General features: G+C 42.0%; 5 protein-coding genes and 1 long non-coding RNA gene across 10 annotated transcripts in view; 3 read left to right on the plus strand and 3 right to left on the minus strand.

Annotated features, from left to right (window-relative positions):
- The first annotated feature begins 3,382 nt into the window (after positions 1-3,382).
- On the plus strand, positions 3,383-19,096 carry LOC115777438 (uncharacterized). Of its 5 annotated transcripts, XM_030725347.1 has the most exons (7): positions 3,383-3,944; positions 7,587-7,955; positions 9,642-9,971; positions 10,209-10,276; positions 10,479-10,703; positions 18,450-18,626; positions 18,924-19,096. In XM_030725347.1, exons 1-6 carry the CDS (start codon positions 3,875-3,877, stop codon positions 18,456-18,458), a joined length of 1,071 nt encoding a protein of 356 aa, XP_030581207.1. In that variant the 5' UTR covers positions 3,383-3,874; the 3' UTR covers positions 18,459-18,626; positions 18,924-19,096. The 5 variants fall into 5 exon arrangements, 4 of the variants coding, with proteins under 4 accessions (XP_030581207.1, XP_030581208.1, XP_030581210.1 ...); XM_030725348.1 differs by lacking the exon at positions 10,479-10,703 and having other exon boundaries at positions 10,209-10,287; XM_030725350.1 differs by lacking the exon at positions 10,479-10,703.
- Positions 19,097-22,358: 3,262 nt separating this feature from the next.
- On the minus strand, positions 22,359-23,711 carry LOC115777418 (uncharacterized). Its single transcript, XM_030725327.1, has 3 exons — positions 23,606-23,711; positions 22,973-23,332; positions 22,359-22,760 (listed from the first exon to the last, which is right to left on the minus strand). The coding sequence occupies exons 1-3, from the start codon at positions 23,667-23,669 to the stop codon at positions 22,558-22,560; spliced, it is 627 nt and encodes a 208-aa protein (XP_030581187.1). The 5' UTR covers positions 23,670-23,711; the 3' UTR covers positions 22,359-22,557.
- Positions 23,712-25,418: 1,707 nt separating this feature from the next.
- Positions 25,419-57,956, minus strand: LOC115777430 (low affinity immunoglobulin gamma Fc region receptor III-like). The gene is made up of 5 exons (XM_030725339.1): positions 57,878-57,956; positions 56,557-56,592; positions 55,570-55,833; positions 25,770-26,015; positions 25,419-25,696 (listed from the first exon to the last, which is right to left on the minus strand). Exons 1-5 carry the CDS (start codon positions 57,954-57,956, stop codon positions 25,419-25,421), a joined length of 903 nt encoding a protein of 300 aa, XP_030581199.1.
- On the minus strand, positions 49,287-55,302 carry LOC115777447 (uncharacterized). Its single transcript, XR_004019625.1, has 4 exons — positions 55,245-55,302; positions 50,506-50,622; positions 50,018-50,101; positions 49,287-49,409 (listed from the first exon to the last, which is right to left on the minus strand). It is a non-coding gene; the product is annotated as an uncharacterized LOC115777447 (long non-coding RNA).
- A 4,384-nt stretch (positions 57,957-62,340) lies between the features above and the next one.
- On the plus strand, positions 62,341-66,525 carry LOC115777431 (Fc receptor-like protein 5). The gene is made up of 6 exons (XM_030725340.1): positions 62,341-62,347; positions 63,889-63,924; positions 64,845-65,111; positions 65,191-65,436; positions 65,512-65,673; positions 65,792-66,525. The coding sequence occupies exons 1-6, from the start codon at positions 62,341-62,343 to the stop codon at positions 65,887-65,889; spliced, it is 816 nt and encodes a 271-aa protein (XP_030581200.1). The 3' UTR covers positions 65,890-66,525.
- Positions 66,526-68,243: 1,718 nt separating this feature from the next.
- Positions 68,244-70,486, plus strand: part of LOC115777432 (uncharacterized) — a 9,310-nt gene continuing 7,067 nt past the window's right edge. Inside the window, exons 1-3 of the mRNA XM_030725341.1 lie at positions 68,244-68,411; positions 69,517-69,594; positions 70,164-70,366. Of these exons, the coding sequence (XP_030581201.1) occupies positions 68,315-68,411; positions 69,517-69,594; positions 70,164-70,366 (378 nt within the window). The 5' untranslated portion in view covers positions 68,244-68,314. The remainder of the gene's footprint in view (positions 68,412-69,516; positions 69,595-70,163; positions 70,367-70,486) is intronic.

Below are 70,486 nucleotides of genomic sequence, written 5' to 3' on the forward strand. Positions count from 1 at the left end.
AGCATTATTGTCTAAAGACTTGACATTAATAAGTTAATATCAATGAGTGTGCAGCATCACTCAGTTTCTCGCTCAGATCTGCTCCTCAGTTTCCAAACATGACGGTTCTGTGATGGTGACAATGCTCAGCTTTAAGCTTCAAAAAATGGACTTTACCAACCCTTGAGTGATGTCAGAGGTCACGAACATCTATCATCTTTTTATCTATACACACTCAGTTTTTACCTGACAGGAACTCTTTTACACACATAAAATGAAGAAGTTCATAAAGAGAAATGAGAGACAGCAGCAGCTGCACTCAGTCAGTTTTTTCAGTCTAGCAGACTCCATGTTAGCAACAGCAGTGAGCTAGCACTGTAATATCACTGTGTTGATGCAGCGTTTAGTGACTGAATGGCTCATATACTGATATTATATGTGTGATATGACATTTCCTTAATAACATGAATAAAAAATGAATAAAAATTGAGCTCAGCCTTTGGACCTTATGATATCACCATGGTTACAGTGTGGTGACAGAGGAGGTCTTACAGTGGAGACAAATATGAGTCCACACTTTTTTCCCTCATTGTTCACAGATGGTGTCCTTTTATAGCTGGACATGTTAATCACAGGCAGCATCTTCTCCAGCTTCAGGTTAATGTCCTCGTTTAAAGGACAGGCAGGACACTGGACTATTACACCAGTTCAGCTCCATTCATAAAACACATCATCACTGACTACAAACAAAGGAAAACTCGAGGCTCCAGATCTTTAAATTAAGCTGAAGGTTGAAACTGAAGGATGTGTAAGAACGTTTTCTCTCAGCTTCAGCTCATCATCTGTTTATAGTGAACATGCTGTTTGAATTATTTAGTTTAAATAAATTATTCATAAAACTGTATTATTGATAGTTTTTTTGAGGCTGATTATATGATATTGAGAGTTTACTGTATTATTGATATATTGATTATTGATAGTTTTTTTCCTTTTTTTCCTTCTAGTCCAAACAGAGTTAACAGTCAAACGAGGAGAAGATGCCACTCTGAACTGTTACGGTCCTACAGATGCCACCACCGTACTATTAAGGTGGGAAAAACCTGACCAGCAGTCAGAGCTTTATGTTGTCTACTTCAGAGATGGCCGCCCTAATGAGAAATACCAGCTTCTGCGTTTCAAAGGTCGAGTGAACCTCAGCGATCCAGAAGGGATGAAGAATGGAAACTTTACTGTGATTCTCAAAAATGTCTCCATGAATGATGCTGGAACCTATGAATGTCATGCTGGGTACAAGAATCAGAAACCTCAGCTTAAGAGCAGCATCAACCTGACAGTTGAAGAATCAGGTGAGTTTGAGGTGAAGCTGCTTCCTGGTTGTTGATGTTTGTTTCTAAAGATGTTGTTGATGAGACTTTGTAGAAAGCAGCTGGTCTGGGTGATGTGATCAGAGTGCAGTAGATAATGTCTGACAGCAGTTTGAAGAGGAAATGGATTCTGTTCTGTTCTTCACTCATCACCTACCTGACAGCTGACACCTCACACCTGTTTCTACCTGCAGGTCCAACAGGAGGACAAAGTGGGGATGGAGGGAAGAAGAGTGATTCTGTTGCTCTGATAGTTGGTCTGTCACTTCTTGCTGTGTTTGTTGTTGTTGTTGTTGTTTTTATCACCTTCAGAAAATGTCTACATCAATGAAATCCAGATTATCGGCCTCCTGCAGATCGAAACATTGAAGTGCTTCCAGCACCTTCATAACTGAACTGTGAGACCTGCTGCTTTTCACCAGCTGAGAATTTTAATTACATAAAGATCTTCATGGTGCAGCTTCTGTTCTTTTCTGTTTTTTAGAAATTGAATTTTTAAATGCGATTTTTTTTTTCAAATAAAGTTTTTACATGTATTAATATTTGATGTGTCTTATTCATTCTTTTTTTTCTGTCTGTATTTGTTATGGAAACAATGAGCAGACAGTAAAGGGAAGAAAACTGACCTGTTAAAGCAGACAGTGCAGCTTTAATCTGAATCACTGTCTGCTCTCACTCACTTTTCATACTCAGCAGCAGCCAGTCAGACGTATGATTCAGGTTAATAAAGACCTTGGATGAATTAACTGAAACCATTTTTTGCAAATTATACAGGAAATGTGTTTATTTGTAATTGTTGTCAGTTTGGTCAGATTGGTTAACACAACCTGGCTGTTGAGACGTTCCTTCAAACTGTGTCGTGCATGTACTGAAATATCATGTTTCAGCTTTTCTAATCTGCCATCTACACAAAATATTAGACTAATTAAGAAAACTTAAATTACACTGAAACTCATTAAACTACATTAAAAAAAAAAAACAACAACAATAATAAAACCTTTAGAAAAAACATAATTGTGGTTCTCACTAGCACTAACAAGTGGAACATGTTACTCTGATTCTTAAATCACTGCAGTGGCTTTTTGTGTGTAACTGCATTTAAATTAGGACCTAAATCTTTGCTATCCAAAGTTTGCAACCTCTTCTTAACCTTTGGTTTCTTCACTCCTGTGTTTATGTCTAATATTTAATTGTATTTAATTTGGTTGTGATGTTTTATTTGTTCTGTATTTCTCCTTCTCTCTGTGTCTCTGAAAGGTCCTGTGTCTGCTCTGTAGTGCTCACAGCGTTATAGAAATAACTTGCAATTACACACCACAGCAGAGATTTATAATATAGCCCCTGCACCCAAACAGCACCCAGTCCTGATGGAGCCAGACCTGCCTATCCCAGCTGACATAGGGCATGAGGCAGGATACACCCTGTACAGGTCGCCAGCCTTTCGCAGGGCTAACACAGAGAGACGGACAACCATTCACACCTGTGGGCAATATAGAATCACCAATTTACCTAACCCCAGTAACTGCACGTCTTAGGGCTGTGGGAGGAAACCCACACAGACACGGGGAGAACATGCAAACTCCACACAGAGACCTGGGCTGAGGTCCCCTTTATATTATTGGAACTTATTACCAGCAGCCTTTGTTCAGTTATTCGATTGTATCCTTATCACCACTAAAACTGTCTGATTATTTGAAATATCAAATAATAAAAATCAAATAATAATGTTGACCTGGTTCAGGGTTTGATTGTTTCTTTCAATATTTAATGTTTTGAACATTATATATTGTGACTGTGTTAAGTAGAAGCATTATGGAACCATATTCCTGGTCTGATTGCTGGTGACCACCTGAGCAGGGATAATTTTGGAGCTGTTTTGGAGGACCATCTTACTCTCTGCTCCTCCTGCATGTGCTGTCTCCATTTTTCCCTCTGTTTCTGTCTACTGAAACGCTGGACTGCTTTAATTTGAAACAGATACAGGAAGTGTTGAGTCTGTATAAATTATGTAAGGCAGTGACTTTGACAGACGTGGAAAGATTAGAAATTACACTGAAGCAGAGCTGTTTGAAGACGGCAGACTGACTCATTTTAAGGTGCTGTTTTCTCTGTCGCTACTCGGCAGGTTGACTCCGTCAGTGCACTTTAAATAGTATAATTAGAGTTTCGACCATTTAAGTTGCATTTCTTTGGCATGTTGCACAATATTGAATTCTGTTAAAAGTCAGTTATTCTCCTTCCTGACTCGTTCCGCGCGAGAGCGCAGTGACTGACCAATCCCGGACACCAATGACAGATGAGCTGATGTGAACCCAACTTTTGATTGGTTTACACTGTTTAGGTTAGTGGGAAGTAGGAGAAAGTTTTTAGCCGATCCATCGAAGACGCGCAGGACTCACAGAGGAGACGCGCAGTGGAAAAATGATTTAGTTTCATCTGAAAAACAGCTCATTTGTTGCTGAACATCTATAGCTGGGAATAAAACGTGCAAAGTGTTTTAAAGCCGGAGGAGGAGAATTCATAACAAGGAAATGGCTGCGGGGAGATTTGCGGCACTTCGCTGGAGTTTGCTGTCCGTCTGCGTCCTGTTGATCTCTGCAGGTGAGACTGAGCTGGTTTAAATCCACTGTTTTGTAATGATTTGTGAGATAACATCAACGCACCGAGAGATCAGGTCAGATTATTGTGTAAACGTGTGTGTGAGGCGATCTGCCAGGTTTCACATCAGATTAGGTGAAGCTGAATTAGGACTGACCAGAAATCTTCAACATCTGCATCATCAATGATAAATATCTGATAGATATTTAGAGGTACGAAGGTGTGTGTTCCCTCCGGCTGGGTTTTTATTCATTAATCCTTCAGCCCTGCACTGTTTCTGTGTGTGTAGAGAATGTAGGAGGAGCGCAGCTGTCAGGAACACTGCAGTCTCGAACAAAGTCACCAAATCTAAAGAATCTGAGGCGAAAGCTTTATTTTATTGTGCAGTGACAAGTCAAATTAGCAGTTACGGATCACACTGACTGTCCTCTGTCTGTGTATTTATTTTGCACTTGTATTTATTTTTTTCTTGGGAGGAAAAAAAATAGGGACTTTCTGATTGGCTCTGAAATATTGATGTGACGTAATCGGGAGATTCAGGGGGTTTCCAGATGTTAGCGCGTGCGCACACGCACAGAGCGTGCAGACACATGCTCGGAAGTAACCCGGCAGTTTTCAGCACTCCATGATTTATGGGCGCTGTCTTCTTCATTGTTGCCACAGCATGTGTGTGTTTGTGATTTAAAGGTACAGTGTAAGATTTTACCATTAGAGGTCGGTAGGTTACTGATTCCAGTCACCTGAATTCTGTTTTCTTACCCCTCATAATTCAAGTGCATAATTCGTGCTGTTAGGCTGAATTAACTGTAGAGCAGAAAGCACGCGGCTTTGGCGTCATATTAAAATCCACATATAGTTTTCTCTGGCACTCTGGTTTCCTCCCACAGTCCAAAGACCTGCAGTTACTGGTGTTGGTTAATTGGTTACTCTAAATTGGCCATAGGTGTGAATGGTTGTCTGTCTCTCTGTGTTGGCCCTGCTACAGGCTGGTGACCTGTACAGGTGTACCCTGCATCTCGCCCTGTGACAGCTGGGATAGGCTGGGTTTCACTGCAGTGTTATGACATGTTTTATATTTAGGGTTAAATTAATAACATGGATCAGTGTGACAGATGTCAAACACACAAAAACACTGAAGAAGTGAAAGTTTGATCTTAAAGAACTAAAAAGAAATGAGTACAGTTTAGAGTCCTCCTCCCTCTGCGGTTTGTATGTTCCACCTCTTTTAGAGCTGAAGGTGAAAACACTTCCACAGATGATCCTCCAGCAGATCTTCTATTATATCTCCTCCTGCAGCCTCTTCTTTCCTCCATCTTTCAGTAACAGACGTCCTTCAATATGACATGCTGAGGTTAATTTCCACGTCACAGGCAGGATGAACACAGATTTTAGGAGTGACAAAAGCTTCTAGTGTGAGAGCACAGTCACACTGGTCAAGCTGGACTCTGGGGGGGGTGTTAGATCCCAGGAATCCTGTAAAGTCACATTACAGTGCTCACAGCTGTTCAATGATGGTCGATGCTCCTGAACTTCTAATCCAGCTCCACATGATGGAGTACAGAGGAGTACAGCCCAGTCTTTTTTTTTTTTTAAGCCTGTCATGTCTGGTAGATCTTGCAAGCAGAACTGTGATCTGAATGCGTTGTTGTGCCAAACATATTTGCTATTTCAAGATGAGCTCTATAGGTTCTCAATAGGCTCTTCTTGTTGATGTTTTAACCCTTTATTTTACTTATCTGAGTTATTTTTCCACATACTATGTAACAGCCAGAGCTGACAGGCTGAAGAAGAGGAAAATAAAGAGAAGAAAAAGGGAGAGAGAAAGGGAGCAAAAAAAAAAGGGGAAAGAGCACAAGTCTATTAATCAGATACTTCATCACTTTAACATATAAAAAAATACTATCAATACTTGCAAAAATAAATTTGTGTGTGAAAAACAAAACTAACAAAGCATGTTACGCACACCAACAATTTTGTTGAGTTGTGATTGAGTGGGCGTTTGTGTCTGTGTCATGTTTGTGTCTGTGTCATGGAACGTACTTACCAATGAGGGCAAAACGCTGCAGCTCCACCCATCAGAAGGCAGAGGCAGGTATTGAAAGCCCCCGGAAACCCAGGCCACCAGCAGCCCACCAAGAGCCAGGAAGACCCCCGGCCACTCAGTCCAAAGACAACCGCACACCTACCCCAGCAGACGGGAGAGGGTGGTCTCAGACGGAGCCCCCCCAGGCGAGGAGCGCGGGCTCCAGGGAACCCAAGGCGATGAGAAGCCAGCCCCCCCCCAGCGGCCAGCCCCCTGCACTGGCCGGCGGCAGGGCTCCCGGGCCCACGGCACCCAAGGACCGCCCGACCCTCCACAGAGCCCCCCCCCCACGCCGAAGAAGCCAACGCAGCCCCGCACCGCACCCCCAAGGGGGGCAGGCCAGCACCCACGCCAGAACACCCAGCCCCACCCAGGAACCCCGAGGCACCCCCATCCCAGGGGGGTAGGGGGGAGGAGGCAACCAGCATGGAGCGGCCAGGAGGCAAGGCACAAGGCCCAGACCCAGGTCCAGCCATACATACAAACACACCCAGACACCCGTGTACACATTTATACACAGATACTCATACATGCCCATACATACTTACCCACACACAGATATGCCATACATACACATTCACTCACCCACCCATACTCACGGAGACGGTGACAAATACACAAAGACACACATTCATCCATAGCTACCCACCCTCTGAAGGCGGGGCAAGTGGAAACCACCCCAGGGCCAACAGCGACCCCAGGACGCCACCAGCCCGGTCCCCAAGGAACCACCCGCCCCCGACCCCGGGCGAGACGCAAGAAATCGGGGTGTAAGATGACCCATCCACCCCTCCTCCTCCCCAACTTGTAGGTCTGTGTGTTAATGTTTGTGAGTGAATGAGGTGTATAGGGTGCAGTTAAAATTGAGGGGACAGTTATGCCACAAGCGCCAACTGTTAGTCGTCAGTGCTTGCCCACACTGCCCCCCCAAAACCCTCCATGTCTAAAGTGCAAATAAAATTTGGAGACAGACAGTGACGAGGATCCGAGTGCAGCCCAGTCTTTGCTGAAACATGACTCTTTATACTCTCCCTCCTTCTCCAAACCCCAGACATGTCTCAACATGCCCCCCATGAATACTGTTTTCAACTGCCTGTTTGTATTCATAACATGGCATTTTCTCATTCACATCAATCACCTTTGTTATAAACTGTTGAATTATGAGACTGAATTTGACCCAAATCATCATTATTTTAGTATTTATGTGTTTTGTGTTTAATAATCATGTGAAAGTTGGATATATGTGGGGAAGGTTAACAAGGGGGATCTTTTGTTTCTGACAGGGTCAAAGTGCTCGGGTACAGTACAGATTGTTTAGTGTGGGTAGGCCCTAAAATCAGGTGTGAAGAGATGACTGTTTGGGGTGCACACCCCACTCATTCAGCTAATTCCAGGTAAACAGGGGCAATGTCCAGGTTGTAGTGGTTCAGTCAGCACTTATCAGTGTGCCAAACTCAGCTGTATGTACTGGACTGTCCAGGTCCAGGTCTGTGTAGCTCCTCGCTCTGATTAGCTGTACTTTGACCTTTAACCTCTCTGCTCTGTGTTGTTTTCTCTTTCAGAGCAGAAAAACATCACAGCTGAGTCTGGACAGAATGTCACTCTGATATGTCGAGCCCCAAACAACAACAACAACAACAACAAAACCATCGTAGGTGTAGAGTGGAGCAGAGCTGACCTGAAGGAAGAATATGTCCTTTTGTACCGCGATGACTTTGAACTGTATAAACAGCATCCGGCCTTTAAGAGCCGGGTGGATCTGCAGGACAGTCAGATGAAGGATGGAGACGTGTCTTTGATTCTGAAGAACGTGACGACTGCTGACAGTGGAAGATATGAGGCTCGTGTGAAGATGGGAAAAACATTCAGGAAGAGAGCTTATCTGGACGGTGACCCCTTCTGTACCTTCAACCTGAGAGTTGTCCCTCATGGTGAGTTAGTGGAGTTCAGTTTGTGATCAGAGGTGAAGCTGCTTCCTTCCTGTAAGAGAGAAACACGTTTACAGTGGTACCTTCATTTACGAATGTCCCAACTAACAAGTTTTTTGAAATTCGATCGGCCACTTGGTCAATTTTTGCTTTATGTTGCGAGCAAACATCTGAGTTACGAGTAAGCGAAAATACACCATCCATGCGTTCCATTCTTTTATTTATTTATATTTTTCCCTCTCACTGTGCACTCGTTTTTGTCGATGGTTGTTGATGTATTTGATTATTTTTCACATTTATTTTGGAGCATTTACGTTTTTTAAACCATGGGTCCAAAGAAAGCGAATGCCAAGATCGGTGCTGAAAAGGATGATGACCGTGGAGCATAAAATTATCGAAAAACATGAGCGAGGTGTGCGTGTTGCTGTCTTGGTGAAGGTAAGAGTGTGCCAAAAAAGGCAAAAGGAGGAAGAGAAGATTACGTGACGTGAAAAAAAGGAGCATTAAGTTTAGCGATCTCCTCCACTTCCATCTCTGCCAACATCTTTGTATTTCACTTAAAACCAGTTTATTTCTCTGCGTTCTCTTTTGTTATACTGTATACAGTATTTTCCCCTACATTATTTGTTTATAAATGCATTTTCTTATTAATAAACGTAAAAAAAAAAGTCGTGGTTTTGGGGGGGTGGGAACAGATTAATGACGTTTCAGTTCATTTCTGTGGGAAAATGTGATTTGACATACGATCAAATTAAGTTATGAGCTAAGTCAAGGTACCACTGTATTGATTTATTGGTGCCCGTCTCCTCTCTGGCATCTAGAATTCAATATGAGTCACAAACTATAAGAAAACAGCCACAGAAAAAGCTGGTGCTGTGCTGAGTGTCAGCCTGTGGCAGCAGCTCCTTTGTAGCACTTCATTTTTCTCATCTCACTGGTTGTTGATGCAGCTCTCCCTCTAGTTATGCAAACAGTAATATGCTGATTTAAATTTCAAATGAAGGGCTGTATATCAGCAGTATCAGAGAAAACCTACATATAAGACAGAAAAATATTGCTAACAAAAATACAAACACATCTATGTATCGATAAGAGCTAGAAGCACACAAATCCTAAAACAGGCACAAAAGCTCATGAATAGAGAGGAGAGGGTGAAGGATGTGAAGGTCAGAGTGTTAAACAGTAAAACATTCAGGTTGTTGGCCAGCTGATGGTTCTCCACAGTGTGGAGGGATGGTCTCCTGGAAGGTTTGTTGGCTGAAACCCCGTGTTTCAGTGTAGCGCCTCTTTGCTCACTGCCTTTGTCAGTGTGTTTCTGGCCTGGTTGTGCAGGATTCTGTCCCTGCTTCTTTAGGTTTGCTCCTTAACTTGATGAAGATGCCTGAATTTTGCTGCAAACGATTTTAGGTGGGCACAGACATGCCTTCAAAGAACTGATGTAGGATGTTGCGGATGCCTCAAAAACATCCCAGCCTGTGCAGTCAAAGCAAGCTAGAGCACATACTCATACTATGATGTGGTTTATATCAAACCACCCAACCTTTGATTGGTGGGTGACCCACTCTACCTTCTGGGTCACACCTCTTTGTAGAAAGCAGCTGGTCTGAGTGATGTGATTATGTTGCTGTTTCTGTGAATAGTTGTACTTTGACCTTTAACCTCTCTGCTCTGTGTTGTTTCCTCTTTCAGGGCAGAAAATAATCACAGCTGAATCTGGACAGAACGTCACTCTGACATGTCGAGGTCCAAATCACATCATCGCTGTAGAGTGGAGCAGAGCTGATCTGAAGTCACAGTATGTGTTTGTATGGTGGGAAGGTCAGGTTCTTCCAGAAGAGCAGCATCAGTATTTTAAGAACCGGGTGGATCTGCAGGACAGACAGATGAAGGATGGAGACGTGTCTGTGATTCTGAAGAACGTGACGATTAATGATGCTGGAACATACGAGTGTCGTGTCCAGAGAGGAGATGACAGTGTGGAGCTCATCAGCATCATCACCCTGAGTGTTGCTCCTCCAGGTGAGTGAGCAGAGTTCAGTGTGTCTGTGATCAGAGGTGAAGCTGCTTCCTGGTTGTTGATGTTTGTTTCTAAAGATGTTGTTGATGAGACTTTGTAGAAAGCAGCTGGTCTGAGTGATGTGATCAGAGTGCAGTAGATAATGTCTGACAGCAGTTTGAAGAGGAAATGGATTCTGTTCTGTTCTTCACTCATCACCTACCTGACAGCTGACACCTCACACCTGTTTCTACCTGCAGGTCCAACAGAACAAAACCAAGAAGATGGAGGGAAGGAGGATGGAGCCAGAAGAGCACATCTTCCACTGGTGGTGCCACTGTTAGTTTTTAGTTTGATTATTATTGTAATACTTATTGTGATCTCTAAAAATCGCACAAAGAATTTGACCAATAGCTTGTCTGAAACAAATGAACAGAGTTTTAACAGTTCTGAAAGCCAGACCGAAACCACAGTCTGAATGTCCAAAATATTGCATTACATTTTTTTTCTTATTGTTTCATGATCTCTAGGTAGAACAGTCCCCCGAGAACTGGTCCTCTGCGAGCAGGACTAGGCCGGATGACCTGTCTAACCACTGGTCCACTGCGTACGGGACTACGGTGGATGATCTGTACAATGACCGGTCCACTGCAAGCTGGACTAGAGTGGACAACCTGTCTTACCACTGGTCCACTGTAAGCGGTACTAGGGTTGACGACCTGTCCAACCACTGGTCCTCTACAAGTGAGACTAGGGTAAAGAACCTGTCCAACAATCGGTCCACTGCTAGCGGGACTAGGGTTGACAATCTGTCCAACGACCGGTCCGCTGCGAGCGGAACTAGGGTGGACGATCAGTCCAACGACCGGTCTGCTGCAAGCAGGACTCGGGTGGACAATCTGTCTGACAACCAGTCCATATCAGATGCAGCCATTAATTAACCATTATTGCAAACTTGAAATAAAGAAGTTTTACGTGTGTTGCCTGTTTATATTTAATGCAGTGTCAGCAGTATAAGTGTGGGTGTGTGATCCTGCTGAAATGCTGGGCACTGAGTGAGTTTATTACATGAGTTTATTACTCATTAAACAAAGCTTAGTATTTCCACACTAAGGACTAGGGACACCTAGAAAAGAAGAACTATTAGCCACCGGTTTCCACAGACTCCGGTAGGCCACCCATGCCTTAAACCAGGGAACATCAACTGGTGGCCCACGGACCACATCTGGCCCACCAGAGCTTTCCATCTGGCCCCCCGAATAGTCACAGGTACTATAGTCGAATCAAACGTCATAACCCATTAAATATCCGTCTGTGACTAGTCTGAATTATCAAAAGCAACTGCGATTTCCCATTGCCCGTGAATGCCTGCATGTCCCTAGAACCAGTCAGAATGCAAGATTGGACCATGTGACTTTAAGCATTTTCTGGCGGCACTGATGAGCCGGCTCGTTACTGGCTGGTGAGCGTACTCCCCGGCCTGCGTGGGTCTCTGACATGGTCTGCTCGTGGCACGATCAGAGAGGTAGGTGATTCAGCGGCTCGGCCTGTACCCACATGCAGTACAGCCCCTATGGAGCTAAATTGGGCCATAAAGTTTGTTCGAAAAAAAAAAGAAAATTTATTTTGAGCCCGAAAAAAAAATTTAAACAGGAAAAAAAAAAGTTTTGCAACTGAAAAAAAAGATTTGAAACTAAAACAAAACAAAAAAAACAATTCAAAACTACTTTTCAGATTCAAGGGTTTTTTTGCACTTTCAGATTTTTTTTTTTCGCAGTTTCAAATTTTTTTTTCAACCTCAAACTTTTGGCCCTGTTTTGGTGTGGGGGGCGGAGCCTCAAATAATGGGGTTGTGGAATCATGACTGACAGCTCAGCACAGTGGCTGAACAACATAGTCCCAGCTGTTGCATTCAGGGACCGTGGAAACTGGAAATGTCTTTAACTCATCATCGATATTCTATATGTATGTGATTGGTTTTGAAAGATAACATGCTTCACTGATACAAGCAGCTTATATGAATGCACAACTCCAATCTCACAGGAAAAAATATGATCTTGACAGATTTGCACAGCATTTTAAGTCCGTGTTGGAGTTTTCCCATGGTCTCAAAGTGAAGCAGAAACCCTGTCTTCATCTGCGGGCGCTAGCAGTGATCAGGTAATAAAAAGAGATGGAGCGAAAACAGATTCACTGTTGATACCTGAGCAGTTTACAGAAACAGCATGACTTGGACCGTGTCACTGCGATACGTTGGCTAGTCCGCCATATTGGAAGTGGCAAGTCTGCCTTAAATCAGTGAAACCACATGCAAAGGGAATGGATTTTCTGAATAAAAAAGACTGATGTTTAAATTTAACTTCATATTTTAGATGGTCCGACGCCCATTGAAATATTTACTCTTCTTCAGGGAGGGTCCCTGGGGCCGTGCGAGTGAGAGGGCCTCTTCCCCAGGTCCCATTTCCCGTTCAAAATGCTCTCATTCTGGTTCTGGAGAAGCTTGGAGCTCCAGGACAGGATGCTGAATGATTTCGCCCAGCCACGGGTCACTTCCCTTGGATACAATGTGTGGAGGAGGTGCCTCTCCCTCTGGCAGAGGTCAGGGAGGCGGGCCCGGGGCCGTGGGAGTGAACGGGCCGCTTCCACAGCTCACCATTCTGTATCCAAGGATGGTGAGTCGTGGCCAGGCAAAAAAAAATCAGCATCCTGCCCTGGAGCTCCAACCTCCCCCACAGCTGGAATGAGAGCGTTTTGAACGAACTAGCCAACGTATCGCAGTGACACGGTCCAGGTCATGCTGTATCTGTAAACTGCTCAGGCATCAACAGTGAATGTGTCTGTTTTCTCTCCATCTCTTTTTATTACCTGATCACTGCTAGTGCCGCAGATGAAGACGAGCATATGTCTATGAAGATGAGGCTTCTGCTTTAGTTTGAGAGCATGGGAAATCTTCAACACAGACTTAAAATGCAGTGCAAATCTGTCAAGATCATATTTTTTCCTCTGAGATTCGAGTTGTGTATTCACACAAGCTGCTTGTATCGATGAAGCATGTTATCTTTCAAAACCAATCACATACATATAGAATATCGATGATGGTTAAAGACATTTCCAGTTCCCACGGTCCCTGAATGCAACAGCTGGGACCATGATGTTCAGCCACTGTGCTGAGCTGTCGGTCACGATTCTACATCCCCGTCATCTGAGGCTCCGCCCCCCACACCAAAACAGGGCCAAAAGTTTGAGCTCAAAAAAAAAAAAAAAAATCTGAAACTGCGAAAAAAAAAATCTGAAAGTGCAAAAAAAAACTTGAATCTGAAAAGTAGTTTTGAATTGTTTATTTTTTTTTTTAGTTTCAAATCTTTTTTTTTTTTTAGTTTCAAAACTTTTTTTTCAGTTTCAAATCTTTTTTTTCATTTTCAAACATTTTTTTTTCAGTTGCAAAACTTTTTTCCTGTTTAAATTTTTTTTTCGGGTTCAAAATAATTTCGGTTTAAGTGTTTTTTTTTTCGAACAAACTTTATGGCCCCAATTTATCTCCATAAGCCCCCCACCCCCACCCCGCACGCGTTCGTCCCTCGGTTGTCACGAACCTTGTAGCCTAGTATCTACAATTCTGTTGTTGTTAAAATTAATGAGCTGCCATTTGGTCCCATTACGGATGTATTGTGTAAATCTATGTAGAAATCTTTTTATCATAGTCTGATATTTGTGCCTTTTGCCTTCATTCACACTGGACAGAGGATGGACTGAAGAATTTACTGGCTTTGCCTCAAAACAAAATATTATTTATTAAAAAGTAGATAAATTACTATATTTGCATTATGGAAAAAATGCACCTCACCATTGCCTATGAAATGAAATTACTAGAATTTACCATAAGATCTAGATAATAATAATAATAATGAAGCTCTTTTAAAAGAAAAGTGTCCAGGCAGATTTAGAGGGGTTTGCATCTGAACTCTTCATGTTTCTATATTCATTTAAAGAAATCTACAACAAAAACACCTTCTGAAAAGTAGATTGTGCAGAGATAAACTCAATGCTCTCATGTAACAGTTTATTGTTTCCTGTGCTCATTATATCTGCAAGTGCACACAATCGTGCTGTTTCCATAACAACCATCAACATAGCAGAGAAGAACATGTAAGTCCAAACTTACATGTTCAAACAAAGTTGCTAAGTTGGCAGCACTGTCATGATTTGGCAACACTGCCATAAGTTGGCAGCACTGCCATTCTGTTGCTTCCTGCATGATTTACGGATGAAGCAGTAAAACGAAAGAGGCGGGGCAGTGTGAAGTTGTGCAAAGACAAACTGGGAGAAGAGAAAAGTGAACTGGTGGATCTGGAAGTATGATTTTAATGTGACATAGACTATATCAGTATAAACTATATTGTCTCATCTTATATTGTTGATATTTCTTAGAAATACAATATATCGCCCTGCCCTACTTTCAGAGGTGGCAAAAGTACTAACATTCTGTACTTAAGTAGAAGTACAAGTAATTATGTTAAAAAATACTTTAGTAAAAGTCGAAGTACTGGTTCAACTTCTCTACTTAAGTAAAAGTAAAAAAGTACAGGCTCTGAAATGTACTCAAAGTAAGAAAGTAAAAGTAGTTCTTTGGAGGATGTTTCTACCTGCTATTTTTGTGTAAAACTAACCGAACCTCATTATATATTATTGTAATAATATAAAATAATATTACATGAGAATAGAAACATTATTCCAATCTAAATTTTAATCCTAATGAATGCACTCAGCTTGAAACTGTTATGTCGGACACAAGCTGTGAAAGGGAATTTAAGCACAGCTCTGTTCTCTGTGTCCTCCATAGTAGAGGGTGACTGTGCCTCCACCTAAACACCAACATGAGGATACTCAGGGGTTACAGTGGGATTCAGAAGCTGGAGGAACCCTAAGATCAGCTGTAGTGGCTCTGCATGGGGAGAGGAATCACAACTTTCTATTGTGAGCTGCAGTAAATGATGTTGGTGTGCAGGCTGTGATCAGCTGACCTGCTGCTGCTGCTCTGAGGTTTACTGCTCTGTGTGGATGAACTGAACTCACAAAGATGTAACCCAGTATTTCACAGCTATCTGAGCTGATCTCCATCCCCTACACTGACAGCATACAGGCTGTAGAAATGTTGGATTCAGTGATCTCAGCATCAGCAGCTTTGATTCAGACTCATCTCTGCTGCATTGATGTAACCTGTAACTCTGACCATGAACACAAACACTGTGCTCCAGTCCATCACAGAGCTTTACTGTAAATACAGTACAACAAGCTAACCTAAACTGCAGTATTTTCATAGAATCTTTGAATAACACAAAGTCAGCATACTTCAGTTTATTTTCCAGTCCTTACCTTTAATTCTAACCTCTCTTCTTCCTCTCCTGTCCTCTTTCTCCATCTCTGAGTGAACTTCTCTCTCTTTGCTCTCCCTGAAATACAGCAGCTCTTCTTTTAGCTAGCAGACACACTGTGTGACAAACTGCACACACTTTGTGTGTTTGCTGATATTTGTTGAGCATTTAGAAACGTTGCATTTACCTGCCACACGTTACTCCCTTCATGCTCGCTCCTCTTCAGTAGCGCTAGCTAAGCTGTTTATGTGCCGCAGCGCAACTTACGGACTCGGTCCGGCCCGCTGTAACCCCTGATTATAGCGCTATAAATGAGACATTAATTATATGGGTTTGCGTATTTAATCCCTTTGTACGAGATAAGCCCCGATGATGGAGGATACACCAGTACGATTGTCTCTTATGTGTTATTATTCCTCCGTTTAGGCTCAGATCGTTTGATGTTTGACGGCGAACTGACCGGAAACGCAAACTTCTCTCTGACGTGTTAAAAAGTAACGAGTCTGTTTGAAAATGTAAGAAGTAGAAAGTACAGATACTTGTGTAAAAATGTAGGGAGTAAAAGTAAAAAGTAGTCAGAAAAATAAATACTTAAGTAAAGTACAGATACCTGAAAAATCTACTTAAGTACAGTAACGAAGTATTTGTACTTCGTTACTTCCCACCTCTGCCTACTTTGTGCAATCCCAATCCTCAGGGACACAAGTCGCCATCTCATCAGGAGCATGCCCAGATATTTTCTCATGCTATCAGCAATGATAAGGCGAGCAGCAATGAGGGGACCAAGCAGAGACGTGCAACAGTTGCGAGGAAATAGGTTGTTAGAATAGCAAGGAAGAAGTCTTAAGATCTGCCAGCAAGTTGTATGGTAAAACACACTTGTATTAATTACAGCCCCCATAAGCTGTACTGACACCGAATTCCTTGTGAATCCTCGGGGAGGGGTCCAAAAGACTACTGTGAAGTTTGGTCTTGATGGGCCAAACTTCTGAGCTGAGATATAAGCTCATTTCCTTTTTGGTGGCTTTGCCATCAAATTCAATTACTTGTTGCAGGAAAATGCTTCTGCAAACCAAACTGAAATGTGATGTACTTGCTCTGAAGATCATACAGACCAAGTTTTGTGAAAATTGGACAAAATTTGTGAATTTGTGACTAAAATCCAATATGGTGGCTCAGTCAATTCAGTCAACAACAAAACTTGGCACTTATCAGACTCGGGACCTCTGACAGTATTAGCTGAGAGACGCATTTCATTGTACATGTGAACACATGAACTGTTATAGAGCACAACACATTTTTACCAATTATAGCGCCCCCTAAAGGCCAATGTCACCAAAATTCCCGTGCTTCCTTTTTGAAGGGGTCCTAAGTCAACATACCAAGTTTGGTTTTGATAGGTTAAAGTCACAGATTTTGATTGGCTCTGACAGGCAATCACTTTGAAAAATCAAAAAGGCATCCAATAATTTGTGTGAGGCTTGGCCTGAAGATGATCTGAGTCAATTTTGATAACATTGGACAAACTTTGTGACCTGTAAAAACTTTGAAGGATTTCCATAAAATCCAATATGGCAGAAAATGATATCATGCATTGAACTCCAGTAGATCCAAGGATTACAACGGTACCTCAATTTCAAAAACTGGCCACGTGGGTCACAAGTTATGGTTACTTATGCTTCTCCAAATTTGCCCCAATGGTGGCATTACAGTGTTTAAGGTATTGGCGCATACCTTGGTGAACCTGATAATGAGACTGTCCTGAGGAAGTGTGCCATATTTCATAACTTTTGAGCAGACGGTTCTAGGGGCTGCCATAGACTCCCTTTGGAGAGGAAAAAAGTTAGAATCAGAATCAGAATCTTTATTGTCATTGTACACAGAAGTTGCACAACGAAATTTAAAATGCATTCCTTTCTAGGTGCCTCAGACAATAAATAATAAAATAATAAAAATATGAGTGATAAAAATGATTACTAAAATACAGTGCACAATAGTAAATTAAGATGAATCTAGCCCCAATACACACACCAACGCACGCACACAGTCAGCACTACCACCCCACATCACTGTCCAAACCACACAGAGTTCAGTTCAATGATAGCCCTGGCATAAAAGCTGTTCCTCAGTCTGTTTGTTCTGGCCTTCATTGTCCTGAAACGTCTGCCTGATGGCAGTAGCTGAAACAAGGAGTGTCCAGGGTGTGAGGGGTCCTGGAGGATGTTCTGTGCCCTCCTCTGGCAGCGGGCATTGAACAGTTCCTGGAGGGAGGGCAGGGGACAGCCTATGATCTTTTGAGCTGTGTTGATGATTCGCTGGAGTGTTTTCCTGTCTGCTGCTGTGCAGCTGTTGAACCACACGCACAGACAGTAGGTCAGGATGCTCTCTACACAGCAACGGTAGAAGGACACCAGCAGATTCTGGGTCAGATAGTTGCTCCTAAGAACCCTCAGGAAATGCAGTCTCTGTTGGGCCTTCCTGACAATGCTGGTCGTATTGATACTCCAGGTCAAATCATCCTGCAGATGTACTCCCAGGAACCTAAAATCTGAAACCAGCTCCACTTCATCCCCCTCGATGTTAATGATGATGATATAAAACCTACAACCACTATGGGTGCCTGCATCCTTGTTGCTTGGCACCCAACAAGAAACAAACCCAAAGAGAAATTGGCCAGGAAGGATAAGCAGAGAGCAATGGTCCCTGGCCACCATCTGGATAACTATCCAGGTGGTTTCCACATTTTGGGGGTTTGTCTTATTGTTTTTTCTCCGGTGCAGCTGTTGTCACTTTCATTTGCACCAAAGCAGGTGAAATAGATTCACAATGGTTTATGCTTGTTTTTCTCTTTTTTATTTATTTATTTATTTTAGCATTTTAACTATGTAATACAATAGTAAACCTCATCCCACTGTGATGTCAGACTGTGCTGATGCGAACGTGGCTGTGCCAGCAGACACTGCACGTAATGGGTGGTACAGCAATTAGATGGCAGATCATTGTAATCAGATATAGAAACGATTTGTTGAGCAGAGTTTATTTTCCCACTCTCTGTTTTTTTTATTGTTTACATTATTAAACAATCTCTCAGTCTTGGTTTTAATACTGTTGTCTAATCTCTCTTTTCAGATACATTAAGGGTACAACATGAATTCAAGAGAGTGGAGTTTGTATGTAGTTAAATCCCCGTATGTCCTGAAGACGTGGGCTGGTTTGAGACCAGATGACCCCGGTCAACATGGAGTCCTGGTGAGCCACCTTCAGCCACCAAGGAGCTGCTGCAAACACAAGTTGGCAGGAGACAGGGTAAGACCTCGTAATTGTATTACAGCATACATATCTCTAAGAAGAGGTTGTATCACTTCATTTAGAAGAGAAAAATTTAAGTGTTTTTAAGTTTTTAAGTCTTGCTTGTTTTTAATGCCGTTTTAAGCTTCCAGTAAAAATAAGGCAGCATCTACCTGTGATAATTTGACCAGAACTGACCACAGTTATAATTACTTAGTATTATATCTTCAAAACAGTCTTTTGTTCCATTGATATAAGTGCAAATAAAATACAACCATCTCATTAAACAGTGAATTTTTTCTGCTCTTTCAACAGAACAGTCGGTGCCAAGTGAAACCCCACCTTTGTTCACTTTAATGCCAAAAGTGTTCTCTCCTAGTTTCTATCATAAACTGTAAAAGCTGGAAGATGGTCACTCTTATCATTTATCAGGAGTCCATTTACTGTATTAACTGTAATTTCCCCATTGTGGGACTAATAAAGGTATTCATTCATTATTTTCTGTGCCATATGTTGACTGTGAGAGTGGTAGAATATGATATGATTCTGGTAGGTCTGGTAATTTTAGTGTAAAGGCTCATTTAGTACATTGTGTTGATGAATATAGTAGCAGCAGTTGTTACTGATGGAAGAAAGAAGTTTTTGTCTGAGTCTGTTTCATATTCCAAGTCCTGTGTATTGTGACCCACATATTCAAATGTTTTCAGTTCCAGTTGATAATATTCAGCAATTCTCTGAGTGATGCACCTGTTTTTACCAGATGAGATGTTTCTTTCAGTGTCCAGTTGCTTGCTACCTTGTTTATAGTCCAGTGTTGTGGCAAAAAGTTATCACCTGCCAAAATGTTCAGTTCAGTCAAGTTTGGTTTTATTTATATTGGGCCAAATCACAACAGTCGCCTCAAGGCACTCTCTACTGTACGGTAAAGACCCAACAATAAGGACTGCTTCACACACACACAGATTGTGACTTATTTGGACACAAGGACTTCGAAACATTCACAGGGACGGTACTGGACTACATTAAGCTCTATATCGGAAATGCAACTGTTAGCAAAAACATCCAGGTTTTCCCTAACAGAGCTCTATATAATGCTGCTCGAGCTGACCTGAAAAGAGGAATTAAAAAAGCCAAGGTGGACTACAGGAGGAAAATAGAGTCCCACCTGTCCAGTAATAGCATACAGGAGGTGTGGCAGGGCATTCAGAACATCACAAACACTTCAGAGGCTGTGATGTGACAGCAGGAGACCTGAGTGCGTCACTAGCAGAGGAACCATTTTTTGCTCACTTTGAGACACGACAGGACCACTCATCCCAAGCAGTCATCACCCCTGTAGAAAGGGTCAGGCTTCATAGGGTAGTCAAGACAACACAAAGAATCATTGTCTGCCCTCTCCCCTCCTTGATGGACATCTACACCTCCCGCTGCCTCAGCGAGCAGGAACATCATCAAGGACAGCTCACACCCTGGCTTGAACTGTTTGACCTGCTGCCCTCTGGCAGGTGCTCTGGCTACACTTTTTTGTTTCTTAAAGACGTCTCACCGCTCATCTGAAAGGCTTCTTCAGTTCTCAAACCAAAAGGTGGAGAGACCCAGGTATTCAAACCCCAGTGGGTGTAGTCCCCTGGAGGTGGTTGTGACCCTCTATTATTCATGTGCATAATCACATGCATGTGAAAGGAGGTGTGGGTCATTACAATCAGCGGTTTAGGTGAAACCAGTTTGGGACTTTGCTCCATTATTTTAAGTGACCTATTGAGGTCACCGGAACAAAGGTGTGAATGGGGGTTGAGATGGGGAGGGACTTCAGGACAGCATTATAAGTGGGGGAAATTTGGTGATGTAATCCACCTGCAATGATGCTGTTCAAAGTGGACATAGATGGCTTCTTCTTCTTTTTTCTTGTAGACCTCATTAGCATTGTTATCACTAGTATTGTTGTTCTGGTTTAGTGAGGACTCTGTCTGATTGGTTCTTCACCCGCTTCTCTTGGTTGTCATTGCTCTTGGTGTCTTCCTGTTTGATTCCAGATGGTCTGTGTACAGATTCTGAATTGTACCTCTTTGTTTGCAGTTTTTGAAATTTACAGACTTTTCTTTCCTTGCCTTTAATATGTTTGATATCTTGTGCCAGCTGGGCTTTGTCCACAAACATAGAAACTTCTTCTACAATGATTGGAGGTAAGAGTGATGAGAGTGTCTGCTGGGTCTGGTGGATTTTGTTCTGGAGTGCATCTATGGTGAAATGTACGTGTCTTATCCTTTCACACAAAAGCTGGTTCTGTGCTCTCCATAGTTTTGTTCAGCCCTATGTCTTTTTACTGTGGACCCAAAGTGCACCAGTCTGGACTGTCTGCATCTCAAGCTGAAACAGAGGTGGTTCCTGTAGTCCGCTAACTGCCTTGATTCTCTTTCATACAGACAGACATGCACTGCACAATTCTGAATAAGGCTTTACATTATCCTCTGATTCTTCAGACTTTGTGTGCAATTTGCAGTTAGGATGATGTCAGGTGAGGTGAAGTTTTAGGTAGTAGCTTGTATTTGCCACTAGGGGGCACTGTCATTAGAGTGGTCACAGAGGCTGAGTGGAAGTAGAGATAAGAGGAAGTCACACACTTTGTTTCATTGTAGATTAATGCCTCAGCTGTTGGTCATGTATTGTTTGTTTTTCAGTTTTTTACAAAAATGTTTCATCATTAATTCACATTTCTCTTTTTTCATGAGTGTTTCTAAATCTGGGGAATCAACAAAGTGTTAAAAGGAGTTGCAGTTTAGTTGCTCATTAGAGTAACACTCTCGGTGTAATTTAAAGGACAAAAAAAAAAATCAGACTCAACGACAGCATAAATACATAATAGAATTTTTTATTTTATTTTTTCCACAAATCCAGCTGCAGGTCTGTCTCCTGAGGAAATGCTCTCCTCATATACATGGGTGAAAAAAAATAACAAACTAGTAAAACAAACATGACTTCAAATACTAACACACCTCTGTGGAAACTGGTGGATCCACCAGAAACACCACCGACTCCAGTAATTCAGATTAAAGCTGCTCTGTCTGGTTCAGTTTTCTGTCCCTGTGCTGACTGCTCATTGTGCCCTAACAAATACAGACTGAAAAAAAATGAATAAAACACATGCAGTACAAATACATGTTAAAACATTATTCACAAAAGAAAAAACATTTACAAACAGCAGAAAAGAACAGAAGCTGCACCATGAAGATCTTTGTGTAATTAAACTTCTAAACAGGTGAAACAGCAGCTCTTAAAATCCTGTTGAAACTGAAGCTCCCTGAATCAGTTTCAGCATCTGAAAGTGAAACTTCATATTTTTTTATTGTGCTGAATCAGAGGGAAATGTGACCGCGTCCACACACTTTATAAACTCCCTGAGACGTCTTTGAGCAGCAGCTTCAGGAGCACAAAAACACCTCAGATTTCATTTCACACAATTGTTTGCTCAGCAGTATTTAAAGCCTGATTTTAGCTCCTTTTTTTTGCATGAAAGATTAAATAAATGTTACAAAAATAAGAATTTGCTATGAGAATGCAATAACAGAAAAATAACATTCAGACTGTGCTAGTGACCCAAAGAAAGGGCAACAGGTACACTGATGACCAATAGAATACATTTAGTTGTAAAATGTAGTGTTCATAAAATCATCTATAAGGTAATAAAATAACTGTACGAACACAGAAACAGATCTGGGTTCATAATTATTAATGAATGAGAACATTTTCTGGTATGATGAGCAGTGAGATCAGATAATCACAGGAAAACCAGATGTGAGTGTTGCTGCCAAATTCCACTTTCACTCCATCTCACATCATTTAATTTTAACTGTGAACTCTGAGCTTCAGTTACTGTGAATGTTGAACTGGCTGCTGGGAACCTGGAACAGCAGCAGGACTCACAGTTCAGTTATGAAGCTGCTGGAAGCATTTAAAGAACCTGATCTGCAGGACACCGATAATTCGACTTTAATAGATTTAGACATTTTCCGATGGAGATACAACAAGCAATAACAAAAACACGAAGAACACAAAACAGCACAGAAGAAATTATCATAGTGACCATCATGCTAACAAAAATTCCAACAAAATCACTCTTCTTCCCTCCATCCTCTGTGGTTCCACCTGTTGGACCTGCAGGTAGAAACAGGTGTGAGGTGTCAGCTGTCAGGTAGGTGATGAGTGAAGAACAGAACAGAATCCATTTCCTCTTCAAACTGCTGTCAGACATTATCTACTGCACTCTGATCACATCACTCAGACCAGCTGCTTTCTACAAAGTCTCATCAACAACATCTTTAGAATCAAACATCAACAACCAGGAAGCAGCTTCACCTCAAACTCACCTGGTTCTTCAACTGTCAGGTTGGTGCTGCTCATAAGCTGAGGGTCCTCTTTGTCATATCCAGCATAACATTCATATATTCCAGCATCATTCATGGAGAGATTTTTGATAATCACAGAGAGGTCTCCATCTTTCATCTGTGGATCTCTGAGCTGCACTCGACCTTTAAAAGATGGAAGCTGAAATATTTCATAACTGAGATTCTCTCTGATGTACAACACATAAAGCTGCTTGTCAGGTTCTTCCAGCTCTGACTGCAGGTCAGGATTCCTCCACATCAACATGCTGACAGCAGCACCTGTGGAGCTGTAGCACTGCAGAGTGGCATTTTCTCCACTTTTGACTGTTTCCTGTTTATTAACTTTAAAAGAACGGGAGAGAGAGAAAAAAAATAGAACAATTATAAAATAACATTAAGCCAATGATTCAAAAACTATATTCACCTTAAACTGTCATGGTCCTGGGCTGTGTTCTCAGCATTTTCTGTTTTATTCATGTAGGTATATATATAAAAATACGTGTGTGTGTGTGTGTGTGTGTGTGTGTGTGTGTGTGTGTGTGTGTGTGTATATACAGTATACATATATATATATGTACACATAGACGTATACATACATACATTCTCATGTCTTACCTGTACAGTCCAGAGGTCCCAGCAAACAGGAGAAGAGCAGCACGGATAAAGCTGATTTTAGCATCCTTCTTTCCTTCTACAGCACTTTCTTTGCTGTATCTCTTTATTTTGGGCAGCAGATTAAGGCTGACACGCCTGATACAGACCTGTCGACTCCGTGGAGCTTCCAAAGTGCAGATGTTTTAAAACCCTGCTCCGAAACCTGGTTGAAAACACCTACTGTAGATCACATGACGGTGGGAATGCGAGGTTTTGTCGCGTTTGACCCCTGCTGTTCACAGGTAGCAGAGGCGCCACCACCCCTATTTATTTATTTTTTTTAATTTAAATGTCATTTTGGGCTGGGCCTTTTAATTGTTGAACTAATGCATGTTTGTATTTTTTCTCTATTTATTACAAGCGACACACGCACGTATGTGGAGCGATCATTCAGTGGGACAGCTGACTGTGAGCGCGGAACATCCTCCCTTTGTTTCTGTGCGCGCTCACAGTCAGCTGTTTATTTTCAGAGACCTGAACTTCTCAGAGTCCGACCTGTATCGATCCTCCTCAGTGTCCTCCTCACTCATGCTGGTTTCCACGATCGCCGCAGAGGCGCAAAACCAAATAATTGAACTGAGCTCCCACGGAACAACTTACCGGAGACATTAATGTTCACGTTTTTCATTGCAGAACTCACGTGCAGGCAGGTGAGGCAGTGCCTCCCCTGTCATCATGACAAGTAAAATATTAACAATGATCAGAGAAAATACATTTGACCATGTGACTCTTCTATAAAACTGTTCTATAAAACTATTTTATGAATTATTTCAATATTTTCATGGTCAAAATCGCGGAATTTACGCATCACCTGTTCAAACATATCGAAGAAATGCGGGTTGAGCCAGTGCAGTGCTGTGGCTCACCTCTGGTGGCGCTGTGACACATACAATTAATGAAGCAGGCGTTTGGCGCATGCCCATTGCTGTCTTTCTTTATATCGCAATATACATGTTTGATTACGCATGTGCTGCACATGCTGATGTTCCACAGTCTGTCTAATATACTGAATGAATGTGTGTGACATGTTTAATCTTTGTGATTGGTCAAAAAATGCACGGTGAAAATACACAGAAAGTACCGTGTTTCACCGATAGAGGGCAGTGCTGCGGTAGTGCTTCAAATAAAGGTAAGATATTAAATGTGTTTATCTAAAAAGAGAGCCCCCCCCCCCCCCCCCCCCCCCCCCCCCCCCCCCCCCGCAAAAAAATAGTTTGACCTTATATTTAGATGTTTTGTTTTTCTTGCCATCATTGTTGATCAGTATGGAGTTGATTAAAGCATAATTAATCATTAGCAAAATTTAAATTGAAATATAAGCTTCTACTTTGGGTTCATATATGTGAACATCCGACTCCAGACGAGTCAGTGCCTCACCGTCACAAACATCATCGCAGGTTACTGGTATGTTTGCATTCTTCGGTTCAGTTCCTGTACGCTGAGGCTTTCTCCAGTGGGTGAGAGCTTTGTCATATTTTAGCCTGATCTGAATGATCTGTAAAGGCCACATGCAGCAAATCCTGGATGAAGCACCATGTGAACGCACTGAAGCCTGACAGTTCATCACTCACTCCTGAAGTCAGTATGAAAGCTTTAACAACATCACTGGTGTCAGAGAGATCAGGTCCTCCATTTTAGTTATTTATTATATTAATAGTAAAGACAACTGATCTGATCACAGCTCGAACCAACAGAAGATAATTAGGCTGAAAAGAAGGCAGAAGATTTCAGAATCCATGCTCACTGATGTAATCAGCCATCATCTGATTCCTGTTCAGTCTGAGTGGGAGGGGTGTCTGCCAAGAAAATGCATGAAATGTGTGAGCTGTGGCTGTTTGACATGAAGACAGAGAGAGGAGTTCATCATCAGTGGATGACTCAGAGTGTTACCTGTGGCTCTGCTTCTATATAAAGACACCATGAGGAGAGTGGAGATGAAGTAAGGAGAGAACACCACCAGGTGGAGGACAAGTCTGAATGCAAGCTTGAAGAAGGAGGAGGAGTCAGGGGGTAGAGCTGTGGTGGTGGGTGGAGCTGTGGTTGTAGGTTTACCTGCAGAGAGAACCGCACCTGTTCAGGTGAACACAGATGACATAAGAGGTGAAATCAGAGTCAATTTCCTCACCTGTGACAGTGATCCAGCTGGATGGAGACTCTCCATGACCGCTGATGTCACACTTGTAGAGGCCTTCATCAGACCTGGAAACATGCTGGATGGTCATGTGACCTGTAGTCTGCTTCCTGATGAGGGAGCCATCTTTATAGAAAGCAGCTGGGAGGTTGGAGGGAGTGGTCTTTGTTTGACAGAGCAGAGTGACGTCATCTCCCTCCATCACAGGGAGGACAGGACTCTGCAGGATCACTGATCCACCTCAACACAGAGACAAACTACAGCATTTCATCCATTTACACACAGCTTCATCAACACTAACTCCACACACTCAGCTTACCAGAGACTGTGAGGTTAACCATGTTACTGATGGCACCCTCTCTGGACTCACACCAGTAAACTCCACTGTCCCGTTTGACGATGTAGCTGATGTGACAGGAAGAATTACCTGATCTTCCCCATCCATCTCCACACTGAGTCCTCTGCTGTTTGCTTGTGTTTCTCCTCAGAGTCCATCCAGCAGAGCTGTCGTCCTCCTCACAGCTCAGAGACACAAAGTCTCCTTTAAAGAACTGAGAGCTGCTGGGTCTCACAGTCAGATGAGCTGTGATGACAAGTAGAGGATAATATATTATTTTAAAATTCAGTAATCAGACACATTGCACAATGCCCAAACTTATCACACTGTATGACTCCTGCTGACATTCTGTGTTTTGAACTCATTAGCTGTGATAAAGTATCTTTAACACTGAAGCATCCCCTCTCCTTTTAACAACAGTCTGTAAGCATCAGATGGATGGATGGATGGATGGATGGACGGACGGATGGATGGACGGACAGACGGATGGATGGATGGACGGATGGATGGACGGACGGATGGATGGACGGGCGGACGGATGGATGGATGGACGGATGGACGGAATGAATGGACGGACGGATGGATGGACGGACGGACGGATGGACGATGGATGGACGATGGATGGATGGATGGATGGATGGACGGACGGACGGATGGATGAATGGACGGACGGATGGATGGACGGATGTATGGACGGACGGACGGACGGATGGACGATGGATGGACGGACGGATGGATGAATGGACGGACGGACAGATGGATGAATGGACGGATGGATGGATGGATGGACGGATGGATGGACGGACGGATGGATGGACGGAAGGATGGATGGATGGATGGATGGATGGATGGATGGATGCTGATTCCTCCAGGATACATGTTGAATTTCAGACTTTAACTTTGATTTAAAATTTTCTGTTTCCACCAACTGTCACTGTGTGGTAATAGAACATGTGCTATAAAAAATTACAACAATGTAGAATTGTCATACAGTTATATTTAATAAGATATATTATAAATTCAGTGAAGAGAAATGTTCTAATGTAGTATAGAAGCTACTGCTCCTTGTTTCTTTACTTCTAATCTTTTTACTGTATTAATTTGCATATATGAATTATTTAACATGCCTACTTGTTTGTTTGTAGTTCTTTTTACTACATTTCTTAAATGAGAGCCTTCCTTAACGAACAGAAGTCTTGGAGTTAGAGATGAATCCATGTTTGAATTAAATAAGACGTGAAATCTTGTAACGTGTCAGCAGGAGTAAGCTAACGCTGTCAGGTGTGAGTCAGTGTGTGACAGGAGAAGGTGACTGACCTTGGGTTGTGCTGCAGCTCAGCAGTGAGATCAGAACTAAAGAGAAAGTAAACTCAGGTTAGTTCAGAGTTTCACATTCCTTTTACCCACGTTCCACCAGTGTGGTTGGTACGTGGCTGTGAGTGACTGAGTGGCCTGGGTGTGCTTGTGTGTATGTGTGTGGTCTGTACGAGTGTGTGACTCTGTGAATGTTGTTGTGGTTGTTGGCCTCCATCCTTGGAGATTGTAGGCCTTGGACCTCTGTGGACCTCTGTGGACCTCTGTGGCACGTTTGGGGCTCTGCTGGGTGTCATGGGCCCTGTTCTCAGCTTCTTCTGGGATGTCTGGCCTCTGGTGGGGTGGGCTGCCTGTTCCCTCTGCTTCTCTGGGGCTCTTGTTCTTCAGCTGTGGGCCCCATCTAGGGTGTCCCTACTTCCTCTTCTGGGGTGCGTACGTGACTGTCCAGGAGATGTGTGACCTTAGGTCATATGTGCTCCTGGGACACAACAATATTGTAGGTTTGTGCGTCCCTTTTGCTTTTGTTTGTGTTTTTTTCTGGTACTATTATTATTTTTTTGCATGTGTTTTCTTGCAGGCACAACAGTCCATGATGCACTCATATTTTTCTCCTCTTTTTTCTTTTCTCTCTTTCTCTCTGTGTCTTTTTTCCTTACCTGTCAGCTCTGATATCACAGTGTTACACATGCACAGTAATAATGAAAATTAATGAATAAATAAAAGAAGCAAGAAAAACTCAACAAGAGCAGAGTTTATGGAGCTAATCGTAGTAAAGCAAAGGTGTTTGGTACAACAGTGCATTCAGATCATGACTCACAGTGCAAAGGCTTCTAGACAGGAAAGGTTATTAAAAGAAAAAGATTTTCACATTAAAGAAAACAAAGGCATAATAAAACAGCATGAACTTACCGAGCAGAGACGCTTCCTCCATCCTGCTGAAATCGCACCAACACTGAGATCAGGTCACACTCACATCAAATAAAAGCCTCCTCTTCTTCTTCCTCTTTCTCTCTGACTCGGTGTTGTGGTTTCACCTCCACTGAACATCGTGAGAAAACCTCTGTTTGACTGAAATGCAGCAGAATCATCAAGTTTTACATGTTAAAACCTACAATTTACACAACCTGAAGGCAACAGCAGGACCTGTGACGCCTTTACTGACTCTCCGATCACCTCTGAAAGTAGTGTTTGCAGCGGCTTTGCTCAAGAGAAAAATACACTTACTGACTGTTATTGAAAGTGTTGATTTTATTGATGATGTGTCAGATTGATAGAAACAGCTCGTGTGTCCCTGCAGCTGACAGCAGGAAACGATGTGGAGACGTTCCTGTTTGAAACTCCTCTCTGTTTCAGCCACTGTTCCAGCACATCAAACTGCATACCACCCTCTGATTATCCACATCACACACTGAGCTGTGTTAATGTAGCTGCAGGTGAGCCCACAGGTGGGATCAACTATTATCCCCCCATGATGGTCAGAAACATTGTGATGTGCGTCTCTCATATCTGAAATAGAAATAATTACAAATCAGTGACCCTCTGCACATGTTTCAGGTTCCTTGTGTGTGTGTGTGTGTGTGTATGTGTGTGTGTGTGTGTGTGTCAGAGGCGATTGCTCTAAGACTGCAAGGAAGCTCAGCTTCCCCTAAAATGTCAAAAATAAAGTGGTCAAATATCTTATCACTGGTAACGACGCGGCTTTCCTCTCACTCACTCCCGCAGCTTCACAGCACTTTAAACAGCGTTGAAGCTGAGCGTCTACAGAGTTCGATAGTGAAGCAAAGAGTGCAGCGAAACGTGACGAGTCATTGGATAAATGCTGGGCTTTGTCCCGCCCATCGGATGCTCAGCGTCTCTGGGGGTCTATGGGGCAGTGGGCTGGCCTCGGCCGGCCCGGACGCTCAGCTTCTGCATGATGATTGGATGATCTGTCTGAGGCTGAATCCCTTTTTGATTGACAGCGAAATGAGCGAATCAGCGATCTTTTGGTGTAATCATCCGTGGGAGCATTTTTAAATTTTCATTCTGTTCTGAGTTGAACCGGAGACTTTCCTAATCCTCCTATCCTCCATTTTCTTGTTAAAAACGACTAGAGACAAATCGAGCTTCTATTTCTGGTGGGGTTTTTGTAGCTCCTTGTGTTTGGAGACTGACTTCTATCACTCTTTCTGACTTCTATCGCAGTTTCTGTCCAGCGGGTGCTGCTGTATAAATAAACCGACACATTTTATGATGTAGGCTGAAATTTAGCTTCCCCTCATTGAAAGACCAGCATCCGCCACTGGTGTGTGTGTGTGTGTGTGTGTGTGTGTGTGTGGGTGTGTGTGTGTGTGTGTGCGTGTGTGTGTGCGTGTGTGTGTGTGTTTGCCACTGTGTCTGTGTGACAAAGGTCAGGTAAGAGGGCTGGACTGAAATGACTGAAAAGCAGCCAATGTTTGAGAGCCTGGAGATCTAAAGATCACTTTAACCTCTTTTTTTTCTCTCTCTAATCCTTCCTTATCTACTTTGCTGCTTTGCTGCTTTAGAGCCTCTCTTCACACAGCTTTAAAACTAATACCAGGATTTCTCCTGATTGGACTTGGGGATACCTGGCTTATCATTAAAATTCAGGAAGTATGGGCAGCCGTTCGGGCCTTGGTGAGGCTGCCTGTGACGGGAATGCAGAGCAATACAAACTAAAGGCCCCGGAACATTAATCTCTTTTTATTTCTGACTTTGGATGAGTCTTCTGAAATGCTCGTTATATGTTTGACATGTAACAGCAATTATTTGGTCCTAAATTGATTCTAAATTCTAAATTTACGTACAGCACTTTGGTCGACTGTTGTTGTGTTAAATGTGCTATGGAAGTAAAATATAATGAAATGAGTGGTAGCTCAAGTCTGCTCACATTAGTGTCTCTGCCTGTTACCTTAAATAATCGAGCAGAGAATTTGTTTTCCAGGGTAAAGACCGCTCAAACAAGTAAAACTGAATGAACTGGAAATTTATGCAAATATTAGATTTATTAATCAGACAATGAATCTGGCCTTGATGTGTTTCAGTTCCATCATTGTTTCATAAACATAAATGCATCTGACAACAAATTGAATGATAATATGGTTTTATTCAAAGGTTACACTGAGAAGAAGTGAAGGCTAAACTGCTCAGCAGTACAGTGACGGTGCTGCTTTATTAGAAACAGATTTTAAAAAATCAAATACATGTCAGATTTAATAGGAGTGATAAAACAAATACACTCAGTGACTCTTTAATTAATTATTAGTCTACTATTAATAAACAGTACACTGAATTCAAGTTCTTCTTTAAGTCAAGAAATCCCAAAGACTAAAGGTGAACGAACACTCGAGTTCGCTGAAACGGCTGCAGGTGTTTCTCAGCAGGTTTGAGTAGAATTTGAAATTAAACCAAATTTTGTGATGTGTAGAAATCTGCAGCTGAGCATCAACAGTAATTTATGATTGTCCTGAGAACTTAAAGGAAAGCAGGAGACTCAGAGTCAAGCTGGAAAAAGCTCTATTATGGTGCACTTAATGCGCAGGCTGGTATGGCGCACTCTGTTGTTTGTGCTTCTTTTTTTAGATCAACAAACCAACAACAGCAACAGAAACACAGCAGCAACTGACAGACCAACGATCAGACCAGCAGCTCCTCCTGTTGGACCTGCAGGTAGAAACAGGTGTGAGGTGTCAGCTGTCAGGTAGGTGATGAGTGAAGAACAGAACAGAATCCATTTCCTCTTCAAACTGCTGTCAGACATTATCTACTGCACTCTGATCACATCACTCAGACCAGCTGCTTTCTACAAAGTCTCATCAACAACATCTTTAGAAACAACATCAACAACCAGGAAGCAGCTTCACCTCTGATCACAGACACACTGAACTCTGCTCACTCACCTGGAGGAGAAACACTCAGGTAGATGATGCAGATGATCTCCACACTGTCATCTCCTCTCTGCACTCGACACTCGTATGTTCCAGCATCACTAATCGTCACGTTCTTCACAGTCACAGACATGTTTCCGTCCTTCATCTGTCTGTCCTGCAGATCCACCCGGTTCTTAAAGGATGGATGCTGCTCTTCTGGAAGAACCTGACCATCCCAGCATACAAACACATGCTGTGACTTCAGGTCAGCTCTGCTCCACTCTACAGCGATGATGTTGTGATTTGGACCTCGACATGTCAGAGTGACGTTCTGTCCAGACTCAGCTGTGATGTTTTTCTGGTCTTAAAGAGGGAAACAACACAGAGCAGAGAGGTTTAAAGGTCAAAGTATAACTATTCACAGAAACAGCAACATAGAGCTCCCATTGATTTTATAATTTAAGTTAATGTCACTAAAACTGTAAAATCATCACAATTCTTTGTAAAGGGTAAAATGCTCTAAAATCATATTTAGAGCTAAATAGAATTCAAACAGACAGGGAAATAAATGCAGGATAAGAAGAAGAGAAAAACATGAAATAAAAAAAAAAAAACACTGAATTCCTGACAAGTGATTTTATATATAAATCAGTCTTTTGTTTTGTCTGTTTTGTTTTTTTAATCTTCTTTGTTTAATAATCGAGTTCTTGCAGGTTCCAAGGAACAAAACATGTCCTAAAAATAACCAAACGTGAGAGAAAGCACACAGACACGGACAAACTGCATGCTTTTGAAACTAATTCTTACTAAATATTGTTAAATATTGAGCCTGGTGCTGCGTTTTTCAAAGCAAATAGAGATATTTGGTTTCTAACAGCCAGATCTCACCTGCAGAGACGAACACGAAGACACGGAGAAAACAGTGTCGCAGTTACAGAAATTAGAGCAATTACAGCAGCCATTTCTTGTTTTTTCCAGCTCTCATATCGTTGAAACTATCCGAGGATGCTATTTTCTGTGACTAACAGAACCTGACTAGATTAGATTCAATTCTACTGTTTACTGTAAGTACATTCGTTCCCTCGCTGCAGTGAAGGTCAAGCCTGTCCTTCAGGAAGTGGCGTTGGAATGATTTTTTTTGGTCAAATCATCAGAAATGAGTGCGTAACAACTGTAAACAACTGACTGTTGGTCTGAGCAGTTCTGTCCTTGAATGATCGATGAAAGCATAACTGATCTCATCCATCAATCAACATACAGGAACGTGTTTTTGTTATAGAAATCATGAATTTGAAACAGTTATACATTTTGTGCGTTCGCCATTTCTGAAAGCAATTTTCATGTTGCTTGCAACCAGCTTCTTCAGCCCCTCCCACAAACTCCAGTTTTGGGTTGTAACTGTTTTTTCACACACACCTCACTGCACACAGGACGTCTTAGTGGTAAATAGTACAAAGGTATTTAAAGTAAGCATAATTATTCTGCAAAGAAATGTTCACCAGTGTTATAAGGATAGACTTGATGATGTATATGTCTCAGTCTGAGCTCAAGTTAAAAACTTTATGTTACGTTGAATCTAAAGTAATGAATTCATTCACTTGCTAGATGCTAGATTTCTTTCCACAGATTGTACAAATGGTAACTGATCTCTCGTGGATCTCAAACAGATTTCAGGTGAGTCGAGCAGAGTTAACTGGCTCGAGACAATGGCCAACTGCAGCCACAAGATGGCAGCAATTTAAAGGCTGGTGCACAAAGGTCACTGCTGGAGTTGAAAGTTGATAGTTTCACTTTCGTAGGTTTGAAGTCATCAGACAAATACTGCTGCCTTGTTACCCTGATGAAAGTCACGACTGGTGTTGTTTTACATTTCAGCTCAGTGTTATCCAACATAAATCTATAGCCACTCATACATGCTTTTATTTCCTCTAGGTTAACTTCTTATACATTTCTTTGATTTATTAATCCATGATGTGCACAGATATCACTGAAGCTGACAGATTACCTGAAAGGCTGAAAATGATTTTATAAAAACCCAGAAGGGCATTTTGAAACACTTACTGTTGTTCTGAAGGGACCTCTTAAATCCTCAATGACTCTTCGAAACATCAGAATAAATTGGATTAGATAAATAAATCAGGATTAGAAATCCACTGAAGGATAAGAAAAGTTGAAATCCATTTCTGTAATTGAATCCTTCTGTTCCAATCAAAAAATGATGGCTATCTATTTCAGAAACAATCACCATGACTGTCCACTTAGGTCAGGAATTTTTCAACTAACTTCTTAGGAAATGGGATGGTATGCTAAAAGATTAGAGGGGGTTGGGTCCTACTGAGTAATTACTGATCATCTAGTCATAAAACACTTTCACTTTTGCTTCACACAGTGTTTCATGCTTGGAGATACGTTTAAACTAGGATTCCTCCTCCATCTTCCTGTCTCTCAATCAAAAATTATGTCAGTGCTTTGTACTAAGTTATTATGGAGTTAATTATTTACATTATACATGCTTACCATAGGCAGCATTATTAGAAAGCATTGCATCAATTTTCACTGTTATGCAGATAATACCCAGCTTTATCTATCCATGAAGCCAGATTTACTCGGCTTCACAAATCTTAGAAACATGGTGTCAAACCAGATCGTTACTCTGGATGGCATTACTTTGGCCTCTAGTAACACTGTGAGAAATCTTGGAGTCATTTTTGACGAGGATTTGTCCTTCAATGCACATATTAAACAAATATGTAGGACCGCTTTTTTTTTGGGGGGGGGGGGGGGGGGTTGCATTTGCGCAATATTTCTAAAATTAGAACATCCTTTCTCAGAGTGATGCTGAAAAGCTAATCCATGCATTTATTACTTCTAGGCTGGACTATTGTAATTCATTATTATCAGGCTGTCCTAAAAGCTCCCTGAAAAGCCTTCAGCTGATCCAAATGCTGCAGCTAGAGTACTGACAGGGACTAGAAGAGAGAGCAGATTTCTCCCATATTGGCTTCTCTTCATTGGCTCCTGTTAAATCTAGAATAGAATTTAAAATCCTTCTCCTCACCTGCAAGGTCTTGAATAATCAGGCCCCATCTTATCTCAAAGACCTCATAGTACCATATCACCCCAATAGAGCACTTCGCTCTCAGACTGCTGGCTTACTTGTGGTTCCTCGGATACTTAAGAGTAGAATGGGAGGCAGAGCCTTCAGCTTTCAGGCCCCTCTTCTGTGGAACCAGCTCCCAGCTTGGATTCAGGAGACAGACACCCTCTCTATTTTTAAGATTAGGCTTAAAACTTTCCTTTATGATAAAGCTTATAGTTAGAGCTGGATCAGGTGACCCTGAACCATCCCTTAGTTATGCTGCTATAGGCCTAGGCTGCTGGGGGGTTCCCATAATGCACTGTTTCTTTTCATTCACCTTATTTACTTTGTTTTAGGGCTGCATAAATCGATTATTTTAGTAATCGAGTATTCTATCGATGATTCCATCGATTGATCGAGTAATCGGATAAGAAATACTTTATTAACAGTTAAAGGGAGTTTTTCCTTCCCACTGTCACCAAGTGCTTGCTCATATGGGGTCATTTTGACTGTTGGGTTTTCTCTGCAGGGTCTTTACCTACAATATAAAGCGCCTTATATAGTGCCTTTGGCGCTGCATAAATAAAAATGACTTAAACCCTGAACAGGATAAGCAGAAGAGATGGATGGATTTGAACTGTAGGGGTTAGTCACTTCTACAAGGACTGAAGGGTTCATCAACTGTGTGTCATGGCTGGGGCTAAAGGACTCAAGCAGGCAGAAATTCAAAGTTAGAGTTTGACAGTGTTTATTTTACAAAGGGCAAATGATAGCGGGGGAAATAACAGGTATGTTGTCCTCTCTTTTTTCGGGGGTCCAATCGAATTCACGCTAACTCCACCCTGACCCTCTCCTGTGATGGTCCACGGGTCCAGAGCTCATATCTGCTTTATCTTGTCTGGAATGTCTTGACTTATTTTGCTGGAAACCTGAGTATGAAACTCAGAGGGCAAAGATTAACAAGCTGGTGAGTGATAAGTAACTTGAAGGGGAGCTGTCTGCACTGACTGTTAACAGCAACAATCCACCGAAGACCACCGACTCAAAGTCGGTGGTCACGTCACTGTTGTTTCTACATTCATGCAGCCTTGATTTCATTATCTACATTAAAATGTTTCAGTATGTATTCTTTACATTTGTCCACAGAATGAACATTTGGTCATATGAATTCTGAGAAAGTGGGGAGCAAGAAAAGCTGTGCAGTCTCACAGTTCACAACTTAGTGTTGTATATTTATGTTAATGGGACACATTCATAATGTTTCATGTTTGTGTTTAATAATTAAGACGAATTTGAAAAAAGCAGTGCATAGGCTGAAAAACTTCACTTCCTTTATCAGCGCTCATCTCTCCTGGACTGGAACAGCAGTCCTGCACAGCAGCAAATGCAGGAATAAACACAGTAGTCTGGAACTTCCTGTTGGAAATCTGAGTGAGATGATGATCCCTGGACAAGATTATCCAGTTTAATGTCACAGTTTGACATGTTCTGGAAAATCTCTTGAAAAAGCATTTAATATATACAATTTTTTTATTCTAAATAAATTTTCCTTCAAGGACAATAGATGTAGGCTCTATGATTCTTCATCACAGTCCATCCTATTAAAAATAAAAATGAAAGCATCTTTAAAATGCTTCACAGTATCTCATTTCTTTTACAGCACAGCTGCTGCCCTCTTGTGGTATCAGTCACTAAAGGGCACAAAATGAGCATAAACACAGCAGCCTACCTGTACATACAAATACATTAAAATCCAGATTAATCCAAGTTTAATTATGTATTGTAACATATTAGTCTATCAGCTATTAGCTGTTATTTTCCATTCACAAACAAACACTGTGAGTGGAGTATGAACACATTTAAATGGTTCTGTAAAGATGTTTAACTGAATTGCACAGACCGTTCGGTGGTTACTTTTACACTCTAAAAGGTCCAGTACAACAACAGTTCAAGAGCCGAGTAAACACACACACACACACACACAGGCACACATGCACGCACCACACATAAGTATATGTACATGATCAAACTCTTAATGTCTACATTTTTTTTTCAGAAAACAACAAATTGTCAACAAGTTATCAACAAACTGTGGCTCAGGAGGTTAGAGCAGGTCATCTACTAATTGGACGGTGGTGGTTCAATTCCTGGTGGCTGCAGCCTGCAGCAGAATGATAATGAACACAGAGTTCCTCCTGATGTGTTCATTGGAGTGTGAATGTGTGCGTGGAATGTTAGATCACAGTCACACCTTTAGTCTACAGCGAGATGCAATTAACCTACAAAATGAAACAAATACATTGTGAATGATTTATAAGAATAGTTTGATTACTTCAGCCTGTGCAGCTTTGATCTGAACTTTCACGCTCCGGTTCCAGTCCAGCAGAGCTCGGCAGTCTGCTGGACCTCCCCTCTGCTCTGCGTCATTTCCTCTAACCATCACAGTTTCAGCCTGGATGGAGCGTAAATCTGCCATGTCGAGCTCCAGACATCATAACGTGGAGCAGACTGCAGTCAGCGGGCTTCTTCTATCCGACCAGCATCCCTCCTTTAAGAACCAGGTGGATCGGCAGGTGGATGAAGGATGGAGACGTGTTCTGTGATTCTGAAGGATGATGACACGGGAACATACAAGTGTCGTGTCATTCGGACAGGAGCTCATCAGCACCGTCGTTCCTCCAGGTGAGTGAGCAGAGTTCAGTGTGTCTGTGATCAGAGGTGAAGCTCCTTCCTGGTTGTTGTTGTTTGTTTCTAAAGATGTTGTTGATGAGACTTTGTAGAAAGCAGCTGGTCTGAGTGATGATGTGATCAGCTGACACCGCACACCTGTTCCTCACCTGCAGGTCAGGAAGCTTTATAGCAGAGTGATAGTTGGAGTGTCAGCTGTTGGTCTCCTTGCTCTTATCAGTGCAGGTGTTTGGATGTTTTGTCAGAATTCAACCAGCTTCCTGTTAGACTGAGAATCAATTAAATCTGTCAATAACTGAACTGTGATCTGCTGCTGATCACCATATCAACAAGTCTGATGTGCAGAACATCTGAGCAGTTAATAATGGATATTCAGCAGGCCGTCTAACATGTCTTTCATTTGGAAACAACCACCACATCATCCTCAATCACAGCACACAGCACAGCGCTGCATCCAGAGAAGGAAAAGGACTCATTTATCCAGAGGTTAAAAAAAATTAAATCAGAAATCAAATGAATGAACAGTCACAGATTCATCAAAAGCTTTTAAATGAGCTTAACAAGAGTTCAACATCAAACACAAAACACAATATTCAGGTTACAGGAGACATTTTAAACATTAATGAGCATCTTTTAAATTTGTGCTTTCATCAAAAATATCAATTTCCAAACAGTTGTGCAGAATAACTCACCATCTCAGTTCAGACTGAATGAAGGGAGACGTTTGAGTCTTTCTGTTTCTCTCTGTGAACCACAGAGTTCAGCACTCATCTTGTTGTTGACAGGAAGGAAAAATCCACAAACAAGTAAACAATGAATAAGTTCTGTGTATGAGAGGATTAAAAATCAATGAATGCATTTGTTTTAGCTGCTATTTGGAAGCCGGAGAGTTTCACTGAGTTAGGATTAATCACTGTGAGAATAAAAAGTGCTCAGCTACACAAACTTTTCCTCGTGTGCAGTAAAACTTTAATGTCCCAGCAGATAAATTTGATGCCCACATACGAAAACAAACTGAACAGCTGGGACAAATCTGACAGACCTCCTCTCAGGCAGCCTGAGTGACCTGTTTCTGTTCTCAGAGGTCGCGTCAACACGCCACCACGACACGAACGCGTTAAAGCTGGAATTCAGATTCGAGATATTTGCTCTGTTGTCTGATCCTATAGTTGAAGTCTGCATGCTGAAACAGTTCATCAACCCACAGTTAAAGCTGCGCTGCTCAGTGCTCCTGAATTAGTGTTTATCATACACACAGCTCAGAGCCTGACCTGCATGCAGCTGCCTGAAGGTCCCAAATCCAGACTGTAAACAAGCACTGAGCAGCTTTTAACTGCGTTGTCTTCTCTCTGTAATCAAAATTCAGAAGTTTGCATAATGAACATAATGTTTTTATGGCTGTGTTTGCATGCATATAGGTTATGCATGCTTACTTTTATGATTATGGCACCTAAACATCTGTTAGATTTAATCCATCCACTCTATATCTGTGCAGTCAAAGATTTTGTGTAGGGTTGCTCACATAGATTCATGTTCTTTATGCAAGACAACAACTCAACATGTGTTTTATTCCAGCAGTGTGACGTGTAGAGTTCAGCTGTGCATTTAACGGGCTGCTAAAAACTCAGAACATATCAGCAGGTTAAGGCATCAAATGGAAAACACAGGGGGCTAATGATGAGCTGGAGGAGGATCGGGGAGACATTTCACTGCCGTCGTGCCCACTCCCACACTGTTCTGTGCTCGAGGCCCATTCAAACAGCTGTGTTGCTGAGAGCCACTAAAATAAGGAGGACAGAAAGTCTCAGCAGACTGTGGAGAATGTGGGAGGGGCCTGAATGCAGAACTCACGGAGACAAATGTCTGAGATCCAGATCACATGAAATTCTTTAACAGACTGTGATCAGTGCACAGACAGGTGCACACACAACACAAACACCAACACAGGAAAACAAGTCTGACCGCCCTCACAGGTACACTCAGAGATACATTTTTAAACACGTCGTTGGACATGGGTGTGGTTTCTTTTTTAATTTCACAGTGAACTGCAGCTCATCCTTCCTCAGAGGACATTCGGAGGCAGGCTGCTGCACACACCTGATACCACCCTGAGACATTCAGCTTTATTAAAAACAAATAAATAAATAAAACATTCATCATCATCATTTAGAACCTTTATCGGCGGCAGCAGAACTGGATGAAATGCCTGCTGGAACATCTGCATCTCTCTGCTGGATTTTACTCGCGGCCTGCCTCCTGTCTCTGTCTGCAGGTGAGATCACCTCCACCTCCACCACACAGAGGGTTCACACTCTTTAAGTGGTACACTCTTCGGCTATACACGTGCTTTCACACACATTCACACAGGTGCTTTTTTCCACATCTAACATTTTCACTCTGAACACGTGGACTCAGGGTCCATTATCGTGCAGACTGCAGCAGATAGGAATCAAACCTTCTGATCAGTTGACCTGCTTTTACCTCCTGAGCCAACGCTTCCAGCGCTCCAGGAAGCAGATCCAGTGAAGCTCTGATTTGTTGAACCTGAGAATCTCAAAGCTTCTGTTCTGCTCGTCACTCATCACCTACTGACACCTCACACCTGTTTCTACCTGCAGGTCAGGCGGGAGGACTCAGCGAGGATGGAGGAAACGCGGACGGATGCGTCGGACTGAATGTTTGCCTGCCAGTTTTCATGGTGCTGGTTGGAGCTGTCGTCGCCTTTTTTATGGCCCCAGAAAAATGAAGCAGAAACCGAATTAAAACAGACCCTCGGCTGTCCGACAGGTGAAGTTTGATCTGGCAGTGATGGACATGCAGCACGTCTGACACATCCTCAATTTAATGCTCACTGTCTCTGATTGTCTTTGAGGCATGTTCATGTTTAATAACTTCATCTACACAATTTCTTCTGCTTATCCTGTTCAGGGTCGCAGGGGGTGGAGCCTAAAATAATTTCTTTTCTCTGACAGTTTAGCTTTGACTTTGATAAAAGATGAATGTAATAAGTGTTTATAGTGCAGGCAGTCTCTGCTTTAAGGCTACGACCTTTTTCCCTCTGTCTGAGTTAACTTCAATAGTTACTTCCTCCAAGTCCTACCATTGATTAATGCTTCAATCCTAAATATGATCAATCTATTTTTATTAACTGGCTGTGTGCCACAGGCTTTTAAGGTGGCAGTAATTAAACCACTTAATCAGCCATCACTCAACAGCAGAGGGGGAAACAATGATGTACAAATACTTCAATATAGCACTTAAGGAGAATTTTCAGATATTTGTTACTTTGACACATGTCTGTACTTTCTGCTCCTTACATTTTCACACAGACTCGTTACTTTAGATTATTCTCTGACCTCGTTCTGTCTGGTCTGTCTGGCAGCCTTTACAATCAGAATTATGATCTGAATGTTCTGAGGTGCCAAACATATTTGTTCCTCCAAGATAAGCTCCAAAGATCGTCTGTGGCCTCCTCTTGTTATTGTTTTTCATTTCTTTTATTGATTCATTTATGTTATTGTTCTCATAAATCTGTGCGTATTGTGGCAGATTTGACAGGCTGGGAAAGCAAGAAAGAATAGAGAGCACAAAAACAAGCTACTGATGGACACAGTTCAACAGTCAGAGAGCACGAGATTTTACTACTAGCTCCAGTTATGAAGCAGCTACAGGACACCTGTAACTGTGTGATGTTATATGTAAAAATGCTTCAGGTGTGTCAGTAAATTATAATGTTCAGAGTGTAATTAATCAGAAATTATTCTGCAGGTATTTTGTTAACAGATTTTTTTCTGCACTCTCTGTAAGTGGCTGCTAATGCTTTACATAATTTATTGCTTTTAATAAACTCTGTTAATATTGGAATAATAATATATAAACAATGAGTCTGTTTTAGCTTCAGCAGCTACAACTAATCTTCATGTAGAGATCAGCTGTTACATTGTAATTAAAACTGGAAACATAAAAACTGTCTGTGATGATCTGGTGTGGATAAAGTTTTGTGGATTATAGACAATCAATAATCTCCTGTAATGATACGATTGCAACCGAGTGACACAAATTAAATCATGTTCTGAGTGTTGGTCAGCCCACTGAGTGCTGCCAAACAAATCTTTTTATGCTGGCAAAGAGAAACTGCCTGTTGTACTCAATCATGATCCCTAACGAAAAGTCAAGTCAAACTACACTGTAGAACCTTCAGCGTGACTTTATTAAAGGATTTAACTGCATGTATCAGTGACGTGCAGTCAGTGAGGCAGGTGAGGCAGTGCCTCCCTGTCAAGTAAATACTAACAGTGATAAGAGAAAATACATTTGATCACTTGACTCTTCTATAAATGTTTTCGGAATTATTTCAACACTTTAAAGGTCAAAATCGCGGAAATTACGCATCGCCTGTTCAAACAAATGAAGACATGCGGGGTGACGGCAGTGCAGTGCTGTGTCTCACCTCTGGTGGCGCTGTGTCACATACAATAAATGAAGCAGGCGGTTGGCGCATGCCCATTGCTGTCTCTCTTTATATCGCCAATATACATGTTGTGATTACACATGTGCTGCACATGCTGATGTTCACAGTCTGTCTAATACACTGAATGAATGTGTGGGTGACATGTTTATTCTGTGTGATCGGTCATAAATGCACGGTGGAAAAAGTACCGTGCTGCACGATAGGGGCAGTGCAGCGCAGTGCTGTCCCAGCAGCAGATGGGCGCATGGACTTAAGATAATACATTGCTTTTTCTCTTTTTATTTAAAAAAAGAAACCCCCACCACACCAACACCCACACACCAACCAAAATAAGAAAAAAAAAAGAAAAAAAAAAAAAAAAAAAAAAAAAAACAAACAAAAAAAAAAAAAAAAAAAAAAAAAAAAAAAACAAAGAAAATAAAGATAAAGAAAAAAAAAAAAAAAAAAAAAAAAAAAAAAAAAAAAAAAAAAAAAAAAAAAAAAAAAAAAAAAAAAAAAAAAAAAAAAAAAAAAAAAAAAAAAAAACAAAAAAAAAAAAAAAAAAAAAAAAAAAAAAAAAAAAAAAAAAAAAAAAAAAAAAAAAAAAAAAAAAAAAAAAAAAAAAAAAAAAAAAAAAAAAAAAAAAAAAAAAAAAAAAAAAAAAAAAAAAAAAAAAAAAAAAAAAAAAAAAAAAAAAAAAAAAAAAAAAAAAAAAAAAAAAAAAAAAAAAAAAAAAAAAAAAAAAAAAAAAAAAAAAAAAAAAAAAAAAAAAAAAAAAAAAAAAAAAAAAAAAAAAAAAAAAAAAAAAAAAAAAAAAAAAAAAAAAAAAAAAAAAAAAAAAAAAAAAAAAAAAAAAAAAAAAAAAAAAAAAAAAAAAAAAAAAAAAAAAAAAAAAAAAAAAAAAAAAAAAAAAAAAAAAAAAAAAAAAAAAAAAAAAAAAAAAAAAAAAAAAAAAAACAAACCCCACCGCCCCCCCCCCCCCCCCCCCCCCCCCCCCCCCCCCCCCCCCCAAAAAAAAAAGTTTTACCTTACATTAAATATTTTGTTTTTCTTGCCTTCATTGTTGAACAGTATGGAGTTAATTACAGCATAATTAATCATTAGCATAATTTAAATTGAAATAAGAGAGAAGATAAGATAAGATAGATAAGACAAGATAAAACTTAATGATCCCACGACGGGGAAATTTGTGCATTACAGCAGCTCAATACAGAGAAAAAAAAAAAATGAAAAGGATGAGTAGAACAAATAACTAAACTAAAACTAAACTAAAATTCAATAGAATAAAATAAAATAGCAAAAAACTATACACATATACATAAGCACTATATACATAATATATATATATATATATATATATATTTCCTATACACACATATACCATACGTCAAACACTATATACAGATATCAAAATATTATATACATTTGTAGCCGGTAAGGTACACAGCATACACGGTATGCATTATATGGGTGAAAGTAATAAATAAAATGTATCTGACTGTATGGATAAAGTGATGGCAGTGTAGGTAAAGTGTCCAAGTGACTCAAGACCAGTGACGTGCGGTGAGGGTCGTGACTGGTGAGGCACTGACGTCATCACATCAGATTTACAAACATATAGCTTATTCACCATTTGATTGGCAACAGTTGTTTTGTTTAACATTAACATAGTCTGAAGCAAACCTTTTAGCTCCGGTGTTGGTCTTCCTTTAATTATTATCTTCTGCTTCGATTGAAAGTCCAGTTTAGAAAATTCTTTCAGTTGAGTTATGTAATCTTCCATGTTGAACATAAGGCCAAGCAACAGGAAAAAACTAACTGGCCTTGCTAACTGTTTATGGTAGCTTGCCGCCGAGGAGTCGTAGAGTCCCTGGGATCACCAGCGCCCCCTACCATGAGGCACGAGAACTGCGTGCCTCACCTAGTGTCTCTTCGCAGCAGTTTCATGATCGCTCAACACAAGAATGCATTACACACACATACAGTTGTTAATGAAAAAAACAAAAAATAAACTGTGCATTATATACACCAGCTAAAATATGGAAATTTAGTTCATATAGTAAAAGTGCAGTGAGACCGGAAAGTAATCCGGTCTCACTGCATAGCATGCCAGCACAGTTAGTAGTCATTGGCAATGACTATACTGAGCCGCACCACGGATTGCGCAATCCGTGGTGCGGCTCGCCGGGCTGGTGCCTCACCGTTCGTCTCTTAGTATTGACGGCAAATGCGAAAATTCAGCGATTTTGAAAAACTAATCTAAAAATGGTGTGTAGTTAAATGGAAAAGAACTTTAAAATACAAATCACTGAATGAATATAACCATTTAATTTATTTTTTAATTTTATATTTCCACGATGACAGGTGAGGCCGTGCCTCACCTGCCTCCCCTGACTGCACGTCACTGCTCAAGACATTATGAAGTGTTGTACAGTCTAACTACTGTTGGGATGAATGACCTGCGAAAGCGCTCCTTCCTGCAGCGAGGATGTTTCAGTCTCTGACTGAAGGAGCTGCTCAGTTCACCCCACGGTCTCATGAAGAGGGTGATGGGGGTTGTTCATGATGGATGTCAGCTTGCTAACATCCTCCTCTCACCCACCACCATCACAGACTCCAGAGGACATCCCAACACAGAGCTAGACCTCCGCACCAGTTTGTCGATCCTGCTCCTGTCCCTTTCGGTGCATCCACCCCCCCAGCAGGCCACTGCGTAGAAAAGGGCAGATGCTACCACTGAGTCATAAAAGTCTTTAACAGAGTCCTGCAGACACCAAAGTACCTCAGTCTCCTCAGCAGGTGGAGTCGACTCTGGCCCTTCTTATACAGGACGTCTGTGTTTGTACTCCAGTCCAGCTTGTTATTGAGATGAACACCCAGGTACTTGTAGGAGACCACTGTCTCAATGTCCTTTCCCTGGATGTTCACCAGTGCTGTAGGGGGTGGCTTCCTCCTGAAGTCTATGATCATCTCCTTCGTCTTGCTGGCGTTGATTTGGAGTGCGTTGTTCTCACACCAGCCGACAAAGTCACTGATGACCCCCCTGTATTCCTGGTCGTTCCCATCTGATACGCATCCGATGATGGCCGTATCATCTGAGAACTTCTGTAGGTGGCAATGGTCTGAATTGTACCTGAAATCTGAGGTGTACAGACTGAACAGGAAGGGTGAGAGGACAGTGCCCTGTGGCGCCCCCGTGCTGCAGACTACTACATCAGACATACAGTCATGGCACCTCACATACTGTGGTCTGTTGGTGAGGTAGTCGATGGTCCATGCCGTCAGCTGACTGTCTACTCCGGCTCCCTCCATCTTCCCTCTCAACAGTGCAGGCTGGATGGTGTTGAAAGCACTGGAGAAGTCAAAGAACATGACCCTCACAGTGTTCCCTGCTGCTCTAGGTGAGAGAGGGATCTGTGCAGCAGGTAGATGACGGCATCGTCCACCCCGATGCCGGGCTGGTAGGCGAACTGCAGGGGGTCCAGCGCTGAGCTCACCAGTGGGCGGAGGTTGGTGCAGGATGAGCCTCTCCATGGTCTTCATCAGGTGAGAAGTCAGGGCCACAGGTCTGTAGTGGTTGGACTCCTGGGATGTGCGATCTTGGCACTGGAACTATGCAGGAAGTCTTCCACAGTTCAGGAACCCTCTCCAGATTCAGGCTCAGGTTGAAGATGTGCAGGACCACCTGACAGAGCTGGTCTGCACAATCCCTGAGCAGTCTGGAGCTGATTCCATCTGGACCCGCTGCCTTCCTGATCTTCGTCTTCCTGAGCTGACTTCTCACCTGATCAGCTGTGAGGTGGATGTGAGGCTGGGTTTGGGTGGGTGATGGGGCTGGCTCCGCTGTGGGTGAGGGTGAGGAGAGCGCAGGCAATGATGGCATTGCACCAGGAGAGAGGGGGGTCAGCATAGGGAAGGGGGCAGATGGGAGCTGAGGGGTGGGGGAGGTGGTCAACGACCCAGAGTCAAATCTATTGAAAAACAGATTCAAGTTGTTAGCCCACCCCCGGTCAGCAGACACTGTGGCTCCTCCATTGTCCTCAAAGTGGCCAGAGATTTTTTCATCTTTCTCCAGACTTCTCGGACTTTGTTATGTTGGAGCTGTTCCTCCATCTTCCTCCTGAAGCTCTCTTTGCCTCTCCGGATCTTGTATTTTACATCCTTTTGCACTCTCCTCAGTTCCTCCTTGTCTCCAGATCTGAAGGCCCTCTTCTTCTCGTTCAGCAGGGCCTTCAGCTCTGGGGTCACCCACGGTTTATTGTTGGAGAAGCACCGTACCTTCTTGGTTGGCACAGTGTTCTCCACACAGAAGTTCATGTAGTCTGTGATGCAGTGGGTGAGGGCGTCGATGTCCTCACCGTGAGGCCTGCAGAGTTCCTGCCAGTCTGTACATTCAAAACAGTCTCTCAGGGCCTCACTGCAGTCCTCAGACCACAGTCTTAGGGGCTCGACACACGGGGAGCGACGTCGCTCGCTCTCCATTCATTTCCTATGGAGCTTGTGCGATGAGGCGACAATCGCTTGCCCTCCTCCAGCTAAGCGACCGGCGACGTTCGTGCATGTGAAATTTCGAGCTCGTACACGTAGACGTGCACACGCGACCAGGCGACGCAACACAACAAAGTTGGAAAATGTTCTACTTTTGTCGCTGTCGCGTGGCACTAAACCAATCAGCAAGAGTTTCATTGACTGACCAATGAGCGAAGAGTATGCTACACACTGCAGTCTGCAACCACTTTCAGCAGGAAGGAAAGCATCGTTTTAGCTGTGTTTGACTTTCCTATATTATATGACACTTCACGCAGTGATTATCGAGTTAAACATAAAAGGCAGCCATATGAGAACGTGTTGGTGCAAGACTAACGTTAAACAGACGGATAGAGAGGACTTTTGTGCTAATATAGGATGAACGCGAGGTTGTCTTTTTCTTTTGTAGAGGAGACTTAACAGCAAGATTTCTGTCAGTTCCAATAAAATCTTCAGACTCCTCATCTTTATTGCCATGTTTGACACGTACTGCTTTTAAAATGTCTAAATCCCTCCAGTTTCATAACCAATCACATTTCTTGGAGACGAGTGACGTAAGAGCGCGATTCGCAAAGCTGCCGTCGCTATCGCGTCCCGTGTGTTCGGTTTCACCCCAGTGGCGATGCGACCCATTCGTCGCTGTCGTTTGTCGCTCCCCGTGTGTCGAGCCCATTAGGTGCCGTTTACACGAAGCCGTTTTCACTGGAAACGGTGTCGTTTTGATGCGTTTCAGCCTTTCGTTTACACAATGGCGTTTCAGAAACGATCCGCGTTTACACGAGGACATGTGAAACGATGAAAACGATGTAGTTCCCATGCCAGGCCACAAGTTGGCGTTGGTTTTCTCTTTGCAGTTTGTTTACGCAAGACGCGCATGCGTGGAGTGACACAGTAGGTAGTGCGGCAAATTGTTCATTACTTACAAAACGGCCAATGTGAGAGGTTTTGTGTGGACAGATGATGAGGTTGGATCGCTGCTGCACACAACGCTGAATTACAAAATGGTAAAAACACAGGAAAAGCATAAGAAGCACTCGTGAATCCGCGAGTACTGTTTATCAGTTTGCGCGTGCGCGAAAAACTGGCCGTCGCAACCATAGTGCGCATGTGCGAGTCGAGCGTTTTCAAATCACCCCGGTTTCAAGTGTTTACACGAAAACGCAAGCCGGTGCGTTTCTGAAACGCTCCACTCTGGACCCCGTTTCTGAAACACATCGTTTTCACTCTGTTGTCGTGTAAACAGAAGGGCGAAACGCATCAAAACGACACCGTTGTCGTGTAAACGCAAGGCCGAAACGCATCAAAACGACACCGTTTCAAAATGAAAACGGTCTCGTGTAAACGGCACCTTATTGTCTTCTTGGTGGGGGGTTTCCTCTTCACAATGGGGGTGTAGGTGGGGTGAAGAATGACCAGGTTGTGGTCTGAGTGGCCAAGCGGGGGTAGAGGTGATGAGCTGTAAGCCTCCTTTGTGTTGGCAAACAGCAGGTCTATAGTTTTATTGTCCCTTGTGTGGCAGTCGACATATTGGGTGAAGTTAGGGAGAGTGGAAGAAGGTGAGGCATGGTTGAAGTCTCCAGAGATGATAATCAGGGACTGCGGATGTGCCGTCTGTAACTGAGAGACGGTGGTGTGGATGTCCTCACAGGCTGCTGTAGCGTCGGCCGAAGGCGGGATGTAAACAATTAACACAATAACATGTGAAAACTCCCGGGCCAGGTGGTATGGCCGAACGCTAACCGCTAACAGTTCAATGTCTTTGGTACAGCGCTGCTCCTTCACAGTGATGTGTCCTGGGTTACACCATCTCTCATTAACGTACATCGCCAGTCCCCCACCTCTCCTATTAGCACTCTCCCTCATGCTCCGGTCCGCTCTCACCAGCTGAAAGCCCTCCAATGTTACGACGGAGTCCGGTGTGTGGTCCGTGAGCCAAGTCTCCGTGAACAGCAGGAGGCTGCTCTGCTGGTACTCCCACTGCAGTCTGGTTAGCGCCGCCAGCTCTTCCATCTTGTTGGGTAAAGATCTTACGTTACCCATGAGAATAGATGGAATGCTCGGTTTGTACCGTCTCCTCCTCTCCCGGTACTTCGCTCCAGCTCTGCATCCCCTCCTCCGACGCCGTAATTCCTTCGGAATCTCGGGTCGCTCCTCCGGGAGTACGCTCCTGTTGCACAGGTTTAACAGCTGATCCCGGCTGTAAACAATAGAGTGGCTCACCGGTTCTCCAGATGAAGTGGTGAAAAGTCCCAAAAAGAGTATAAGGAATGCCACTACTCTAATGAAACTTCGCAGGTCCATGACGGGTTTGATATCTAATATAACTACGAAACTAAGAGTCTGAAAGAAAAACTAAAAACACAAGAAAACACACAAGAAGGGGAAGTAACCTGGGAGCTGCAGTAACAGGCTGCCTACCGTGGCGCCATCTTGGGAAAAAAAAAAAATATAAGCTTCTATTTTGGGTTCATGTATGTGAACATCCGACTCCAGACGAGTCAGTGCCTCACCGTCACGAACCTCACCGCACGTCACTGGTATGTATAAATCTGAGCCTGTGTGGATCAGAGAAATCCTCTGTCGTTGTTCAGAACTATATTTAAACCAGTGATGTTGGGGACAGGATTAAAAACACAGAGAAGTACCATCAATTTAATCAACCATGCAGTACCATCTGCTGCATCTGATTGGCGAACAAAAGGTAGCAACATCCAAAAAAGAGCTTTAAGGAGAGCTATTCCCGAAGACTCCTTAAAGAAGAAACTACAGGAAGCTGCCTGACAGAGCTCAGACTATTTTGAAGAATAAAGGTGGTCACACCAAATATTGACTTTCATGTTTCATAGAAAAATATGAAGGATGTGAAAGACCTAAATTTACCCCAGGGTTTTTCTAGTAGGTGTTTAGAGACTAAACTTGTCATTTATGAAGCAGCTCCTCTGCTGCAACACCATTTTACCAGTAGATGGCAGCAGACTATAAATGTGACTCCTGACGCCTTTAATGTAAGAGGCGGGGCTTTCTGCTGGTTGAGGTGATAAGATGGAATAAAATGGAAGATCCCCAGGACCTCTGTACACGGACAGCAGGAGGATAAAAAGTTCGTCAGTAAAATCTGAAGCCTTCGTGTTTCCCTTGTGAGCTTCTGTGTGTGTGTATTATACCATCATACATATTTCAAAATCCAGTAATAAAATATGTGATTTTGAGGCATATTTTTTAAATTAATTTATTAATTTATTTATTACATGTGACTGGCCTCTGGTCTGAGGTGCTGGGGAGCAGTTAGAGAGTTGAAGCTGGACATCAGCGGTTGGACTGGAGGACTACTTCACTGAAGCGTAGACGACGTCTGGCTCTGTTTTACAGTCTGAACACAAACAGTTCAAAAAACAGGAAACATGATTAAAGCTTTGTAGTCTGATCTCCACCTCTGTGCCTCACACAGAGTCCCAGTTCAGACTGTACTTGGAACCATCTCAGCAAGAGTTTCTGCACCGCTCACACTTTAACTGCCTCTTGAGATGTTCAAAATTCATAAAACTCAAAGCTAAGAAGTTAGTTGCATTAAATCAGATTTAACAGCCAAACATTTGCTACTTAGAGCAGAATCAGTCAGAGTGGAGAGAAGACAGAGGCTTCGCTCCACCCTGACAGATGATCTCTCAGGCAGGCGGAGAAGCGACAATTAAAACAGGAACCAGAGTCTGTGGGTTGTTAACGATACTGAAGAGTCAGCAGGACTGTATTCTTCCTCATAAACACAGAAATGGTTCATATACCATCAATCATTATAAATACAGATCTGATATTTAATACGGGTGTTGCAGTGGGTAGTGCTTTCAACCCAGGAGACGTTCACATTAATTTCAATAGAAGATTCAGTTTAATATTTGATGCTAATGTTAGCATTTAGCTTAAACCAAAGCCTGTGTGTGTCTGCAGAACCATCATGGAGAAAGAGAAGAGAAACCGTACCTCTGTCTTTAGATTGTTTTGGCTTGTCTTTAATGGTGATTTCTCCATAACTGACTTCTTCTGCTTTCACTACTGATTCTCTCTCTGCACAATGAAACACACACAGAGGTTCACTGCAGGTGGAGCAGCTGATCACAGAGCTGCTTTTTTAAAACGCTTCTGCAGAAATATTTACACACAGAAATCTGAATCACAGACTTTCATTTATTATTCATAATCTTTTAGTTTAACATGAATTAACATGACTGCTGCTGCAACAGAAAACTGTTTCTTCCCCTTTTTTAAAAAAACCCCAAAAAACCCTGTATTGAAAAACTTCCATGTTGCATATTCTTTAATAAGAAACAGGAAGCTGGACGACAGCAGAGCTCTTTGCTTTGGACCACAAACATGCAGGCCAGCATGTATCAGTAAAGGCTTAAATGTCTAAACATAATGATTAAATAAAATTCTTCAAAATAAATCCATATAAAATCAGGAAGTTTCACCTTCGGGTTTCCTGCGAACACGTTGTCTCATTAGCAGAACCAGTAACAGCAGAAGTGCCACAACACAGACTGATGCAACAGACAGTAACACAGGAAGGAGGCGTGAGGTGTGTCTCTCTAAAATAAAGCAAACACAGTCATTAAGTTATAGTCACATTGTGAATGTTGAAACCTGCAGAAACACAGACAGGTGAACATATTTTAGTGTAATCTTCACCTACTTTAAATAGCATACTCTTTGCTGAATCACCTGTATTCACATTACTCACTTTATTTGTTTTTAGAAATTCGCTAGCTTAGCTCAGCTAGTAGCTTAGCCCTTAGCCGACTCACTACCAGCATGGCTTCTTCTCCTGTCTCTCCTGCACTTTCCTGCTCTGGGTGTCACATGTTTAGTTACTCCTCGGCCTCCTTTAGCAGTAACGGTACTTGTAATAAATGTAGTCTGTTTGTAGCTCTGGAGGCCAGGCTTTCTGAACTGGAGACTCGGCTCCGCACCCTGGAAAATCCTACATCTAGCCAGGCCCCTGTAGCGGGTGCGGACCATGGTAGCTTAGCCGCCGTTAGCTCCCCCCAAGCAGATCCCGAGCAGCAGGGAAAACAGGTCAGCTGGGTGACGGTGAGGAGGAAGCGTAGTCCTAAGCAGAAGCCCCGGGTACACCACCAACCTGTTCACGTCTCTAACCGTTTTTCTCCACTCGGCGACACACCCGCCGAGGAACAAACTCTGGTTATTGGTGACTCTGTTTTGAGAAACGTGAAGCTAGAGACACCGGCGACCATAGTCAAATGTCTTCCAGGGGCCAGAGCAGGCGACATTCATGGAAATTTGAAACTGCTGGCTAAGGCTAATCGTAGATTTGGTAAGATCGTTATTCACGTCGGCAGTAATGACACCCGGTTACGCCAATCGGAGGTCACTAAAATTAATATTGACTCGGTGTGTAACTTTGCAAAAACGATGTCGGACTCTGTAGTTTTCTCTGGGCCCCTCCCCAATCAGACCAGGAGCGACATGTTTAGCCGCATGTTCTCCTTGAATCGCTGGCTGTCTGAGTGGTGTCCAAAAAATGACGTGGGCTTCATAGATAATTGGCAAAGTTTCTGGGGAAAACCTGGTCTTGTTAGGAGAGACGGCATCCATCCCACTTTGGATGGAGCAGCTCTCATTTCTAGAAATCTGGCCAAATTTATTAACCCTCCTAAAAACTGACTACCCAGGGTTGAGACCAGGAAGCAAAGTTGCAGTCTTACACGCCTCTCTGCAGCTTCTCTCCTCCTGCCATCCCCCCAAAACCCCATCCCCATAGAGTCGGTGCCTGCTCCCAGACCACCAAAACCAAAGCTAAAATCAGCAAAAAGCTATTTAAGCATAAAAATTCAAAAACAATAAATAATACAGCTTCATCAACTGCACCAAAGAATAAAACAATTAAATGTGGATTGTTAAACATTAGGTCTCTCTCTTCCAAGTCCCTATTAGTAAATGATTTAAAAATTGATCAGCATATTGATTTATTCTGCCTTACAGAAACCTGGTTACAGCAGGATGAATATGTTAGTTTAATGAATCAACACCCCCGAGTCACAGTAACTGTCAGAATGCTCGAAGCACAGGTCGAGGAGGAGGATTAGCAGCAATCTTCAATTCCAGCTTATTAATTAATCAAAGACCCAGACAAAGTTTTCATTCTTTTGAAAGCCTGACTCTTAGTCTTGTCCATCCTAATTGGGAAAATCAAAACCTGTTTTATTTGTTATTATCTATCGTCCCACCTGGTCCTTACTCAGAGTTTCTGTCTGATTTCTCAGACTTTTTATCTGATTTAGTGCTCAGTTCAGATAAAATCATTATAGTGGGTGATTTTAACATCCATGTAGATGCTGAGAATGACAGCCTCAACACTGCATTTAATCTATTGTTAGATTCAATTGGCTTCTCTCAAAATGTAAAGGAGCCCACCCACCACTTTAATCATACTCTGGATCTTGTCCTAACATATGGCATAGAAACTGAAGACTTAACAGTATTCCCTGAAAGCCCCCTCCTGTCTGATCATTTCTTAGTAACATTTACATTTACTTTAATGGATTACACAGCAGTGGGGAATAAGTTTTATTACAGTAGAAGTCTTTCTGAAAGTGCTGTAACTAAGTTTAAGGATCTAATTCCTTCATTGTTATGCTCTTCAGTGCCAACACAGTGCAGAGCAGCTACCTAAACTCTGCTCCCAGTGAGGTCGATTATCTCGTCAATAGTTTTACATCCTCACTGCGTATAATTTTGGATACTGTGGCTCCTCTGAAAAGGAAAGCTTCAAATCAGAAGTGCCTGACTCCGTGGTATAATTCACAAACGCACAGCTTAAAGCAGATAACCCGAAAGCTGGAGAGGGAATGGCGTCTCACTAAATTAGAAGATTCTCATTTAGCCTGGAAAAAGAGTTTGTTGCTCTATAAAAAGCCCTCCGTAAAGCTAGGACATCTTACTATTCATCATTAATTGAAGAAAATAAGAACAACCCCAGGTTTCTTTTCAGCACTGTAGCCAGGCTGACAAAGAGTCAGAGCTCTGTAGAGCCGAGTATTCCTTTCACTTTAACTAGTAGTGACTTCATGGATTTCTTTACAAATAAAATTTTAGACATTAGAGAAAAAATTATTCATAACCATCTCAAAGATTATTCTTCATGTTCGGCTGCTTTCAGCACTGCTGGTATTTGTTTAGACTCTTTTGCTCCAGTTGATCTTTCAGAGTTAACTTCAATAGTTATTTCCTCCAAACCAGCAACATGTTTGTTAGATCCCATTCCTACTAGACTGTTCAAAAGAAGTCTTTCCAATTATTGACGCTTCAATCTTAAAAATGATCAATCAGTCTTTATTAGTTGGCTATGTACCACAGACCTTCAAGGTGGCTGTAATTAAACCTCTACTTAAAAAGCCATCACTTGACCCAGCTGTCTTAGCTAATTATAGGCCAATCTCCAACCTTCCTTTTCTCTCAAAGACTCTTGAAGAGTAGTTGTAAAACAGCTAACTGATCATCTGCAGAGGAACGGTTTATTTGAAGAGTTTCAGTCAGGTTTCAGAATTCATCACAGTACAGAAACAGCATTAGTGAAGGTTACAAATGATCTTCTTAGAGCCTCTGACAGTGGACTCATCTCTGTTCTTGTCCTGTTGGACCTCAGTGCAGCTTTTGATACTGTTGACCATAACATTTTATTACAGAGATTAGAGCTTGCTATAGGTATTAAAGGTACTGCACTGCAGTGGTTTGAATCATATTTATCTCATAGACTCCAATTTGTTCATGTAAATGGGGAGTCTTCTTCAGACAGTAAGGTTAATTATGGAGTTCCACAGGGTTCTGTGCTAGGACCAATTTTATTTACATTATACATGCTTCCCTTAGGCAGTATTATTAGATAGCACTGCATCAATTTTCATTGTTATGCAGATGATACTCAGCTTTACCTATCAATGAAGCCAGATGACACACATCAATTAGTTAAACTGCAGGAATGTCTAAAAGACATTAAGGCCTGGATGACCTCTAATTTCCTGCTTCTAAATTCAGATCAAACTGAAGTTCTTGTTCTCGGCCCCACAAATCTTAGAAACATGGTGTCTAACCAGATACTTACTCTGGATGGCATTACTTTGGCCTCCAGTAACACTGTGAGAAATCTTGGAGTCATTTTTGACCAGGATATGTCCTTCAATGCACATATTAAACAAATATGTAGGACCGCTTTTTTGCATTTGCGCAATATTTCTAAAATTAGAAACATCCTTTCTCAGAGTGATGCTGAAAAGCTCATTCATGCATTTATTACTTCTAGGCTGGATTATTGTAATTCATTATTATCAGGCTGTCCTAAAAGCTCCCTGAAAAGCCTTCAGCTGATCCAAAATGCTGCAGCTAGAGTACTGACAGGGACTAGAAAGAGAGAGCAGATTTCTCCCATATTGGCTTCTCTTCATTGGCTCCCTGTTAAATCTAGAATAGAATTTAAAATTCTTCTCCTCACATACAAGGTCTTGAATAATCAGGCACCATCTTATCTCAAAGACCTCATAGTACCATATCACCCCAACAGAGCACTTTGCTCTCAGACTGCTGGCTTACTTGTGGTTCCTAGGATACTTAAGAGTAGAATGGGAGGCAGAGCCTTCAGCTTTCAGGCCCCTCTTCTGTGGAACCAGCTCCCAGCTTGGATTCGGGAGACAGACACCCTCTCTATTTTTAAGATTAGGCTTAAAACCTTCCTTTATGATAAAGCTTATAGTTAGGGCTGGATCAGGTGACCCTGAACCATCCCTTAGTTATGCTGCTATAGGCCTAGTCTGCTGGGGGGTTCCCATAATGCACTGTTTCTTCTCATTCACCTTATTTACTTTGTTTATACTCCACTCTGCATTTAATCATTAATTGATATTAATCTCTGGCTCTCTTCCACAGCATGTCTTTTCTCTCCCCTCAGCCCAACCGGTCGCGGCAGATGACTGCCCCTCCCTGAGCCTGGTTCTGCTGGAGGTTTCTTCCTGTTAAAAGGGAGTTTTTCCTTTCCACTGTCGCCAAGTGCTGCTCATAGGGGGTCGTTTTGACTGTTGGGTTTTCTCTGTATTATTGTTGGGTCTTTACCCACAATACAAAGCGCCTTGAGGCGACAGTTTGTTGTGATTTGGCGCTATATAAATAAAATTGAATTGAATTGAATTGAGTGTGTCACCTGTGACAGTGATCCAGCTGGATGGAGACTCTCCATGACCGCTGATGTCACACTTGTAGAGGCCTTCATCAGACCTGGAAACATGCTGGATGGTCATGTGACCTGTAGGCTGCTTCCTGATGAGGGAGCCATCTTTATAGAAAGCAGGTGGGAGGTTGGAGGGAGTGGTCTTTGTTTGACAGAGCAGAGTGACGTCATCTCCCTCCATCACAGGGAGGACAGGACTCTGCAGGATCACTGATCCACCTCAACACAGAGACAAACTACAGCATTTCATCCATTTACACACAGCTTCATCAACACTAACTCCACACACTCAGCTTACCAGAGACTGTGAGGTTAACCATGTTACTGATGGCACCCTCTCTGGACTCACACCAGTAAACTCCACTGTCCAATGGAAAGACGTAGCTGATGGTACATGAAGAACGAGCAGGTTTTCCAAACCCATCTCCACACTGAGCCCTCTGTACTTTGCTTGTGTTTCTCCTCAGAGTCCATCCAGCAGAGCTGTCGTCCTCCTCACAGCTCAGAGACACAAAATCTCCTTCAAAGAACTGAGAGCTGCTGGGACTCACAGTCAGACGAGCTGTTGGAGAATTCAGTTTATTCTGAGTAAAACACAATGACCTGCTGAGCCTGACAAGTAATGTGTTAGAGTGACTACATCACATTCATCTCTCTCATGATGTCTGTTTGTTGAGAAGATCGTTCTAAAGGACACAAATATGTGCAAATATTTTGTGTTTGTCATTCTTATCAGAATAGGGATTTGTGCTAATATATTCTCATGTGTAATTTTTTTTCATTGTATTTTTTACTGGAAGTTACAATTTGAAAATGTCTCTGTTAATGTTGCAGAGTAACACAAAGGCAGGCAATTAGTTTGTACACAGGGGAAATAATCTCTCTTCCTCCCGGTGGGACATGCACAGAACACTTCACCCAAGAGGCGCCCAGGAGGCATCCTAGTCAGATGCCCGATGGATGGACACAGGACATAAGTAGGTAATGTTGCGTTTGAAGCAACGAATGAAAGGTTCATCATACAACTTTGTTTTGATGCTGCAGCCAAATGAAGGATCTCTCAGACTTTGATTGTTTTTTCAGCCTGTAAAAATGCATGCAAATAAATCAAAGAACTTTAAAATGGTGTGATATAAAATCAACATCAGGTTAGGGATAACAGAACCAAAAAATGTGCTATCCTCTAATGAGGCAGGCTTGGACACATTAAAAATCAGTTCATCTGACACGTTATATGGAAGTTAGTTAGAAACGCTTGTCACTGTCAGATAGGAAGGTTACTGACCTTGGTTTGTGGTGCAGATCAGCACTGAGACCAGAACTAAAGAGAAATTAAACTCAGGTTAGTTTGAGCAGGTCCGATTACAGCACGGCTCCTTCCTGGTACCAAACCTCCCTCCACTTCCTCCTCTGCACTGGCTCAGATCTCTGCACTCATGTCACACTTAAACACTGCATAGTTATGTTTGTTCAGCTGTAATCCCTCTGATTTATGATCACTTTAATAGTCAAGCCCTTTACTTTGAATTATGCCAGAACCTTGTTGATGGCTACCAAAAGCATCTGGTTGAGGTGTGACACATTTAACCAAATATTGTTGGGGTGTATGTATATATGTGAGCCTGTTAATCCACTGAGGATTAAAGAAATTCCTAAATAAATTTGAACCTGTGCACCAAATACTTGTTTATTAAAGTCATTAAAGATGGGTGCTGTATATTCATCCCACCCTGGAAACAGAACAGCTCAAAGAAATCATTAAAGCCCAAAATCACCATTCATGCCTATGATGAGTGGATTATTGAAAATCTTTTATATCTAATATGAGTTTTTGTATTTAGAAGCACTTTATCAGACATTATAGTTGAACAGTGAATCTCACTTCCTGTTTCCTTAATGCTAATCAATAAAACCATTTTTAATATCATTTTTTCATAAAATCTTTGTTCCTCTGACATCATGTATCTGACCATTAGTGCGACTCAGCTGATGTCATAGATGCTATAATGAGTTAAGACATTAAGGATTGTACTTACATAACAGCTGATGAAGAGACACTGGATTCATTTTACTTCCTCAGACCTCACTGTCAGGAACACTTGTTCCTGACAGAGAAGTTAAATCAACTTCCTTCCTTTTTTTTTTTTTTTTTTTTTTTTGCTTTATCTAAATAACAGCTGTTGAACCCGAGAGATCACGTGACCTGATGATGTAAAACAAGTTCAAAATACCCTGGAAATCTTTCAGTTATCTGACACCCTTTCATATCTTCTTATGGAGTTTCAGGCATTTCCCACATTACTGTAGATGACTGGTTGATCTGTGCTGCCTCTAGACTAAGTACTGTGGGTCACTGATAAGTGTCATGTTTAAGCATAAACTGGAACCCATGAGCAGACTCAGACTACTGATGACAGTTTTAAAGGTATTTACAATAAACTTTATTGAAGAGCAAACATGGTGGCTCAAAGACGGGTTAGTGAGTCGGGGGAATGATTTCGCTCAGGGTGCGGGGCTGATGGGTCTGCTGGAGAAGAGAGGCAGAGTAAACAGTGACCAGTGTGAAATTAATACAATGAATGTGGCACAGAGAAATCACAGCTTACCTGATGTCAGGCAGGTGGAGTTGCAGAGGTAGTGTGGATACTTTGGTGTCAGGTTAGTGGCAGGTAACTTTCTTTTCATGGGTTTCTTGACTGGGAGTTAGTTTCAGGAACATTTCTGGGCTCAGGAAACTCCTCAAGGAAACGTGGGTTATGGTACAGGTGAGTATTGCACAGGCTTTAGGCAGGTAACAAGAGAGCAGAAGAGAACAAGGTAAAAGTCAAATGTGTCAAACTCATCCGGCCACATCCGGACCACGAGATAATTTAATATGGCTATGATTAATGGCCTACATGTAAATAGTGCTCCTAACACTTATACTACAAATCCCACAATGCACTGCAACAGCTGCCACGCAGGTGTGCACTAACCTGTTTTCCAGCATTGCCAATGACACATTGATCAGTGATCAGTGGATAAAAACATCGGTCAGCACTTTTTACTGCAACATTTTAGCGAGTCTGACCCCCAATAATGGCCAAACAAAAAGTGGACTTTAAAACAGGCAGAGGACCTGATCACTGACATCGGAGGTAAACCCGTGTGTCTCTTGTCCTCGCCTGCGATGTGAGCTGACAGTGCGTCACACAGCAGGACAGGACGTGTCATAATCACAGTAACACAGACAGTGAACTTTATAAAAGGCAAAGGTTTAAATCACTGAAATCTGTCAGTTCTGTTAGCTGCTGTTAGCTGGCGTAACTAAACCTTTCTTTGTGACTCTAACATTGTTGGACTCAGACACTTACATTTCTCACATATGATTGAGAAGGTAATCGAACTGTTAATCAGAGGGAAAGTGTGATTTTTAGATAGAGATAGATGGATACTTCATTGATCCCAAAGGAAATTAGGGCATCCAGCAACTTAACATGCATGATAAATAGAGTCCAGACAATGGAGGTAAAAAAAAAATTGAACAAGACATACTAAGAAACTATAGTATTATACAAACTATACCAAGCTGTAGAGGGGCTTAGTGCTTGGAGACAAGGAAACAAAACAAAGAACACGGGGATATGAATGAGACCGAGAGTACAGTATATATGTACAAATGTGGAGGACACCCTGGGCTGGAAGTGAGCCGGTCCTTTTTGGTGCTGGCGGTGTTGTTGCTGTTGGTGTTATGATGGTTTTGTGATCAACAAAAAGAAAAATCAGGTCAAATTTCAGATTGGTCTCCCTCTAAAATCTCTCAGTAACTCTGTGAGTCTCCTGCTGCTGTTCTTATTGCTCAGCTCAAACACGCAGGGCGATAAAGGCAGACAGCAGGCAGCGGTCATCTAACATGTTCTGAATTTGGTGCTTTTGTAAAGGACAGTTTGTGGTTGTGGAGGAGCTTTATCGTTAAATAAAAGCCCGGCCTACCCTGCCACCTGAAGAACATCACACACTCAAACAGCAGTAGGACAGACAGCGTCTAACTGAGCTGATCAGGAATTCCTGAATCATTCAGTTTCATCCAGTATTCAAAGTTTTCTTCTAAGTTCAAAGTATCATTTTTTTAAACAGCTCTACAATCAAACTTTTCCACTTCGTGAGCTGTTTACAAAACAGCAGCAGCTCACATGTTAATTTAAAAATAATATTTCAAGAATGTCAAATTATTATGTTTAGACATTAATCTGGATTTTTTCAGCATAATTTTGTATTTATGGACAGAAAGGGGGGAGAGAAAGTTCATTACATAAATTCATCATTTCAGTGTAGTTTACAGCATTAGAGCCACATTTGCTTCCTCTTCAGCAGCTGTTTCTGAGACCCTAGTTGACCTTGTGATGTGATGTTTGAGCCACAAACTCAGCTTTTACTGCTCCGCAGGTTACAGTGTGTCAGTGCTGTGTGGATTGTAGAAACTCGCTCTTGTGTTTATTAGTGTTGAGGATTCATTAATCAGCTTAAGAGTGACTGCACTGATGTGTAGAGTCAGGTATTTCATCTATTTTCATTACAGACAATATTCAGCCTGTTTCTTATTTCACTTTAAATGTTGCAAGAGCTCTTCAGGTATCGAACGTTTTTCATTATAGTGTTTTTATTTTTATACTGTTAAAGTTCTAATATTTGTTTGTTTTTTTGACTGTGAGTGTTTCTTAATCCAGTGTATTTTGTTTTCTCCAGCTGTAAATAATAATTTTCATCAGAAGCTGTTTCTCCTGTTGGACTAACTGCTGCAGTTTTTCTATGAGCTGGAATGTCGTGGTCCAGGGTCCTGTGGACCCCGTGTTTTGTTTTGCTTATTTTTTTTCTGTTCTGTTTTGGGTTTCTTTTGTTTGTGGCGTTTAATTTGCTTTCTGGTTTCTTGTGTTTCCTGGTGTCAACTCTGCAACTTGGTTCCGTCTTCTGTCTTCCTGTTTTATTTTGATAGTTGTCTGGTCCCTGTCTGTCGTGTTCAGTTTTGCTTCCCCTGGTCTCGTCAAGGTAATCAGCCTCACCTGTGTTCCCACCTGTTTCCTCTTCCCTCACCAGCCCTCCTGTGTATTGAAGTCCCGTGTTTGCTCTGCCTGTTATTGTGTCGTCGTCTTTGTCTAATGGTTCCCGCGCTGTGTGCTTTCTGTTTGATTACCCTGTTTTCTGGAGATTCTAGTTGAGTTTATTTTTGTTCTGCATTCTGTGCCTCTGGTCCTGTCCAGCCCTGCCTTGTGTTTGCTCTGCCAGCTAATAAAGCTGTTTGACATTTTACCTCTGTCTGGCATATCCTGCATTGGGGTTCTCTTTCCTGCCTGCCACACAGCCGTTACACGACATGGAGTCATTTCAAAGCAAACACAGCACCACTGTGCAGGCCTGTAATCTCAACTGCATGTAAAACAGATGATAATGCGAGAATAAAACCTTATTGTAAAACTGAAAAAATGAGTACTGATTTTTCTCTCAATGTAACTCTGTAAATGACTGAGTCCTGTGCTAATAACAGGAAATAATATGCATGAAGGAATAAATAATTTAGTCCAGTGGAAGCGATGTCATGTAAACAGGAACTTTTGCTCTATTGGCTCTTTGGCTATTATGAACAATTCTTACAGTAAATTATTGTTGGGATCCCCGGGACCTCAGTCAGTAGTCCATGTTATATCATTTATATCTGTGTTGGGAGGATGTGGGTAATATATACACATTTAATTACACCTACAAATTTACACATTTACTGTCACACAAGCGCAGCTGCTTTCCGTGTAACTTTCCTTTCATACCTGGGATGCACCATCTTATCAGCTTAACTGTGAGCCAAGAAACCTGTGAAAACAGAAACTTACCTGCCACCAAATTATCCACAGTGCCTCTGCAGTTCTGCCGGACAGCCCCTCCAAATCAGGAAAACCAGAAAACATCAATTAAGCTGCCATTTCTCTGTGCCACATTCATCGTATTATTTTCACATTGGTCACTGTTAACTCCGCCTCTCTTCTCCAGCAGACCCACCAGCCCCGCACCCTGAGTGAACTCATCCCCCGAGTCACTAACCAGTCTTTGGTCCACCGTTTTTGCTGTTCAACAAATGTTTTAAAACTGTCGTCTTAGTCTGCTCATTGGTTCCAGTTTATGCTTAAGCATGATACCTATCAGTGAACCCACAGTACTTAGTCTGGAGTGGATCAGATCAACCAGTCATCTACAGTAATGTGGAAAATACCTGAAACTCCATAAGAAGGGGGGCTAAAGCTGCAGAAACAGTTTCAGGGTGTTCTCAGTGTGAGCAAGAACTTGTAAAGTAAAATGAAGAACACATCTTATAAGAAAGGGTCTCAGATAACAGAATAATCCAGAATAATAATCCTGGGTATGTTGAACCTGTAGTAGAGCAGCAGGTCAGGTGATCTCTGGTGTTTAACGACTTTAAATAAAGCAAAAAAAAAGAAGAAGAAGAAAAGAAAAAAAAGGAAGGAAGTTGGTTTAACTTCTGTCACAAACAAGTGTTGAGCTCAGTGAGGTCTGAGGAAGTAAAATGAATCCAGTGTCTCTTCATCAGCTGTTCTGTAAGTACAATCATTAATGTCACAATTTAACTCATTATAACATCTCAGCTTAGTCGTACTAGAGTGCTCAGATACATGCTGCGATACACAGTCCTGTCGCCAGATCTCAGTCTTAAGAGGGGCTTATGAAATCCAACAGGGGGGCACCACTATTATTAGCTTGATTAGTGATCTGGCTTGGGTGGGGGAGCCAGGGCGGGCCCAAGCGTATCAGTGGGCGGGCACGGCCCCCTAGGGCCCGCCCATAGCGACAGGTCTGGCGATACATGTCAGAGGAACAGACATGTTATAAAGAAATTATATTTAAAAAAGTTTTTATTGATTAGCGTTAAGAAAACAAGAAGTGAGATTCACTGACTACTATACAACTATAATTTTAAAAATGTCTGATGAAGCACTTCAAAATACAAAAAGTCATGTAAATATAAAAGATTATCAATAATCTATGTACAGTTATGATCAGATGCTTACGTCCAGTCATCATAGGCATGGATGGTGATTTTGGGGTTTAATGACTTCTGTGAGCTGTTCTGTTTCCAGGGTGGGATGAATATAAAACACGCATCTATAAGGACTTTAATAAACAAGTGTGAATTTATGTAGGATTTTCTTTAAAGTAAACATATTTAGGGTGGCTGTGGCTCAGGAAGCAGACCAGGTCACCTACAAATAGGAAGGTTGGCGGTTCAATTTCTGGCTCCTTTTGGCTGCTTGCCAAAGTGTCCTTGGGCAATATACTGAACTCCAAGTTGCTCTCCAACGCAAGCATTGGAGTATGACTGTTAGACAGTAAGCACTTAGCTTAGATACACATGGAAGTGCTTGTGTGAATGCAGATGTGTTGTATAAGCGCTTTGAGTGCTCAATCAGAGTAGAAAAGCACTATATAAGAACTAGTCCATTTACCATACAGGCTCAGATACATACATACACCCCACTAATATTTGATTAAATGTGTCTTAGCAAATCACACCTCAACCAAATGCTTTTGGTAGATATCAAAAAGTCCATCCATCCATCCATCCATCCATTCTCTTCCGCTTATCCGGGGCCGGGTCGCAGGCGCAGCAGCCTAAGCAAAGAAGCCCAGGCCTCCCTCTCCCCAGCCACCTCCTCCAGCTCATCCAGAGAGACCCCAAGGCATTCCCAGGCCAGCCAAGAGATATAATCTCCCCAGCGTGTCCTGGGTCTACCACGTGGCCTCCTACCTGTAGGACATGCCCGGAACACCTCACCCAAGAGGCGGCCAGGAGGCGTCCTAATCAGATGCCCGAGCCACCTCAACTGGCTCCTTTCGATGTGGAGGTGCAGCGGCTCTACTCTGAGCCCTTTCCAGATGGCCGAACTCCTCACCTTATCTCTAAGGGAGAGGCCAGCCACCCTTCGAAGGAAACTCATTTCTGCCGCTTGTATTCACGATCTTATTCTTTCGGTCACTACCCAAAGCTCGTGACCATAGGTGAGGGTAGGAACGTAGCTCGACCGGTAAATCGAGAGCTTTGCTTTTACACTAAGCTCCCTCTTCACCATGACAGACCGGTGCAGCGTCTGCATCACTGCAGAAGCAGCCCCGATCCGTCTGTCGATCTCCCGCTCCCTTCTCCCATCACTCGTGAACAAGACCCCGAGATACTTGAACTCCTCCACTTGGGGCAGGAACTCGTTCCTGAGCCGGAGAGGGCACTCCACCCTTTTCCGGCTGAGGACCATGGCCTCAGACTTAGAGGTGCTGATTCTCATGCCTCATGACATCAAAAAGATTCTGGTATAATTCAAAGTAAAGGGCTTAACTATTAAAATGATCATAAATCAGAGGGATTACAGCTGGACAAACTTCCAAATGCCAGTTTTGTGCCACACATAATTATGAAGTATTTAAGTGTGACATAGGTGCTCTGCAGAGATCTGAGACACTGTAGAGGAGGCAGTGGAGGGGAGCGCCACTGCCTCCTCTACAGTGTCTCAGTTTGGTACCAGGAAGCAGCCGTGCTGTAATTGGACCTGCTCAAATTAACCTGAGTTTAATTTCTCTTTAGTTCTGATCTCACTGCTGATCTGCACCACAAACCAAGGTCAGTAACCTTCTTTTCTGACAATAAAGTTTCTTTAATATTGCAAATAGTGTTAATGCTGCAGCCAAAGAGCAAGACAAGAAAACTGATCAAATGTATCCAATAGCACCTTTTTGGGGTGATGGAATTAAATAGCTTCCAAGTGTATCCCAGAGCAGTTGTGATCTGACTACATACTGACTTACTGTCTTTAGTATCAAAAAACTATAATTACCCAATTTACATCCATTTTTACAGGCTGAACAAGACAAACCACAGCCTGAGAGATCAAGTATTTATTTGGCTGCAGCATCAAAACTAATTTTTATAATGACCCTTCCATGAAGATTGCATGACGCACAGTGCTGGATTCATTGCTTCAAAGTATAATGTGATATTTTACTTAGTTCCTCTGTGAAGAAACTAATTAGTGACATTGCCATTGTGTTATTCTGCAACACTGACAAAGGCATTTTCATATTTTAATTTACAGTGAAAGATACAATGAAAAACCCCACAAGGGTAAACTTTTACCTGTTACATGTAGCACAAATCACAGTGTACAGTCATATTAGTGTCCTTTAGTGCAACAGTACCATGTACCATGCTTCTATTCCCTTTAAAAATGTATCGCTCTGACATTTTGTCCTGACTTGTATACAAGCAGATGTTAGCTGATTGTTGCAAAAAACCACATTTGATGTTTTTTATTTGCCCAAGTTCTATAATCGAAGTGCAAATATGATTATTAAATGTAAAGTCCTCACTGAATTTAGGAACAGTACTGCTTTACATTTAGAGATAAATGTAGTGTAAATACTCAAATTACTTTAGTAATGTGTTACCCCAGTACTGCTGATGAAGACTATTGTTGTTGTCTTAGTTTGTCAGGGTCAGCAGGTCATTGTGTTTAACTCAGAATAAACTGAATTCTCCAACAGCTCATCTGACTGTGAGTCCCAGCAGCTCTCAGTTCTTTAAAGGAGACTTTGTGTCTCTGAGCTGTGAGGAGGACGACAGCTCTGCTGGATGGACTCTGAGGAGAAACACAAGGACACAACAGAGGACTCAGTGTGGAGACTCTGGGTTTGGAAAACCAGCTGGTTCTTCCTGTACCATCAGCTACATTGACCCATTGGACAGTGGAGTTTACTGGTGTGAGTCCAGAGAGGGTGCCATCAGTAACATGGTTAACCTCACAGTCTCTGGTAAGCTGAGTGTGTGGAGTTAGTGTTGATGAAGCTGTGTGTAAATGGATGAAATGCTGTAGTTTGTCTCTGTGTTGAGGTGGATCAGTGATCCTGCAGAGTCCTGTCCTCCCTGTGATGGAGGGAGATGACGTCACTCTGCTCTGTCAAACAAAGACCACTCCCTCCAACCTCCCAGCTGCTTTCTATAAAGATGGCTCCCTCATCAGGAAACAGCCTACAGGTCACATGACCATCCAGCATGTTTCCAGGTCTGATGAAGGCCTCTACAAGTGTGACATCAGCGGTCATGAAGAGTCTCCATCCAGCTGGATCACTGTCACAGGTGAGGAGCTTCACTCTGATTTCACCTCTTATTTTATCCACATATTCACCTGAACAGGTGGGATTCTCTCTGCAGGCAAACCTACAACCACAGCACCACCTGGCACCACCTCATCTTTGCCTCCTGATTCCTCCGTCCTCCACCTTGTGATCAGACTGCTCATCCATCTGGTGGTGTTCTGTCCGTATTTCATCTCCACTCTCCTGATGGTGTCTTTATATCGACACAGAGCCTCAGGTAACACTCTAAATCATTCACTGATCAATCAATATGCTGATGATAAACTCCTCTCTCTGTCTGAAATCTTCATGTATCAGTAAAAAACTGATACATGTTCTACATATTATTTTTACAGGAAATGACCTTTGTGCCTCAATCCCACCCACTCAGCCTGAGCAGGGATGGGATATGGATGAGGAGTATGATGATGTCACCACAGAGCATCACTTCTGAATCAGAGCTCTATTGTGTCTCTGTGGGTCTCGCTAACTTTGTCCTCTCCACCTCTGTTGAACAAATAGACTCTGATCTTCAAATCTGAATATTTTTTTGTACATAAACAGCAAATATTCCTGCTCAGAGGAGGATTTACTGCAGCTCTGTAACTAATTTACTGTACAAACCATTCAGTTTATTTCCAAATGAATTCTGCAGCTGTTTTTCAATCAGATATTTGGGAAAACCTAATGTGTGCTACGTTCTGTTTTATTGTTGGTGTTTCCTCTGTGCATCTCCTTCCTGACCAGCTGATTGGACAAAGTTTTCATGGTTCTTTGTCTCTGACCCAGCATTTTGAGTTTGATACTTTACTTCTGTTCATTATTATATTTTCTCTTTAGTTCTTTATTCTTGTTATGTTTAGTTTGACATTCTAGCTTATATCTCCTGCTTTTTTTCCCCCTTTTCCCTGATTAGCTTCAGCTGTTCACCCTGGTGTTTCCCATTTCTCTGATTACCTCTGTGTATATTTAAACCTTTAGATTGTCTGGTTTAAGATTTATGGACTTGGTTTTTTGGTGCCTGCTGGTACCTGCTACCTGCCTCACCTTAATAAAGGCTTGTTTGTCGTTCATTAATTTTAGTAAATAAGCAGCCACACAGTTTATTTACTCTCTTTCTGACCAAATGTCAGAAGTTGTGAGGTACAAACCTGTTCCAGCTCACCTCCCGTGTGTCAGCTATCAGCTACAGACACAAAGTGTTTCTATTAATCAGAAACATAATTAATGAAATCAATACTTTGATTAATATATTCAAGAATTTAATTTTGTGATAACTGTAAAAAAAAAAAAAAAAAAAAGAGCTGCAAAAAGTCTGAGGGGGTTGGAGAGCCAGTGAAGGCATCACACAAATGCTGATATTGCAAAGCACTGAAATCTTTTCACGTGACTTTTTGCCAACACTAACCACAACTCTGACACCCAGTCACAGAGCAAGAGGAGGAAGAGGAAGAGGAGGGTTTTATTGCTGTGAGCTGGTCTCAGTGTTGGTGTGATGTCAGTGAGCAGCAGGATGGAGGAATCGTCTCTGCTCTGTAAGTTCATTCTGTGTTTTCATGGCTCTGCTGTCTTGTTGAATATCCAGAGACTTTGTGCAGTGAAGGTATCAGGTCAGCTCAGTGTGTAGTTTGAGCTGCTGTCACTGACAGGAAGATCAACCTTTATGTTTGAGATCGTCCTCGTCTCTGAAAACTCCTCCAACTTCCTGATGAAAAGGATCGACTTTATGTCAGGATGGAGGAAACATCTCTGCTGTGGCTGCTCTGTAAGTTCACTCTGTGTCTGTTTCTAGAAGATTCAGCTGATGAAATCTATAAAAGCAAACAACAACAGTCCTCTGTAGCTGGTTTTTAGTGATGTTTGACTCTAACATCAATGTTTGAAGTGTAATATTTGTAATCAACAGTCTTCCTCCTTCCTGCTCTGATTGTGCTTCAGTATTTTCTCACAGTAACCACAGAGATGCTGTCTGCTCTGCTCTCTGATCACTTCACTCTAAACTGACCTGAGACTCATTTCTCTTTAGTTCTGACTTCACTGCTGAGCTGCAGCACAAACCAAGGTCAGTAACTTCATCCTGTAACAGATTAAAACTATTAAAGGGTTTTTCTGCATGTTGGTAATTTTTAGTGCTATTATATGAACACATTTTAGCACAGATCTGTATCCTAATGAAGACAAAAATGCTTTACTGTCATATTCATGAACTTTGTTGCAACCAGATTCAAAGTAACATGAATCTCGTCCCCTTTGGCTGCTCTGTGATTTTTGTGCTGTGATCTTGATGAGCTGAAGTCAGGTGATCACTGCTGAACATTTGATGTTTCTGGAGATAATTAAAATGCTTCTTGTCAGAATAAATCAGAATAAACTGAATTCTCCAACAGCTCGTCTGACTGTGAGTCCCAGCAGCTCTCAGCTCTTTGAAGGAGACTTTGTGACTCTGAGCTGTGAGGAGGACGACAGCTCTGCTGGATGGACTCTGAGGAGAAACACAAGCAAACAACAGAGGACTCAGTGTGGAGATGGGTGGGGAAAACCAACTGGTTCTTCCTGTAACATCAGCTACATTGATCCATTGGAGAGTGGAGTTTACTGGTGTGAGTCCAGAGAGGGTGCCATCAGTAACATGGTTAAGCTCACAGTCTCTGGTAAGCTGAGTGTGTGGAGTTAGTGTTGATGAAGCTGTGTGTAAATGGATGAAATGCTGTAGTTTGTCTCTGTGTTGAGGTGGATCAGTGATCCTGCAGAGTCCTGTCCTCCCTGTGATGGAGGGAGATGACGTCACTCTGCTCTGTCAAACAAAGACCACTCCCTCCAACCTCCCAGCTGCTTTCTTCAAAGATGACGTCTTCATTGGGAAAGAGCCTACAGGTCACATGACCATCCAGCATGTTTCCAGGTCTGATGAAGGCCTCTACAAGTGTGACATCAGCGGTCATGGAGAGTCTCCATCCAGCTGGATCACTGTCACAGGTGACACACTCACCTGTCTGTGTTTCTGCAGGTTTCAACATTCACAATGTGACCATAACTTAATGACTGTGTTTGCTTTATTTTAGAGAGACACACCACCACACCTCCACCTACATCCACACCTCCACCTACATCCACACCTCCATCACTCTCCTCTCCTGTTCTCTCTATGATGTCATTTGTTGGATCAGTCTGTGTTGTGGTTCTGCTGGTGAAACATGTTTGCAGGAAAGTTAAAGTTGAAACTCAGATTTGTGGAGTTTGTGTGTCCTTTTTTTAAATTAGGTACCTTTTCATACAGGCTCTCATGGTTATTATTGTTTGTATTTATTTTCTGTGAGCATGTTATTTGTTTAAAGTTTGACATTTGAAAAAGACTAAAACACATTTCAACTTTTTCTTAGATTAAAGGTACATTTTCTTTTTAATAATTTAATCTGATCAAAAAAAGGATTGAATAGATGACATCACATACAATGATATCAAATCATCAGTCTGTCTCTCTGAGCTCACTGACTATTGAACCATCTGTTTGTGGCTAACAGCTCTGCAGTCAACCAGTTTCCTGTTTCTCATTAAATTAACAAAATATAGGATGAATGTGTTTGACCACAGGCATTAAAAAAGAAGAAGAAATGTGTGTAAATATTTGTAAAAGCATCTCTGTAAAGTCTGCACACAAATCAGGAATCAAAACTGTTTGATCCATAATTCTGATCTTTTCACTTTGTTTAATTTTACTGCTTCATATTTATGTTTTAAATTCAAATCCTGAATCCTTTAAGGTTAATCTTGTTTGTTTAAGGTAATCTTGTTTGTTGATTTTATATATATATATATTCTTTTCTTAATAGTGTAAATTATTATATTTTTATTTATATTTATAATAACTGCGGCTGCTGTTACACCCAAATTTCCCCTCTGTGGGACAATAAAGGCTGTTTCTTCTTCTTCTTCTTCTGAATCTGTTCTACATTTATTCATCCATCTGAAATGAACAGCCTCAAAGACCTGAACCCTTTTTGTCTAAAGATTTCTGCAGCAGCATCTACACAATCAGCTGTGTGACCCACAGTGAGTCCTCTGTGTGTGTTTCATTGTGAAGTCACTGATGCAGCTGCAGTCGACTCAGACGTGAGACCAGAAGACGTCAAAGACAAGAACAACAGGTCAAAGATACGAGGTACAGCTGCTCTCCTCTGTCTCCACGCTGACTCTGATTACATTCTGACTTCTCTTTAAGCTGAATGAATTCATTAGAAATAGCCAATAGTTATGGGTTATGGACACATGAGGCCTTAATGGGACTACCTCATTGATTCAGCCTGCTTATATGTGTGAGATGTCAGGTGTGTTGTGACCTTTGAACCACATCTGTGTCAGAACATTTTGCCCACAGCTGTTTACCAGAATGAGCCCAGATTAGACCCAAACTGTCCTTGAATTCAAGGACTTTTCAAAGCCCTGCAGATCCAGCCACAGCATCAACTTCTTTCAGTTTACACTGAAAGAAGATGTGAGCTTTGTGGTCGTCGACCCTCCAATTCTCAGAAATACCCCCCCCCTCCTCCCAGTGCTGTAGTTATTCTGAGGTTCACAGCAGAGGTGTTAGGATGGACCAAAGCTCACAGCCTGCTGCGGTTTATAAGAGCTTCACCTTCATCTGTTCACACTGCTGCAGTAATAAAACATGTTTAGTTTAGTGCAGTAATATAACAGCACTGCTGTAACTGAAATGGTTTCATTCTGCAGGATGGGATTCAACTGTGGTCTACTCAGCAGTGAGAACTGAAGGCATCAGTGATGGACTAGAAAGCATCAGAACCAGGAGGAGCAGGTACAGCTGCTCTTTGACTCTGAACACAGCCAAGCTAGCTGCTCACCTCCCACATTTATGTCTTATTGAATCAGAATATCTTTATTGTCATTGTGCAGCAATGAGACAACAAACTTGTGTAAGCAGTCTCTATCTAGTGTCTTTAAAATGATAATAAAAAAACAGTAAAAGAGAGAAGTAAAATAAATAGGTACATGCATACTTCCACAGATTCACACTCATTCCTCGAGACCCCGCC

Source organism: Archocentrus centrarchus, unplaced genomic scaffold (genome assembly GCF_007364275.1).
Source record: "Archocentrus centrarchus isolate MPI-CPG fArcCen1 unplaced genomic scaffold, fArcCen1 scaffold_53_ctg1, whole genome shotgun sequence".
Classification (NCBI taxonomy): domain Eukaryota; kingdom Metazoa; phylum Chordata; class Actinopteri; order Cichliformes; family Cichlidae; genus Archocentrus; species Archocentrus centrarchus.

What these genes read in the sequence shown, in the direction of transcription:
- LOC115777438 (XM_030725347.1), top strand. Translation starts at nt 3,875, where the DNA reads ATGGCTGCGGGGAGATTTGCGGCACTTCGCTGGAGTTTGCTGTCCGTC. An exon ending in CGTCCTGTTGATCTCTGCAG is followed by an intron (nt 3,945 to 7,586) that starts GTGAGACTGAGC and finishes TTTCTCTTTCAG; the next exon opens with AGCAGAAAAACATCACAGCT. An exon ending in CCTGAGTGTTGCTCCTCCAG is followed by an intron (nt 9,972 to 10,208) that starts GTGAGTGAGCAG and finishes TTCTACCTGCAG; the next exon opens with GTCCAACAGAACAAAACCAA.
- LOC115777418 (XM_030725327.1), bottom strand. Translation starts at nt 23,669, where the DNA reads ATGCTAAAATCAGCTTTATCCGTGCTGCTCTTCTCCTGTTTGCTGGGA. An exon ending in GGGACCTCTGGACTGTACAG is followed by an intron (nt 23,333 to 23,605) that starts GTAAGACATGAG and finishes GTTCTTTTAAAG; the next exon opens with TTAATAAACAGGAAACAGTC. An exon ending in CCTGACAGTTGAAGAACCAG is followed by an intron (nt 22,761 to 22,972) that starts GTGAGTTTGAGG and finishes TTCTACCTGCAG; the next exon opens with GTCCAACAGGTGGAACCACA.
- LOC115777430 (XM_030725339.1), bottom strand. Translation starts at nt 57,956, where the DNA reads ATGAAAAGAAAGTTACCTGCCACTAACCTGACACCAAAGTATCCACAC. An exon ending in CTCCACCTGCCTGACATCAG is followed by an intron (nt 56,593 to 57,877) that starts GTAAGCTGTGAT and finishes ATTTCTCTTTAG; the next exon opens with TTCTGGTCTCAGTGCTGATC. An exon ending in GGTTAACCTCACAGTCTCTG is followed by an intron (nt 26,016 to 55,569) that starts GTAAGCTGAGTG and finishes CTCTGTGTTGAG; the next exon opens with GTGGATCAGTGATCCTGCAG.
- LOC115777431 (XM_030725340.1), top strand. An exon ending in GGTTAACCTCACAGTCTCTG is followed by an intron (nt 65,112 to 65,190) that starts GTAAGCTGAGTG and finishes CTCTGTGTTGAG; the next exon opens with GTGGATCAGTGATCCTGCAG. An exon ending in ATATCGACACAGAGCCTCAG is followed by an intron (nt 65,674 to 65,791) that starts GTAACACTCTAA and finishes TTATTTTTACAG; the next exon opens with GAAATGACCTTTGTGCCTCA.